The sequence below is a fragment of the Lolium rigidum genome, chromosome 6, assembly GCF_022539505.1.
Source record: "Lolium rigidum isolate FL_2022 chromosome 6, APGP_CSIRO_Lrig_0.1, whole genome shotgun sequence".
Taxonomy (NCBI): domain Eukaryota; kingdom Viridiplantae; phylum Streptophyta; class Magnoliopsida; order Poales; family Poaceae; genus Lolium; species Lolium rigidum.
The window spans coordinates 141791483-141863571 of record NC_061513.1 but is presented as its reverse complement, the minus strand read 5'-3'; the positions used below and the strand labels follow the sequence as shown (position 1 = coordinate 141863571).

Sequence of the window (72089 nt, the reverse complement as noted above, 5' to 3'; positions counted from 1 at the left end):
ATAATTACTTTGCATTGTTTTCATTCCTTTTCTATTTATAGTCATTACATTGTTTATATGCAATAGCAGCTAATTAACCTAATTTACTTCATCTAACGGGAAGATCCTTCGGATGAAGTCGGTTCGACCGGGAGGATAGGGACCGAAGAGCGAGGCATGTTCTCACGCGAGGCTTAGGTGCGGGGAGATTCGCTACCTTCTTGGCCCGGGTAGGTTCAAGTGCCCCTGGTGCAGCCGCAAGGAAATGCCGACGGACTTCCTCGGCATGTACCGAGCATGCCACCTACACTGGTGTTGGCAGCGGGCAGACACCCGCACACATCAGGGCCAAGCATGCCGCCTACGGCCTATTCCTCAAGAAGTACGCCCCCCGGCAGTAGGAGCATGCGGAGGATGGTGCCGACCTGCCTGCCTACCTGCCTGCCGACCTGCCTGCCTACCTGATGCCTCTTTCTTTAGTTGTGTGTTTATGTTAAACTCCTGTCGTGCTTGTGGTGTTAAAACTTGGTTAATGCTTGTTGTGAACTATGTTTCTATTTAAGTATGTGTGAACTATGTTTCTAATTAAGTATGCTTAGTGTTTAAGCATGTGTATGATGTGCTTACTACATATGCTTGATGTGTTGTGCATGCTTGGCCGTGTTGTGTGCTTGGATGCTAGGTCATGTTCTATTTGCTTCGTTGTTGATCTAGCTCGTTAGCATGATGTAGTGACAAAGATTTTTTTTTTTAGATCAACACGGGTTGCCCCCAGACCCCAATTTCATTGAAAAAGAAGCCAAGTGTATTACGAGGATTAAAACTAGACACCAACAAAATAAAAGGAAAACAGGGTTTCTTGGGTAGATTGGCTGCCATCCCAACCAACTCCGATGTACCGGGATAGCCTGGAACGAGGTTTAGAGCGATGATCACACATCGAAAACAACCGCCATCTAAATCCATTACATGGGGTCAAACAGATAGGTAGGACACACTAGCACAACTGCCATGCTTCAATTCACCAAGTGACAAAGATTTTGCCAAAGTAAGCGTTTGATTATAGGAAATCATGTGTCGGTTTGGCTCGGTTGTGTTGCGAGACGATTTGTACATAATTGATACGGTATTTTCCGGTGGAAATGGGGGAAAACCTCTGGTAATCTAAAATAAAGACGGCGTGTTGGCGGTAGGGTGGAGTTGTTATCTTATGTGATACTTGACAGCAACAAATCTCTCGGTCAACAACAACAAATAGCTCATTTCACAGCTACAACACTCACAGCAGACAGCAGCCCAATCTAGACTTGACTAATGGGCCAACTCCATCCAATTAGGCCCATTAGGCTACATATAAAACAGGAACAACTATCTCATTTAACAGCAACAATAATCGCAGCGGATAGCCCAATCTAGATTTGACTAATGGGCCATCTCCAACCAAATTAGGCCCATTAGGCTAGTTGAGGTGGTACATATTAAATATCAAAAAAAATGAAGCAAAAAATGGGAGTTGCCGCGACTCGAACCGCACACCTCGTGGGAAGTCGTCTCGCGGGGTAGTCCGGTAACCGAGTGGGACGAGATAGATACATGTTGACATCTCAAGTAATAAAGGTATCTATAGTTATTTTATCACTTCCGTTAGGTTATTAAATCCATGTTTGTACATTTTTCAACACACGGATCTTTGTGTAGTCTATTATATACAATTCACTAATTCACTAATTGAATATGAAATAGATAATTCAATATGAATCTTAACACTAAATTTGTAATATATATGAATAACAACTTAAAAAATTGAAAATAGCTAAAATTCTAGTCTTAGTGGATTAGAATTTTTTTGTTTTTTTGTTGGGTTTTGTAAACAATTTGGTACAAGAAATAGTAGTCATTTGAGGACGAACAGATCTGAACACACATAGAGACTCACTTAGATTACATAAATATGTCACTTACATAAATAAGGATGTAAACAAGTACCACCGTCGTTACATAGATAAGTCCGGGGACACGACACGGTACAATATATAAAAACACGGCATTTTAAATAAACACGATAAAACTAAAAAGTAGAGAAACGTGCATGACAAGCTTCACGAAATTCCTCCTCAACTTTCTTCCACCCTGGCCGGCGCTACTCGACCACCGTACGTCATCAACACCTCACTCCTCGTAGGGGAGGCGGTGCATCTGGTTTTCGGTGGGGAAGATGCACTCGCGGTTGGTGAAGATGTTGTACGTCGTGAAGAAGATTGACTCGCAGCCGCACCGGAACACTTGGCCGAGGAGCTCGTACGCGTCCCACGGGTTGGTGAGGGTGACCGTGAGCAACTTGAGGGTAACGCCGTCACGAACCTCGTCGAGGTGGAACATCGGCGGCGATCCCGGTGGGAGGTGGGCGAAGCCGGCGGTGAAGAATGCGTCGGCGAGCTCGACGGGGCTCCTCCACCTGGATTGCGCCCACACACGGAGCGTGCGCTCGACGAGGACGCCGGCGGGTAGCGCAGCTCCGGCACGGTAGGCGGCCGAACGAAGGTCGGTCCGACGTCACTGCATCTTACGGTGGTGCTTTGGCGTTCTAGGAAAGGATGAAGGGCGTCGTGTACGGAGTGGAGCTGGGTGGTGTGTGGGAGAGGAATGTAGACGTATAAATAGGCTAGAAAAATGTGGTGTGGGAGACGAAGATTGTTGTTTGGCGATGAAACGACGCGAGTGACGCGTGCATGTAGCCGTTGCCGTTTCGCACATTAATCGAGGGGGTGTCCCGTGTCGTTGTCGTTTTACACTGAAACGGGGCGGCGCGTATGCTATCAGCTGAATCGACCGCACTGAAACGGGGCTTGCTGGCTCATTCATGGCGAAGTCGTGGCGATGCATGCATAGCTGAGTCACTCGCTGCGGGGCGCATGCATGCCGTCGTCGTCGCTTCCCGCGCATGCGAGGCCTAGGCCGGCGCATTGCACAACGGGCACAAGGCCGGACCGCAACACGGCCCAACAGTCCATCTAGCGTGCCCGCTCGGAACCCCCACCCGTGTTCGGGAAAAAAAAAAAAGAGTCCGGCCAATCGGATTGCTTGTATATTCAAATATTCCTAAAAATTTCAGAGAAAATCTAAAAAAAATAAAATCTTCAAAAACAGTGTATACATATCAAGTAGATGTCTAGGAAATTTATTTGGGTCGTTTAGACAAGGTCGAAAAAAAACATGCTTAGAAATGAGGCCATTTACCCTACCTTTGGAGCCTGTTTACGGCACTTTTTGACCAACCACGGGATGACCCCATATTGTCGGCGGTGGTGCACCATGTCATTTAACACACTTCAAGCCATGAGTTTTGCAATTTGCATGTGTGAATGCCCATGTTCATGTGGTGTAGACCCACGAAATATAGGGTTCTCGTCGGAACGAGGTGTCAAAACGAGTGGATCGTACGACGGCGCGTGTGCACGGTGGTCCCATCTTTTGTGATCTGCTTCACCATGGCATCCAAACACCACTTACATCACCATCCATGGAAGAAATCATGTGCTCCTTGCCTAGCTACCTCACGGGAGCCCGCACACATGGTTTACGTGCAAAACGGCTCTACCCAGGCCACAAAGTGGGCCCACAACCCTTGGGTGACCCCATGTGGTGGGCACTGGTGCACCATGTCACCCCACCCACTCCTAGCCATGGGTTTAGGGTTGTGCATGTGTGAATGCCCATGTTCATGTGGTGTAGACCCCGAAATACGGGGTTCTCGTCGGAACGAGGTGTCAAAACGATGGATCGTCTGACGGCGCGTGTGCACGGTGGTCCCATCTTTTGTGATCTGCTTCACCATGGCATCCAAACACCACTTACATCACCATCCATGGAAGAAATCATGTGCTCCTTGCCTAGCTACCTCACGGGAGCCCGCACACATGGTTTACGTGCAAAACGGCTCTACCCAGGCCACAAAGTGGGCCCACAACCCTTGGGTGACCCCATGTGGTGGGCACTGGTGCACCATGTCACCCCACCCACTCCTAGCCATGGGTTTAGGGTTGTGCATGTGTGAATGCCCATGTTCATGTGGTGTAGACCCACTGAAATACGGGGTTCTCGTCGGAACGAGGTGTCAAAACGAGTGGATCGTCGACGGCGCGTGTGCACGGTGGTCCCATCTTTTGTGATTTGCTTCACCATGGCATCCAAACACCACTTACATCACCATCCATGGAAGAAATCATGTGCTCCTTGCCTAGCTACCTCACGGGAGCCCGCACACATGGTTTACGTGCAAAACGGCTCTACCCAGGCCACAAAGTGGGCCCACAACCCTTGGGTGACCCCATGTGGTGGGCACTGGTGCACCATGTCACCCCACCCACTCCTAGCCATGGGTTTAGGGTTGTGCATGTGTGAATGCCCATGTTCATGTGGTGTAGACCCACGAAATACGGGGTTCTCGTCGAACGAGGTGTCAAAACGAGTGGATCGTCGACGGCGCGTGTGCACGGTGGTCCCATCTTTTGTGATCTGCTTCACCATGGCATCCAAACACCACTTACATCACCATCCATGGAAGAAATCATGTGCTCCTTGCCTAGCTACCTCACGGGAGCCCGCGCACATGGTTTACGTGCAAAACGGCTCTACCCAGGCCACAAAGTGGGCCCACAACCCTTGGGTGACCCCATGTGGTGGGCACTGGTGCACCATGTCACCCCACCCACTCCTAGCCATGGGTTTAGGGTTGTGCATGTGTGAATGCCCATCTTCATGTGGTGTAGACCCCTGAAATACAGGGTTCTCGTCAGAACGAGGTGTCAAAACAGTGGATCGTCTGACGGCGCGTGTGCACGGTGGTCCCATCTTTTGTGATCTGCTTCACCATGGCATCCAAACACCACTTACATCACCATCCATGGAAGAAATCATGTGCTCCTTGCCTAGCTACCTCACGGGAGCCCGCGCACATGGTTTACGTGCAAAACGGCTCTACCCAGGCCACAAAGTGGGCCCACAACCCTTGGGTGACCCCATGTGGTGGGCACTGGTGCACCATGTCACCCCACCCACTCCTAGCCATGGGTTTAGGGTTGTGCATGTGTGAATGCCCATGTTCATGTGGTGTAGACCCCTGAAATACGGGGTTCTCGTCGGAACGAGGTGTCAAAACGAGTGGATCGTCGACGGCGCGTGTGCACGGTGGTCCCATCTTTTGTGATCTGCTTCACCATGGCATCCAAACACCACTTACATCACCATCCATGGAAGAAATCATGTGCTCCTTGCCTAGCTACCTCACGGGAGCCCGCACACATGGTTTACGTGCAAAACGGCTCTACCCGAGGCCACAAAGTGGGCCCACAACCCTTGGGTGACCCCATGTGGTGGGCACTGGTGCACCATGTCACCCCACCCACTCCTAGCCATGGGTTTAGGGTTGTGCATGTGTGAATGCCCATGTTCATGTGGTGTAGACCCCCGAAATACGGGGTTCTCGTCGAACGAGGTGTCAAAACAGTGGATCGTCGACGGCGCGTGTGCAGGGTGGTCCCATCTTTTGGGATCTGCTTCACCATGGCATCCAAACACCACTTACATCACCATCCATGGAAGAAATCATGTGCTCCTTGCCTAGCTACCTCACGGGAGCCCGCACACATGGTTTACGTGCAAAACGGCTCTACCCGGGCCACAAAGTGGGCCCACAACCCTTGGGTGACCCCATGTGGTGGGCACTGGTGCACCATGTCACCCCACCCACTCCTAGCCATGGGTTTAGGGTTGTGCATGTGTGAATGCCCATGTTCATGTGGTGTAGACCCACTGAAATACGGGGTTCTCGTCAGAACGAGGTGTCAAAACAGTGGATCGTCTGACGGCGCGTGTGCACGGTGGTCCCATCTTTTGTGATCTGCTTCACCATGGCATCCAAACACCACTTACATCACCATCCATGGAAGAAATCATGTGCTCCTTGCCTAGCTACCTCACGGGAGCCCGCGCACATGGTTTACGTGCAAAACGGCTCTACCCAGGCCACAAAGTGGGCCCACAACCCTTGGGTGACCCCATGTGGTGGGCACTGGTGCACCATGTCACCCCACCCACTCCTAGCCATGGGTTTAGGGTTGTGCATGTGTGAATGCCCATGTTCATGTGGTGTAGACCCCGAAATACGGGGTTCTCGTCGAACGAGGTGTCAAAACAGTGGATCGTCTGACGGCGCGTGTGCAAGGTGGTCCCATCTTTTGGGATCTGCTTCACCATGGCATCCAAACACCACTTACATCACCATCCATGGAAGAAATCATGTGCTCCTTGCCTAGCTACCTCACGGGAGCCCGCACACATGGTTTACGTGCAAAACGGCTCTACCCGAGGCCACAAAGTGGGCCCACAACCCTTGGGTGACCCCATGTGGTGGGCACTGGTGCACCATGTCACCCCACCCACTCCTAGCCATGGGTTTAGGGTTGTGCATGTGTGAATGCCCATGTTCATGTGGTGTAGACCCACGAAATACGGGGTTCTCGTCGGAACGAGGTGTCAAAACGGTGGATCGTACGACGGCGTGTGTGCATGGTGGTCCCATCTTTTGTGATCTGCTTCACCATGGCATCCAAACACCACTTACATCACCATCCATGGAAGAAATCATGTGCTCCTTGTGTAGCTACCTCAAGGGAGCCCGCGCACATGGTTTACGTGCCAAACGGCTCTACCCAGGCCACAAAGTGGGCCCACAACCCTTGGGTGACCCCATGTGGTGGGCACTGGTGCACCATGTCACCCCACCCACTCCTAGCCATGGGTTTAGGGTTGTGCATGTGTGAATGCCCATGTTCATGTGGTGTAGACCCACGAAATACGGGGTTCTCGTCGAACGAGGTGTCAAAACGAGTGGATCGTACGACGGCGCGTGTGCAAGGTGGTCCCATCTTTTGGGATCTGCTTCACCATGGCATCCAAACACCACTTACATCACCATCCATGGAAGAAATCATGTGCTCCTTGCCTAGCTACCTCACGGGAGCCCGCGCACATGGTTTACGTGCAAAACGGCTCTACCCCGGCCACAAAGTGGGCCCACAACCCTTGGGTGACCCCATGTGGTGGGCACTGGTGCACCATGTCACCCCACCCACTCCTAGCCATGGGTTTAGGGTTGTGCATGTGTGAATGCCCATGTTCATGTGGTGTAGACCCCTGAAATACGGGGTTCTCGTCGGAACGAGGTGTCAAAACGAGTGGATCGTACGACGGCGCGTGTGCATGGTGGTCCCATCTTTTGGGATCTGCTTCACCATGGCATCCAAACACCACTTACATCACCATCCATGGAAGAAATCATGTGCTCCTTGCCTAGCTACCTCACGGGAGCCCGCACACATGGTTTACGTGCAAAACGGCTCTACCCAGGCCACAAAGTGGGCCCACAACCCTTGGGTGACCCCATGTGGTGGGCACTGGTGCACCATGTCACCCCACCCACTCCTAGCCATGGGTTTAGGGTTGTGCATGTGTGAATGCCCATGTTCATGTGGTGTAGACCCCTGAAATACAGGGTTCTCGTCAGAACGAGGTGTCAAAACGGTGGATCGTCGACGGCGCGTGTGCACGGTGGTCCCATCTTTTGGGATCTGCTTCACCATGGCATCCAAACACCACTTACATCACCATCCATGGAAGAAATCATGTGCTCCTTGCCTAGCTACCTCACGGGAGCCCGCACACATGGTTTACGTGCAAAACGGCTCTACCCGAGGCCACAAAGTGGGCCCACAACCCTTGGGTGACCCCATGTGGTGGGCAGCTGGTGCACCATGTCACCCCACCCACTCCTAGCCATGGGTTTAGGGTTGTGCATGTGTGAATGCCCATGTTCATGTGGTGTAGACCCCTGAAATACGGGGTTCTCGTCGGAACGAGGTGTCAAAACGGTGGATCGTCGACGGCGCGTGTGCACGGTGGTCCCATCTTTTGGGATCTGCTTCACCATGGCATCCAAACACCACTTACATCACCATCCATGGAAGAAATCATGTGCTCCTTGCCTAGCTACCTCACGGGAGCCCGCGCACATGGTTTACGTGCAAAACGGCTCTACCCAGGCCACAAAGTGGGCCCACAACCCTTGGGTGACCCCATGTGGTGGGCACTGGTGCACCATGTCACCCCACCCACTCCTAGCCATGGGTTTAGGGTTGTGCATGTGTGAATGCCCATGTTCATGTGGTGTAGACCCACGAAATACGGGGTTCTCGTCGAACGAGGTGTCAAAACGAGTGGATCGTCGACGGCGCGTGTGCATGGTGGTCCCATCTTTTGGGATGCTGCTTCACCATGGCATCCAAACACCACTTACATCACCATCCATGGAAGAAATCATGTGCTCCTTGCCTAGCTACCTCACGGGAGCCCGCACACATGGTTTACGTGCAAAACGGCTCTACCCGGGCCACAAAGTGGGCCCACAACCCTTGGGTGAAACCAACAAAAAATGACTACCAAAAACCTAACATAATCAACGAAAACACTACTTTTTAAAATCCACGCATAGATCGGGTTCCCACTCCTCCCGACGGCAGGACGGAGAGGGGAACCCAATCTATGGAGGAGGCGAGGTGGAGGTGGCGGCTGTACCTAGGAAAAAGTTTATGTTCTTCTTACTTTCGACTATTTTTAATTCGGACAATTGTTTGTAATTCAGACTATTTCTAATGTCACACGGTTTTTAGGGCGTAATAGGTTGTTTAATTTGAGAAAGGCAGAGATAGAGATAGAACCGCTGGGCCGCTCGCGCGTCAAAGCTTTGCCAACTGGCCCGTCTAGGCCTGCCTCCGCCTGTTTGCAGCCCTCGATCAGGTCACCACCTTTACATGCATGCGCCATGCGGCACGCTATTAAATTACCCGCGCCACGCTCTCATGCATGCCAACCACCGTTTCAGCACCGTGACATCGTCTCGGAGGTTGCCCTCGTCTCGGCGTGCCATCGAGTTGGGCTGGCATCGGTATTAAAGTGAAATTTGTGTGCATTATTTAAGTGAATTTTACAAACTCCCCCGTCTATATATAAGGGCACCTCTTCTTCCTCTTCTCTCACACATCTCACGCACTCTTACTGCTTCATCCATCTACCACCGCATCCGTGGACTAGCCACGAAACACCAAACCCTAGCCGCCACCATGGAGTTCTTTGGCCCAACTTACCGTCGCCCGGCCACCGTGCGCGAGAGGGAGTGGCCGGAGGGTGTCATCGTGGAGAACGAGCTGCGCATCTGGGCGATATCGAGGTGGAGGAGCGACGGGGCGCTAGCCGAGATCTTTCTCTCGCCGGGCTACCGCCACCTCAACCTCCCTCTAGGCTCGCCGCCCATGTACACGATCGAGTCCCACTTCGACGGCAACAGCAACCATGAGATAGGCCTCTTCGTCCACTTCAGGAACCCCTTCGACGCGCACCACCTCCTCGGGCAGGTGTTCTGGTGTGGTTGTGAGTTTATCGCTTTCACTACCTACAATATCTTCACCAACTTCCACGTCATCTTTCCCGACCGTTTCAACATGCACTGCCTCCCATACCGCTACCACGTTGACGGCCCCGTCGGTGATGAGGAGGACTAAAACAACGAAGGAGGAGCAAGGGGAATGAACATCCTAGGAGGGACGACGGCGTTGCCTCATCTTTATCAGTGTTTTTAGAGCTGTTTTATTATCTATGTCTTGTTGTCGTGTCCGTGGGCCCGGGATTTGTTGTGTGCTTCGGTATCGTACGTGTGATGGAATTCCTATGTAAGGTTTGTACTATCTAGCTCTATATATCAATGTTTTTACGAGTCAGTGCTACAACAACACACCATAAAAATTCAAAAGCTTAGAAATGAGGCCGTTTACCCTACCTTTAGAGCCTGTTTAAACCATAGTGAGAAGAAAGTGCCACGGTGTACGTGCGCGCGCGGGCGGAAATTACCACGCGCCTCGTAACTAGAAACCACGCGCGCACGATCTGAGGCGTCGCGGCTCTGTAAACACCGGAATGGCAACGGCCGCCCTCTACCATTACCGCGTTGCCTTGCATACAAGTACGGTGCCAACGCTAGCGGTTCGCATATCTTCCAGACCCGCTCCCCACCGTCGTCAAACACCCGCGGCGCGACCATGAGTGACGTTTCCTGGCCGTCCGACTCCGACAGCGACGGAAAGCCGCCTGGGTGGCGCCACTGGTGGGAAAGGGAACCACCGCGGAGCGCCGATCAGTCGGACGGTGCTGACGAGGAGGAGGACGCCGCGGACGGCTCGGAGCCCGACGGCTCGGAGCCCGACGGCTCGGAGCCGACGACGCCGGCCGACGCGCGGACGAGGAGGAGGGCGCCGCCGGCCGACGCGGACGCGGAGGAACATGCCGTGGACGACGCGGAAGAGGACGAGGACTCCGACGCGAAGTGGGCGCGGGCTGGAGGAGGCCTTGGCCGCCGATGAGAAGGCGGCCGCGAAAAGAAGGCTCGCGCGAAGAAGGCAGCCGTGGCGCGGGCGCGGGCGCGGGCCGAGGTGACGGACGAGGAGGAGGAGTACAACGGCTCTTCGGAGTACTCCTCGTCAGAAGATGACTCGTCGGAGTCCACCTCGTCGGACGACAGCTCCTCGTCGGAGAAGGCTTCTCGCAAACGGGGGCGCCCGGACGACGACGAGGCAGAGTCGTCGTACAAACGTTCCAAGTAGACGACGAGGCATGTCCTCTATATTTTTATCTGCATTTTTATCTGCATTTGTAGTATTGTGTGCGGACCTTATATTTTCTGCATTTTAATTATTGTAAGAGGTAATTATGCTATGTACTTCTCCTCATCAGCTTTTCACTGTCGAAAAAGAAATTTTTATTTCTGGACATGATCACATTACAGAATTGACTGTTGCCCAACCATAACATCTAGGCCGAGCATTTTAAAAGCCCTGACATCGCGATTATAACAGCTACTAGAATAATTATAGCACACAAGGCGTACTGAAGACACAATTCCCGTTGGAGAGCATATTTTTTGACCTTATTTATCTTCAACCTTGTTGTCGCCTTTGTTTCGTTTTTACTAATGTTGTGTTCATCGATGATATCAGCCATCATCAACTCGATTCGGCCTTTCTCCTCCAGAAGTGTTTCTATTTTTTTGTTGGTAGTCATCAATGCTTGTTCCATCTTCCGAATTGTCTCATGAGCCACCCAGAGCTTCTCTTTGCCAATCCTCAATTCTTCCTCAATCTTCATTTTCTCCTCTCTTTTAAAATTTAGTTCTTCTAGGAGAACAATTTTTGCTTGTAGACAATGTTGAATCTGGGCACAGCCATCCCGAATACCACACTCACAGATTGATTCCTACAATAAAACGTGAAAACATATTAAATTCGACATAACTTATGAACTGCACATACCGATGACTCTTCAAGATATTTAGAATCCCATGAGATGAAGACGTTAACTTAGAATCATACCTCATCCGATGAGTTGTGCATGGGTTCGACGCGGTCGATGTCGTCCATAGCCGAAATCACCATGGCGGCGGCGACCTGTAGGTGGAGGCGGGATGGAGATGCTGATGAGATAACGGGCCGAGGGATCCATCTTTTCGTTTGTGGTATGCTTCTTTATGCTCCTCGTGGGCCGCAATTGAGGCCCATCCTGGCCCAGCCTTTTATTTAGGTATTTAATTGCCGTACTAATTAATCCTCAAATCTAATTCCCAAACGATCTATCCTCCTCCTCAACGCCTCCTCGATCTACGGCTGGACGCCGATTGCGTCCTCGAAGACGTTGGTTACGAGCTGACTCGGATCTCATCGCCATGGATGTAAGTATAGTTCGCTCACCTCGTGCCATGCACCTAATTTTTTTTATGAACTCTTGCACGACAACATATGTAGACGCGGTAGATCGTCTTTACTTTGATCTGCCCAAGTTAGATCTGGTCGTCTAATCTTACTTCCCTTGGTTGGTTCGCTTGGGAAAAAAATATCGGCCGACTTAATTAGATCTAGTGGTTAATTTGATCGTACGTATATGACATATGAGAACATTGACATTGATCAGCCATTCCTTGCTACGCCTGCCTTGACTTCGTGCTTTACCGAATTGGAGGAAAAGGCCTATTATAAGGGGTAAGTCTGTTTATGGCACTCAATGAGAACACGGTGTTATGAACAACTTAATTTAGAATTAATTGATGTCCCTTATGTTTTTTAATATTACATGTAGGTCCTGGAGAAGAGGAAGAGTATGATTTTGAAGCTTTCATAGAGTATGCAAATCGAGTTAAGATGAATTATGACGATTTTGATGCACTCGAACGACTAGTTGCGAAAACCCTACCGATAATTCCATTGTACGTGTGCACCATCAAGAAATCACACATCGTGAAGAATAAAGCAAAGATGGTAATTAATTTTGATTTCCATCATTTCTTACTACTAACCAAGATATGCCGATAATTGACTTGTCAAATTTATGTGTAGTACTTCTCAAGGAGGTTCACCCTCAAGCACATTCTGCCCAATATTCAGCTACCGGCAACCATAAAGCTTTACGCTCCAGGTGCCAATGTTACGGAAGTTACGATGGTGATGAACATGTCAACGGTGAAAGGAGTACCAAAAGGAGGTGCCATGATAACATCACACTTGGATGGATGTGGTGAGGCAGAATGGCATGAAGAAAAATCAGAAATACGTGTTACGGTTCCGTAAGCAAGGAGAAGGTGGTCGAAGATTATGCTTGATCGTGTGTGAGAGCAGCCCGGTTCGGACTTCGCTCATGAAGACTACTATAGCTATCTAAATTTTTTTGTTTATGTCATGTCCGTTGGTACACTTTTAGTATGGTGCACATTTATGTCATTTTTAATGGTTTCTCACTTTTATGACAATGTGTGAAGAGTTCGATCGTGAATGCTTATTAATTATATCCAGCTTATTTCTCTACAAGTGTTGTATGAGGGTTGTAGCATTGTGAAATTTGTTGATGCCCCACTCGACAGTGGCACTATAGATATGTCAATTATGTGCATTGCAGATCTAGTAATGTGCAAAAAAGACCATATTTTTTAAAAATTCTTCGTTACAAACAATTGAAATCGTAATTAAAAAATATTTTGCACCGTCGTACTAGCTACAAGCCATTGTTGTGTGGTGCCATGCGGAACCATGGTATGCTTGTAGGTGATCAGCACCTTTGAACATGTATATATTGTTGCTCCAAAGAGAGAGGGAGAAGTAAGTTATCGATTCGTCCGCCGAATGCAAAGCGGTGTCTTATCACATGCATAGAGTTTTTTTTTTTTTTGAGAAAAACATGCATAGAGTGGCCTCCGTGTATGGGCTGGGTACTAACGGGCTGGCCCGGATATCCATCGAGAGCTTGCCTAATTATAGTATTAACAGCAGATGCCCTAGTTAGCGGCACGTCGGACGCACAACGTGTAACTACCCACGATTTCTTCTTCAAGTCAACGTCGCCTTCCATCGCCGTCTGGAGAAGATAGGATTCCTTTCGTCGGCGGAGCCTACAGCTCAATCTAACGACGGCAACATCCGTGTTCCAGCCTTCCAGGTGCGCGCGTTTGCAATCTCGTTTATCATCGATCCTTTCGCCCACTTGATCTAGAGTGCGCTTGATCTAAACCTTCATTCTTTGCCGGACGTGTAAGTTTTAGGTTGACATTTACGCTGTAGATGGTTATTAGGAGATTTTCTATGTCGGCAATAATTGTTGTTTGTATATGTTATTTGCAGAATGGATGAATTAGATGGCCCGGTCTATTGTGACCACACATTGTGGACGAATCTCGTAGCCACTTTCTCGGGACCTCAACGTGCGAGGTTTAGCTCTACTAGTTTGCGGACGATGTTGCAACTGCCAGCCTTCGCCACGCGCACAAATATGATTAGATTTATGATAGAGCTATATGATACTAAAACTGAGACATTCGTCGTACAAGACAAGGCGGGAGCGATAAGCTGCAACCTCTGTAGACATAGAATGCATTTATGGTCTACGTAATGAGGGTTTTTCCGCTTTTGATATAATTGATCAAGAATGTCTAACAAGTAGAAGGAAAATACCGCCTAGTTATCTCAGCAAGTCTAGTGGAAATCTAGTTATTTCCGACTTGATTGCTGACATACGAAGAGAGAAAGCTTCCGATGATGACTTTGTGCGGAAAGCGGTGCTTGTGCTAATTGGCACGGTTACGGCGCCATCCGGCCCAAAAACGAGTCGATAGAGATCACTATTGTTTAGTGGAGGATGTTCCTAGAATATTTCAAATTAACTGGAATCACTTCACATTGCGCTACCTCCTCGATAATTTGTACTGCTTACACAAGATCAGCAGCAAAAGGTAGGGGATGGCCGGTTGGAAATCTTTGTCTCACTCGGGTATGCAAACATGATTAGCACTATATTTGATGTATGTGACAATTTGAAACTTATTTCATTTAAAATGTGTTGTTTGTAGCTACTATACTGGGAAAAGGTGGTAGTCGTGGATGATCCTACGTATATTCCACACAAGTCTATTAGGCCACTAATGAAAACCTGGACTGAAGCGGAAGCGAAAGGAGGTCGCGATACGACTATGCAAATGGTCGTGGGAGAGGCAAAGTGAAGGTTTTGTTTTTTTATCACTACTTCTAGCTACATTATATCATAGTCGATGTTGTGTTGTTATATTAATTTATGCCATTTGTTTTCTAATTTGACATGCAGATTATTAATGATCTTACACCTCAAGCCAATGCCGGTGCGCAAACAAAGCAGAACACATCGCGAGAATGGTGAACAGATCACGTTCGACACGTTCGAGACAGAGGCGTAGTAACAAGGACATACTATTGGAAAGTTTGAAGAAGGAGCTGACGGATCACATTGACACACAATTAGCACTTGTACCAAAGAGATGTGCGAGAGGTGAGGAGCCATACATTTTACGAACACGAAAGTTTTACATTATCGGTAATGAATAATTATGGTACTACTTGTTTTGCGGGAAGTTCTAAAAATGCTAAATAAGAATGGTGTCATGTACAAACCGGTTGAAGGATCAGAGTCGGATAAAGGAGGAGATGAGGAAGAAGACACTTCTATTCACATCGATGATTCATCTAAGAAAGAATTCATGTACAAGAACAGTTCGACGAGTTAGATGCTTTAATTAGCAATGTAACAAAGACTTCGGTAAGTTTGTCACACCTCCTAAGCATAATGGGGTGCCGGAGGCAGGAGATAATGTGTACGTCACACCAGGAAACCTCGGTAACACGGAGGGTACACAAGATAATCCTTTTATCTTAAATGATACCACAAAACCGGCATCATCCTCGGATATACGTATACCGGATGACATTTTCGCAAGATCTACCACCAAGGTGAATGTTGGACAGAAGGATGATGACCTACATGACGGTGAACATGAAGTTATGAGTACTCATAGTGTTGAAACAATGGGACGAGAGGCTAGTAGGAAGAAGGGCAATACAGCAAAGTGTGCAAATAGTAATGGTAGAAGGAGAAACGCAGCGGCGGTACAAGTTGGAGGGAAAAGGAAACGGACGACGAATCAAAAATATGGATCACCATATGTGGTCGCGAAACCTAGAGCAAAACGTCAAAGCCGTGTAAAGAAAGGTAACACCATTTATTCGTTATTTCTTTGTTGGCAAATAAATGATGCTGCAACTTGTAACACATATGTTATTACTATTATGTGCATCGGGGTTGTTTGCAGAACATGAAGTTGGGGTATCTTCGGCAGTACCAACACAGCAGGAAATAGAAGCTGCCACTTTATATGTTAAAACAATATCCAAGCTACCAAAAGAAGCATCTAAAGGAGTGTACAAGAATGAATATGGCGCCAGCTTGTCTTCAGAAAATCTTAACGTCGTTCTTGCGCACGAATGGCTATCTGATAGTGTAAGTCTTCAAAACCAAAAGTTTGCGTTATACTCGTAATTAAACTATTTGAATTTGAAAATATTGTTGTTGCTATCAGATTATTGATGCTGCTATTGGGTATTTGTCTCTCCGTGTTGGGTACGATCGAATGTTATGTCCTGCGTGGAGGACAAACTATCTCCTTGAACAAGCGAGAAAAACAATACGGGAAAAAATACACTATTAGAAATATAGATGAGGTAGTTACAAGACCGGGAGCCTTAGGTAGGGTTATGGATGAATATTTCAAGCGTGAGAAGGTAACAGACACTTTATTTCAATGTTTCATGCGAAATTAGAATAAAATAATATGATAATTGACAAAGTTTTTTCCTTCTCTTGTAGACATTTTTCGCACCGAACATACGGAAAACTCATTACGTAACTGTTGTCATGCATACAAAGAAGAAGGAATTCCGGGTCCTTGATCCTCTCGTTTGGTTTAGGGGTGTCAAAATCAGTTGTGGAAGACTTGGTATTACACTCTCTACACACATGTCTTTGTGTACTTTCTCATGTACGTGCAGTAATATATTTGTTGTTTCGTAGATTGGGCAAATTTCACAGGACATACAAGAAGCAAACAATACTTGTGACACGGAATATCCGGATGTCGAAGAATGGCCTATTAAAAGATATGACATCCCTAAGCAAACCGATGAGTAAGTACCTATATTGCATTACACATAAAGAAAGTCGGTTTTGTATATGCGGACACATTTAAATTTTGTCACATTATATACCAGCAATTCATGCGGATTATGGGTATTGCAATGTATGGAGCACTCGGGACGGAGATCGGATGACTTGCCCGGTTTCTCAGGTTGGCTATACTATGTTCCATGCACTCGGTTAATTTTAACAATGTTAACAACCCATGTGTATAACACCTTATAATGTTTTGGCAGGCCACGATCGATGAATCGAGAGAAAGTACAGTTGCAAACATTGTTTTATCACCACACAACATTCTTGAGAAGGTGAAAAACAAAGTGAGATTGCTAGCAAAGACCAAGAAAATATAAATTTGATAGTGTGACTGTTCGGTTTGCTCCCGCAGAAGGTTTCCGGACACATGTGATATTGAATTTTTAATTGTCTTCGGTTGTAAACAATATTTATTCGGTTAAGATTATCTACAAAATTTTGTAACATTGATTTTATTTCCCATTATCGAAAGTATGCAATTATTTTTATCTTTGTACATGCATGCTATGATGATTATAAGGAAATGCCTACTTCACAATATATAATGTCTTTTGCCATTTTTACAAAAGAACACCGAGAGAATTAAGAACATCAGTACAAAATAAAAACATCGATACGTTGCAAACATTAACAACTCCATCAAATACAAAGCTATAGTCGTCCCATTCATAATTAAGGAAATTTACTGCCCTTTAGATAACTATGAAAGAACTACCCTTCCTGCTGCAGCACATTCCGGCACATGTTCACAGACATACAATTACACAACAACTCATATGAATCTTTTAAAGTATATGAAACAAAATGGCGAGAAAAACTTACTTCGGATGAAATATGCATATTGGGTTTCTTCTGTTATGCCCTTCTCCTTGGCATGCCCCGCACACCTGCACCCTGCGTTCCTTGTGTCCTAGTGGTCTTCCATTTTTAGTCATTGGAGATTTCTGCGCTTCTTGCCTAGGTGCACCCTTAGTGGACACTTTCAAAGGATCACCAACAACAATATCGCATGGTCCACTAGCATCTTCATTTTCATGCACCGACTCTGAGGGGACCATATGCTTTACCTTTAGCATACCCCTCTCTTCTAGAAATTATGCCATCAATGGTACTCGTTCAGCGAGATCATATTCCTACTGAATTGTTTAATGCAATATGCATAGCTCTGTGATACCTTAATATTCATCCTGCTGTATTTCATCCGCTCCTCTGCCCTGGACCAACCCCACCCAAACATGTCGTCTGGTGCGTTTAGATGGCAACCCTAACCTGGCATTTTTTGTGAATCGTCGTAGAGCACAACATTGTGGAATTTCAGTAAATTTCAAGAAATGCGGCACATGCGGTATGTGCTTGCAAGGGATCCCCTTTCTAATCATCCTTTGACAGCTGCACCTTATAATTTCTGCCTCCTTGGGTCTATATTCCACGTAGAACCTGGTCCTTACATGATTCCTCCATGCCACAATGAAGATGTTTGAGTCTCCTGCCTGCATTTTTTCTAAGATCTCTATGCCGCCAATCTTTGAAAGCTCACCTTGAATAATATAGAACACAGCAGGAGTGAAGATTTTTGCAGCAGCAACCTCTAGTTCTCTGAAATTAGTAATTGCCACTGGTGTAGTCTGTGAAGCCGTGCAGTCGTCGTGGGCTTCGTTCTCACGGAGACGGACAATTGCGTTGTCGTAGTGCATAATCATATCAACAATTGTCATTTCCCCATCTAGGTGCAGGTGCAGACAAGAGTTTAAACTTTCACTCCGCCGGTTACTTTTCATACCCAGCCAGAATCCTTGAGAGAGATACGCTGCAGCCCAAAGTTTCCTCTTGGTGTACATCCTCTTCATCCATGTTCTGGTTTTTGGGGATTGCCATTTTCTGTAAAATGCATGCCATCGCTCCTCAAATACTTGCTCGAGGTGGTGTAATACAAAAGAGTCCTGAACTCGTTCGGTGACTTGTTAGGTAGATGCATCTCCATATTTTTTTCAATGTGGAAGCTGCGGATGCGATGCGGCACACCGAGAAAATACTTCGCCGATTGCGGCGATCATCGCGGCATCTGCATCCGTGATTACTCGCCTTTGGCTTCGTTGACACATCGCTTTGAGGAAAGTCTTTAGAAGCCAAACATATGTTTGTTCATTCTCACTTGAAAGGATGGCACACCCAAAAACCGTTGTCCTACGGTGGTTGTTCAAGCCCACAAAAGGAACAAATGGCATCTTATATTTATTCATCTTGTATGTGCTATCAAACACCAGCACATCTCCGTAGTCACTGGTAATCCCTACGTGGTCGGGAATCACACCGAACATGTGCTTCGGACGGCCTTTTTCATCAACGTCATATTCAAAGAAAAATTCAGGGTCCCTCTTTTTCCTCTTTGACATAATGCGGATGGCTGTGGTAGCGTCACCGTCGAAAAGCAGCCTCCTCCTCTCCCTAGAGCACATGTTGTACAAATCCTTTCTTGTGAATCCAACACCGAGCAAATGAGCCGGAGCCTGCAATGAATTTTCTCATAATGAGGTGCTTCCGATTCCCATGGATCCCATTGATAATATCTCGGATCTCTGCGCGTCGTTGATCGTCCTATGGGACCGAAGAAACGGAGTCTGACATGGTTCAGCTGGGTCATGGTTATGTTTGTCACGAAAATCTTCAACAACCCAGAAACCAGTTCTTCCATCAAACTTGACCACCAAACGTGCCTTGCGGCCCGCAGCCGAGACTCGGTCCGTGCCTATATACACGGCCTTCCGTGGTCAGTTGGTTTTGGGACGTCTGCCCTGTCTGGAACACACAAAACGCCTTAACCGAATTACTCCATCATCAAACCGCTTAACCTGGTCAAGCCGGATGCTGAACCCATAATCTTTAGCATATCTGTTGTAGAAAGAATATGCTGCTGCTTCAGAAATAAAAGTCATCTCTTTTATCATCCAGTATAAATCCCGATCACTATCAGGATATTCATTGCCATTGCTACCTTTGTGTGGTTTCTCAGGCTGACTAGCGCCTGGCGTCGCTCCGCAAGTAGAAAACGTAGGCATTAATTAAAACTATAAACTTATGTGTTCCAGCTATATAAGACTGATAAAAAAGAGATAACAACCTGGCTCATGTCAACAGAATCCTCGGGAACCGATGCACCTTCCACATCATCGGTGTGGCCCGTGTCCAAGTCGGATTCATTGTAATAGTCGTACTCAAGCTGCGTGTCAAATTGTTCCTGAAATTTATTAATGCATTTCGAAATTTAGTAACCGTAAATTTTACGAGTTGCCATCATTTCATGCATCATTTTATGTCACCGTATGAGTCACTACACATACCTCACTAGTATTTAGACTGTCCGTGTGTTCACCATGGTTCTCATCATTTTGATCGTACGTGTGTTCGCTATGGTTGTCAACATTATCAAATTCATCGTACGCAATCTGCATAAATTATGACATGAGGAACCATATATAATTTGATGATGCTTGGACTGCTGGTAATCGAAATGAAAAATAGTGGCTCACATCAAACTCATCTTCGCTCCAGCCGGCTTCGTGCTGCAAATTATCCTCCATTTCGAGTCATCGGAATTATAGCCGACGTACTCGTTTTGTTCCTCAATCATACCAGATATAGAGTTCTCCATATTCTGTAGTATTGGACCATAATTAGAATTGAAAAACCGGCAGAATTGCTTCCTCTTACTATGCTACAAGATGAAGTCATGGTACCTGTAATTTTAAACCCTAGCGGGGAAGATGCCGAGCCGGTGGCGCGCCTTTCCAAGGTCGTCGATCTGCGGGGGGGCTTCGCGCGCGGTCGGCGGCGTCGACGTGCGAAACAACCACCGGCGGCGACGGACGTGCCGGCAACAACCGCCGACGGCCGGGCCGGCAACAACCGCTTGCGTTCAACCTAGCGACGGCGTGGAACAGCTCGATCGGATCTCCGAGTACGTGCCGATGAAAACGATGCATGCAATGGGAGCTAATCACGGTGATTAGCTTAGCACGTGGGACCCACCCACGTGGGGTCGTCCGTATAGATACGCCCAGGCCCTGTATACCCATACGAGTCTTGCACTGGGCTTGGATATGGGTTTCGGCGGGCAGCACAAAAAAAACAAAATCGGGACCACCGTACCCCTTCGGCGATAAGTCGCGAGTTTGGAGAGGGTGCGCACCGAAGCACACCTCCTAGAAATATACTCCATATGTTCCATAGTTCTTGTCATAGTTTCAGTTCAAATTTAAACTAAAACTATGTGATAAGAATTATTAAATGGATGGAGTAACAGCATCTTAGCAGGTGTGAGTGCAGCATGCAATCACAAGACACAAACCAAAAAGAAAAATCAGTTCTAATTAATCAAGGAAACAATCAGAGACAAGCATGCATGCGAGCTGCCCTGCCCATATCCATAGGAGGGAAAATAGTAAGCTTCTTATATTTGGCGTGGCCACACGAATGGCGCATCCATCGTGGCATGGTTTGCCATCTTTGGCTTTGGCTTGCTCTCCAACAAAATCACGCCCCACACCGGGACGCGAGGAGAGAAGCCAACCAGCCACACTCGCGCGCGCCTGAGTCGGTCGTACGTCGGGGGACAGGCGACACAACGTCGCAACACAATCCAAGGCCTTTCCCCGCATGCACGCCGGCGAGGCGGCCGGCGTCCTCGTTTAAAACCAAACCTTCCCGTCGGGCACAGTTAACGTCCGTGCGCTGCTCCATCTCGATCTCGACCCACACCCTACGACGCCGGCATCGATCCGGCCTATGTGCGCGTGCTGATTCGTCTGGACGAGCCTGCACCAGTGATGGCGCGAGGGTTCCTCGGCCGCGGCCACAGCCTCGACAGGTTCCTGCCGGGGCGCCGGGTCATGGCGTCCAGCCAATCCTTCCCTTCCTCGCCGTCGCCGTCGTCCTCAGAGTGCAGCTGCAGCGGCAGGGGGAGCATGGACGAGGAAGAAATCGTCGCCGCTTCTCCGCTGCCGCCGTTGCAGAAACGGACGCTGTCGAGGAGCCACGGGTCCAGGGCAGCGTCGGGCCGGCGCCACTCCGAAGTCCCGCCAAAGAACGTTGAAATGCCCTCAGGTTTGACAGGTTTCCACTTGTTTGGCCGCCAGATGATGGTAATTCCATAGATCTAATGGACGTGGATTTGGGATCGATGCAGAGATGGATTTGATGCAAGAGAGGTTCGCGAAGCTGTTGCTCGGGGAGGACATGTCTGGGACGGGGAGAGGCGTCTCCTCCGCTCTTGCGCTCTCCAACTCCATCACCAATCTTGCAGGTAGTAAACGATATGCAGAACATCACTCCATGGATCTCCTCGCCATTGTTGCCCTCTTGTTCATGATGAAACTGGGCAATTAATTATTAATTTGCAGCTTCCGTGTTTGGGGAGCAACGCCGCCTCGAGCCCATGTCGGCGGACCGAAGAATGCGATGGAAGAAGGAGATCGACTGGATTCTGTCGGTCACCGATCACATCGTCGAGTTCGTTCCGTTGCAACACGAGTCCGAGGACGGTACCATCATGGAGGTCAGCTTTAAGATCATCCTCACGCCACTAACTTCAGTAGATTTTCAATTGCAGTGCAGTTCACTTATCACGAACGCTGCGATTGTTGCCAAACAGGTGATGGGCACGCAGCTGCGCAAGGACATTCTCATGAACCTCCCCGCCTTGCGAAAACTCGATGCCATGCTCCTCGTAGGCTCGCTACGCAAATTCTTACTTGGTGTTCCTTTTCGAACAATTCGTTGAATCGGAATGATTGTTTTCTCTATGTGGAGCAGGGGTATCTTGACAACTTCAAAGACGAACAAGAGTTTTGGTATGTGTCCAAAGACGCCGACCAGAGCGAGAAGGGCGATTCACCGAGGAATGTTGAGAAATGGTGGATCCCAATGGTGAGAGTCCCTCCTGAAGGTCTGTCTGACCAGTCCAGAAAGTGGCTTCAGCACCAGAAAGACCTTGTCGGGCAAGTGCTCAAGGCAGCCATGGCCATGAATGCTGATGTTCTTACAGAGATGGAGATCCCAGAGGAGTACATTGAGTCTCTACCAAAGGTGATTCATCACAACATCCCTGCAAACGAATTTCGCATATAGTTTTGATTTCCTCTATGTTGTTATCTTTTTATTCCTCGAAACATGTCGACTGATCGCTTTCGCTTAATAGTACATTCAGATCTTTTACTAAGATATATTAGTGTAGCAGTACACTTCCTTTTCAGACAACTGAGATATATTAGTGTAGCAGTACACTTCGTTTTCAGACAAAACTTCCAAGGCTAAGCAAATGGAGTGACTGTTTCTCTTGCAGAATGGGAGGGACAGTCTCGGAGACTCCATATACAGAACTATCACCGATGATCATTTTGATCCCAACGAACTCTTGAATTCCGTAGACTTGTCAACAGAATACAAGATCGTCGATCTGAAGGACAAAATCGAGGCCTCTGTTGTAATCTGGCAGAGGAAGCTCTGCAATAAGCTATACTGGGGCCCCGGTAGCTTGGAGAAACGCGAGCAATTTGAAGAGCGCGCAGAGACAGTCCTGCTCATCCTCAAGCACAAGTTCCCTGGAACTGCCCAGTCATCACTTGACATAAGCAAGATCCAATACAACAAGGTAGGCAACCCGTTTTTTCATCAAAAAAAAAAAAAAGTGGTAGGCAAATCGTTTCAGTAACTTTTCGGCTTTGCTACAGTACCTCTACATTGCAGTGTGCTACATTTCTTTCAGGATGTTGGGTTTGCCATCTTGGAGAGCTACTCCAGGGCTCTTGAGAGCTTAGCATTCGCGGTTCTATCACGAATAGAGGATGTCCTATACGCTGACAATGTTGCTCGTGATCCGAGGCGCTCGAAATCAAAGAAGCGGTCCAGTCTAGACGACATCCCCGAGTCTTTTGTCGTTGATGATACAGAGGCCAGTTCAGCCAGGGCTGGTGATTCTTTGAACTGGGACGAACTTGAGGACAGAAGCTTGGATTGCGGCGGTGCAAAACTGAGGAAGGTTCCCCGTATCGTTTCGAGGAAGCGTATGCACGTAGAGAAGATCGAGTAGGTGTGTGAAGGTGGGTCAAGAAGCTTTTCTCGGAGGTAGATGTACCTGTGAGAATAGGCAGTTTTGCGTGCATGGATGTGCTGCGTCAGGAAGCCATCTGGTTAAGAGAGACGCCTGTAAATAGCTCAGAGTAAGTGAGATAGGGGAGGAAGTGCTGTAAATAGCGTCCAACTTGATCTCAGCTGAGCTGCAATGAAATTAGGAATATTTTTGTCAGCCTGACACAAATCTGGTACATTTAGTATGGTGTTGCTTAAACCAAAATCTAAATAACTCAAATCACAAAAACAATAATCGTCGTTGGCATACACGCAAACACATCACCATGAAAAGCCCTTGAATACTGGTTGTACAAATTTCATGAGGTTATGACTCCACAAATAACAACCATAACATCTTCCTTCCACATTCTCATAGTCTTGCTTCTTGGAACAGTTTTACAGGAGCAGCACAAAATTACTGGAGGGATAGAAAATTTTGACACATCAGGATCGAATAGCATGTGGGTTACGAGCACCACAAAATTACTGGAGGGATAGAAAGTTTTGAAACATCAGGAATTCAGGATCAGATAGCATGTAGACCGAACAGTGATGATCAACTCAAATAGTCACATAAAGTTACATGAGGAAGTGCACATCGACAATTTATTCGAGGAATTGGCACACATGTTCAAACTAGATCGATATGACACCAGGTCCACATGATCACTGCGGTTCAGAAGAGCTGAAGATCCTACAGTGCCTTGAGGATCTCCTCAGCACCAGAGATTGTGAACTGGCCACCCTCCTCAATGTTTGCAACAGTGACCTTGAGGTCGTCGGCAAGGAGAGCAAACCGCCTCGAACGAACACCCAAACCTTTCTCTGAAAGATCAAGCTCAAGACCAAGTGCTTTTGTGTAAGTTCCTGATCCATCAGCAAGGAACTTCACGTGCTTGTTGTCTGGGAATGACTTCGCCCATGCCTTCATGACAAATGGATCATTAACTGCAAAATAATTGTACAATGAATTAATCAAGTGTTATTCTGGGCATAGGTGCTTTAGGTAAGATCATACGCAAATATAGGATAGTGAGTCCATTTTTGTGGGAGGGGAGAAGGTACAACATGAAAAACGATAGATGTGCAGTGTCCCTTAACTGGACAGAACCTAAGCAGTACTCTAGCGACATTACAACAACAGCGATATACACTTGTAAAGGATTTGTGATAAACTGATAATACTATATAATACGCTGTATCAAATATCATTGGACGGCATGCCAAAATTCATGCACCTCTTAAGACTTGCCTGTTTTCTTTTTAAAACAGCATTCTCTATTAGAGACATTCAAGAAACATGAACCAATCGTACCATGAAGATAACAAACTGATATATGCTGTTGCCATCCATGTTCAGGTCAAGAAGTATACTTTGACAAGATTATATGTAATACTCCCTCCGTCCGTTAATAGATGTCCAGTGATTCGTCTAAATTTGGATGTATCTATGCCTAAAACATGTCTAGATACATTTGAATTTAGACAAATTTTTAACATCTAAAAATGGACAGAGGTAGTACTTTCTTTCAGAACATAACGGGGAAGAAAAAAAGAAATGCCGAAAACGTACCGCTGACAAGCAGGATCTCATCTACACCCTTAGCTTTAAGCTCTTCAGACTGAGTAACGAAACCTGGTACATGCTGCATGCTGCATCCATAGAAGAAAGCAGATACAGTGTGGCTATGTGAGTGCCTTTTCTTTTCACAATATGAAAAAGGAAAAGTCTACAAATTAGGAAAACAAGAGTAACATAGTCCCTTGTCCTGATAAAATAAGAGCATGAACAAAATACACTCTTACAAAAGGAGCAGATTGCGATCTAATACAGACAAAACATATGACGCAAGTTGGCCTCGTGGTGGTCAACTCGGATACCTCAAACTTGCTTAGTACTAGTATACTGAAGTAGTATAAATTCAAACAGTAGAACAACAAAAAATCTACTGAGGTAATCCTCTCGAGCTAGTTAGTTGAGAGCAGTCGCTACCAAAAGATGAGTTTTATTGAGGCTTAGCTAGATGCATCCAGGTCCAAAAAGTATGTTTTAGATGTGGAAATCAATAAGGCAAAGCTTTCAGGTAGGCTGAATCTTCCAACTATTCGAGGGCAAAGTAAATCAGGGGATCCTGGCACCTAAGCAAATCTAGGGCCCCTCTCCAGAATACTGCATGCTCAAGGTTGGAATCAATCAGCTACAGACAGTCAAAGGCTCACTTCGTTTTTTCTCGATCTATTGACCAGCCGAGACTTGAAAGTATGCAGAAGTAGTAGTACTGGGGGAGAAGCGAGATGGACCTGCAGGTGGGGGTGAAGGCCCCAGGGACGCCGAAGAGGATGACCTTCTTGCCGGCGGCCAGGGAGTGGATGGAGACCTGCTGCAGCTGGTCGCTCTCGTCGAACCAGGCGAGCTGGCCGTCGGGGAGGGTGCTGCCGACGCCGATCGGAGCCATGCTTGCTCTGGAGGTTGGGACTGGGAGGGGAGAAGAAGGTTCTTGGACGGAGGGTAGTGGACTCGGATGGGAAGAAAACAATGGGGTGGGGAGGGCGAATAAATAGGGGATCTGCAATTAACTCTGGCCTCCTGGTGCCTTGCCGGTGGTTGCGTGTGCCGCCGTGTGTGAACGCCAAATTTCGGTGGAATAATTGACTCGTTATGCAGCAGCCTGTATTTTTAATTTCTAGTTTTTTGCATTGTTGACACGTTATCTTCTAGCAGATTCGATCCTCAATAAATTGCAGATTGCGTTCATACATTTCTTCCCCCAAAAGAAAAAGATTCGTAAAGTTCTTGCCCCAAAAGAAAAGGATTCATGAATTTCTGCACCGCAAAGAAAATGATTTGCTTGCGTAATTGGTTCATTATCTTGCAGATTCGATCCTCGAAAAAAAAACTCAGATCTGCGGCATCGTGTAGCAAACTGAATCCTGAAGAGGCTGCTTAATAAACATAAAAGTAGAATCCTTATTCATTCTGAATGTTAAATCATACATTTTCTGTGTGCTTACTTAGTCAAATGGCCAAAGACCAAAGACTTGCGAGTGTGTGTGACAAAGAAAAAAGGAAGAAAACGATAAACGTCGACAGCAGGATTCGAACCTGCGCAGGCAAAGCCCAACAGATTTCGAGTCTGTCTCCTTAACCACTCGGACATATCGACCTGTTTGACTATAGTTACACGTGGTTCTACTTATCACTTGATTTTCACACTGTCACCATCGACCACCGCACAGTAGTGCCGAGCCACCACTCTGATGTGTCAACCGCGGTTTCAACGTGTCAGCTCACCTATTTCCTTTCTTCTACACAACGATTCCGCCTTCTTATAATTAAATAAAGAAAACACAATAGATAAAAATAATAATTTGAAGCTAAAAAAACTACAAATTTCTCTAAATCTTTTTTAGGAAAAGCTATTTGGCATGCTTTAGTGATCACGTAACACAATTACATCCTTTGAGAGCTTGCTAAGTATAAACTAGAAGTTCAACAAGCTAAGTACAAGAATTAGAAATAAAAGCATTCTTAGCAAACTCGTGAGCTATAGAATTAGCTTATCTATTACAACACACTAAACAAATATTATCAAAAATGTTCCAAAGGATATTACAATCTTTATAAATTGCAGCTGAAGCAGTTGCCAAGAAGTCACCATTCTTCGTAGTATACATTATCTGCAGACGATCAATCTTAATGATATTAACTTTTTTTAATGCATAAGCTTCTGCCATAGGTGCATTAACAACATGGGATCAAAACTATTGAGCCGATGCAATACACTAGCCAGCGTAGTCTCTAATCACTAAGAATTACTCTAGCTCAACCCCCATGTAAATAATAAGCTTAATATCCTCACAGTTGGACAAATAGATTGGACAGCCTCCTTGATTTCCAATATGCTGATTGGCGAGAACACCACGACATGGGATCATGACATGAAGAACCCTGCACCCAAAAAGATATATATGCATCGATCCACCATTTCGGTGCACCACTTTGAGCAATGATGTTGACTGCATCATCTCCGCAGTGCCGTGATCCCCATCCTCGAAATGCACCACTTTGAGCCATGATGGTGACTGCATCATCTCCGACGTGCTATGATCCCCATCCTCGAACATGGAAACGACCTGAGCTACCCGAAATAACGCCATCGTCATCTTCTCCTCCTCCTCCTCCTCCGATCAAGCTTGTTGTCATTCATGTCGTCTTTCCTGTCACTGGACGTAGGCGCCGTCTCTGCCTACACCCAAGCGATGGCCCTAGGAAGGAGAGGCTGTGTACACGACCTTCGTGGAGATGTTCTGCTCGAGCTGAAGGATTAGGAGCACTTGGGGAGGAAATCCCTCAGATTAATTTGCTTACAGAGCTCACTGACGTGATCTCGGGCGGCATGGGGTGGAAGAATAGGACGTCGTTGACAGCGAACCTCCCTAGGATGGCCGGAGTGTGCACATGGCGCGTGAAGGATCTACCAGAGAGAGAGAAAGATGACGAAGCACAATATATAGGGGAAAGGAGATAGGAGCTGATAGGTGGGCCTGGTTGTTGGGGATTTGTAGTAGATGTTGGAGATATGCCCAAGAGGCAATAATAAAGTGGTTATTATAATATATCTTTGTGTTTATGATAAATGTTTGCATACCATGCTATAATTGGGTATCAACTGAAACATTGATACATGTGTGTTATGTAAACAACAAGGAGTCCCTAGTAAGCCTCTTGAATAACTAGCTTGTTGATTAATAGATGATCTTGGTTTCGTGATCATGAACATTGGATGTTATTAATAACAAGGTTATGTCATTGAATGAATGATATAATGGACATACACCCAAATAAGCGTAGCATAAGATCACGTCATTAAGTTCAGTTTGCTATAAGCTTCCAATACATAGTTACGTAGTCCTTCGACCATGAGATCATGTAAATCACCTATACCGGAAGGGTACTTTGATTACATCAAACGCCACTGCGTAAATGGGTGGTTATAAAGATGAGATTAAGTATTCGGAAAGTGTGAGTTGAGGCATATGGATCAAGAGTGGGATTTGTCCATCCCGATGACTGATAGATATACTCTGGGCCCTCTCGGTGGAATGTCGTCTGATTAGCTTGCAAGCATGTGAATGGTTCACAAGAGATGATATGCCACGGTACGAGTAAAGAGTACATGTCGGTAACGAGGTTGAACTAGGTATGGAGATACCGATGATCGAACCTCGGACAAGTAAAGTATCACGCGACAAAGGGAATTGGTATCGTATGTTAATGGTTCTTTCGATCACGAAGTCATCGTTGAATATGTGGGAGCTATTATGGATCTCCAGGTCCCGCTATTAGTTATTGATCGGAGAAGAGTCTCGATCATGTCCGTATAGTTCTCGAACCGTAGGGTGACACGCTTAAGGTTTGATGTCGTTTTAAGTAGATATGGAATATGGAATGGAGCTCGAATGTTTTTCTGAGTCTCGGATGGGATCCAAGACATCACGAGGAGGTTCGGAATGGTCCGGAGAATAAGATTCATATATGGGAAGTCATTTTCCGGAGTTCGGAAAAAGTCCGGTGTTTTGACCGGAGCTTCTAGAAGGTTTTGGAAGGACCAGAATAGTCCGGAATATTGTGGAAGGTTCCGGAAGTGTCCGGGACGACCCGGGCTGTCTAAGGAAGTCCGAAGGGTTCCATAATAGGTGTATCCATGTTTTCCTTAAGGGTTAAGAAGTTTCCCCTAAAGCAGATTCAGATTTGGCAAAAGAGTCCTAGTTCTAGTAGGTTTCGGCTGACAGAAACCTACCGGAACTCTCCCAAACTTTGGGGGCAGGCCTTGGACGACCCAAGGAACCTTTCCACCTATAAAAGGAGGGCAAGGGGAGCCCGAAGAGGTGCCCAAGTCGCAGCCCAAGCTCCCTCTCCCCAAACCCTAGCCGCCCCTTCCTCCTCTTCCCTCTTGCACGGCTACGGCGAAGCCCTGCCGGAGATCTCCACCACCGCCACCACGTCGTCGTGCTGGCGGGATTCCGAGGAGGATCTACTACATCCGCTACCCGCTGGAACAGGGAGAAGGACGTCGTCATCAACACCGAACGTGTGACCGAGTACGGAGGTGCTGCCCGACTGTGGCACCGTCAAGATCTTCTACGCGCTTTCGAAAGCGGCAAGTGATCGACTACAACAACAACGAGATCTAATCTCGTAGGCTTTGGAAATCTTCGAGGGTTAGTCTCATGATCTTCTCGTTGCTACCATCTTCTAGATTGGATCTTGGCTTGTTATTCGTTCTTGCGGTAGGAAATTTTTTGTTTTCTATGCTACGAATCCCATCAGTGGTATCAGAGCCGTGTCTATGCATAGATTGGTTGCGCGAGTAGAACACAATGGTTTTGTGGGCGTTGATGCTTTTGTTGTCTTTAGTTTGTGTACTTTGCATCTTGCGGGATGGTGGGATGAAGCGGCTCGGGCTAACTTTACATGACCGCGTTCATCAGATTTGCTTCACGCTTGACATGCAACTTGTATTGCATAAGTGGCTTTGCGGGTGTCTGTCTCTCCCACCATAGTGAAGATTCAATCCACTCTTTCTATTGACAACACTAGTATCACCGTTGTGGTTCATGTTCGTAGGTAGATTGGATCTTGCTCGAAAACCCTAAACCACGTAAAATATGCAAACCAAATTAGAGGCATCTAACTTGTTTTTGCGGTGGTTTGGTGATGTGATATGGCCATGATGTGATGATGAATATGTATGAGATGATCATTATTGTATTGTGGCAACCGGCAGGAGCCTTATGGTTGTCTTTATATTTCATGTAGTAGTATTATTTCAAAGTAGTTGTAATAGTTGCTACATGTGGTGAACAACCATGAAGATGGCGCCATAGACCTTGACGCTACGCCGACGATGATGGAGATCATGCCCGTTGATGATGGAGATCATGTCCGTGCTTTGGAAATGAAGATCAAAAGCGCAAAGACTAAAGGGACGTATCATATCACATATGAATTGCATGTGATGTTAATCCTTTATGCATCTTATCTTTCTTAGATCGCGACGGTAGCATTATAAGATGATCCCTCACATTAATATCAAGATAATAAAGTGTTCTCCCCTCGTATGCACCGTTGCTACAGTTCATCGTTTTGAAGCATCTCGTGATGATCAGATGTGATAGATTCTACGTTCACATACAACGGGTGTAAGCCATGTTGCACACGCGAAATACTTGGGTTTGCTTGACGAGCCTAGCATGTACAGACATGGGCTCGGAACACAGGAAACCGAAAGGTTGAACACGAGTCATATGGATGATACGATCAACATGTTGATGTTCACCGTTGAAGCTACATCATCTCACGTGATGATCGGTTTTGATGTAGTGGATGTGGATCGTGTGCCACTTAACAACTATGAGGGATGTTGTATTAAGTGGGAGTTCATTAGTAATTAGATTAAAACATGAACTAATTATCATGAACATAGTCTGAATAGTATTTTGAATTAAATTTGTAGAATTGGCATCCGTTTTCTACCATGCGCTAGTCTTGTAATTGAGATGGAAATACTGTTAAGTCTGACAAGTAACTTTAAAAACTGGTACCGTATTGTTAAAGAATCAAGAAATGATTAAGTCTTATTGCAAACTTTCAGTAAACCTCACATTGCTGATTCAAAGAACAATGGTTTCAATTAGTACCTAAAATCATCTTGTCTCCGTGAAACTTGAAGTTCAAATCCGTTTGAAAAGTAAGGAGCTGGAAATTTTGTTTTCAGAAATAAGCTAGGTATGAGATATATGTGATATCTAAGACCTTATTGCAAGATGATATAATATAATATAGTGAGACTACATAAACTCATAAGTTTTATGGGAATGTACGAAGGTTGAAGACGCTAGGCGTCCCGATCCTCCAACTAGTTGGGCACTAACGATATTCGCATATCCATGAAGTGATCGTCCTTAGTATGCACCGTTGCTAAGACTCGTCGTTTCGAAGCATCACGTGATGATCGGGTGTTATAGATTCTACGTGTGCATACAACGGGTGCAAGCCAGATTTGCACATGCGAATACTAAGGTTAAACTTTACGAGCCTAGCATGTACAGACATGGTCTCGGAAAGTCGTCATGATTTGATGGATAAAATTATGAGTGAAATTGTTCATCACATTAAAAGTTACTAATAGTGAAATCTGAAACACTTGTCATGTGATGATCAACTTCAAAGTAAGAACCTCAAGGTTATTGGTAATTGACCAATGGACCTAGAAGTTATTGAAGTTGAAGTGTTTTCTGAGAATGAGGAAAGTTAAAAGAGAAACTACAAAAGATTTTGGCAGAAAGAGAGAAAAGACTAGAAAGTCTAGCTCAAGTGTATATAGATAATATACATGTTATGAATGTATTCTTTGTTTGGTCACACAATAAAATTCTTGGGTATTTGTACCATATTGGTTGGTATGAGGTGTCATACAAAACAACGCAATACAAGAATACAATGGCCTAAGTGACTGACAAGGAATATGGTAGGAATGCACATCTGGAACAAAATAAAGTGTTATTATGTTCGCCGTTGACATTCTACCCAGCCCTTCAGATTTATAATAAAGAACTGTATAATTGTTGTTTTGTTCTGGTCAAATGAAAACAATGAGTTGTTCAAATTATGACTGTATTCCATGTACGATGGATAAGTTATTATAAATCTTTATGGTGAAGCACACATGCATAACACTGACGCTAAAATGCCATAAGGCAAATGATGTGAATTCCACTTATTAGTGGAACCGCCATTTAGGTCATGTTAGAAAGGAACGCATGAAGAAACTCCATGCAAATGGATTTTTGGAGTCATTCGATTTTTGAATCGTCTGGCGCTTGCAAATCTCTTCTAAAGAGAATGATTGAAATACCGTTCATAGGCCAAGAGTTGAACGGGCAACTAACTTAGTGGAAACATACATGATGATGTATGTGGTTCACTGGGCATAGTTGTGTGCGGGAGATTCTTCTACTTCATGAAAACTTCCAACAATGATTTGAGTATATATGTGTGGATATATTTATTCGATAAGGAAGAAGTTTGAAACATTTGAATGGATTCAAATAAATTTCAGCATGAAGTGGAAATCATCATAATAGAAAAGTCAAATATCTATGATTGGATCATGGTGGAAATATTTGAATTACGAGTTTTAGCGAACATCTAAGAGAGTTATGAAATTGTTCTACAACTCACGTTTCTTGGAGTATCATAGTGATGATGTAGTATCCGAGAAACGTATCCAAACCTTGTTGGATTAATGATGAGATAAAATAAAATGACGCCATTATATTTTTGTGGATTATGCTTTAGAGACTACCGCTTTTACACGGAATAGAGCATCATCATGATCCGTTGAAATGACACCATACGAGTTATGACATGGGTATAAACCCTAATAGTCTTTTCTTAAATTTTGGTATAAGTAAATGAGTTTAAAACCAAAACCGGATGAATGTCTTTGTTGTTGTCCCAGAAAACAAATTGGGAATTCTTTCCACTATGAAGTCAAAGACAAAAGTGTTTGTTAATGTTACTTGCTTATTTCCAAGAAATTGTTTCTACCGAAGTATTTGAGTGGGAGGACAATAGAACTTGATAAGGTTTATGAACCTGAGCATAATGATCAGAGTAGCGCAGCATCGGAAATGGTTCCGGAAGCGACCACGACGATCATGGCTCCCATGGCTACAAAGTGTTTTAGCCATGGAGATCGAGGTACCTATTGAACCTTGTAGGTATGGTTTACTTTGTGATCAAATAAATGATTTATGGATAAAGGATTAATTTTGAACAATGATAAAGCAACTACATATAAAGAAGTTATGATGGGCCCTGACCCCGTTAAAATGGTTATGCGCCATGAAATCCAAGATAGGTGAATACTTTTTGAAAGTAAATGGATCTATAAAATTGATAGACTTGGATGGAATATCCTTGAAGAAGCTCGACTTGTCGAAAAGTTGTTTACGACAAAGTTCAAAGAGTTGACTACGATAAGATTAGATCTTCCGTAGCAATTCTTATAGTCTATGTGGATTATTCTAGTAATCGCTACATATTTCTTTTATGAAATATGATAGTAGGATGACAGAAATACATTCCTTACCAGAAGTGTGTATGAAGGATGTATACTAGATACAAACCAAAGAGTTTTGCTAGTCCGTGGAATACTAGATAAGTATACAAACTTCAATTGTATGAAGTGAGTATCGCGGAGTTGGAATCTTCACCGGATGAAATAGTCAAAGAGTTTTTGATTTCATCAGAAACGATGAAGATGCTTGCATTTGCAAGAAATTAAGTGGGAGCGCTGAGACATATTTATAATACTTTATGTAGATGACATATCGTTGATTATAAATGATGTAATTATATACTTGATGTAAATAAAATGTTTCATTGAGAATTTACTTCAATGAAAGGATATGGACTGAAACATATTTAGCGTCAAGATCTATGAAAATAGATTGAAACACATAATAAGTTTAAGTTAAAAGTACATAGAATGAATATTGAAGTAGTTCAATATAAAAATATTAAGAAGGTGTTCTTTTCCATGAGAAGGTTTAACAAGCCTTGAGTGTATTTGACACTCAATGAGTAAAAACACATGAGTGATTATAGATCACGAATAATATGTACACAATCAGATGTCCTGTGCTCTAAAGTGTTATGAGCATGTACCAGAATGATTCATGTGATGATCATTGGACGACAGTAAGAATATCCTTGGGTACTTTAGAAGAACCAAGGATATATATATAGTTTTGTATGGGGTAATGACAAACAAGTCGCTGTAAAGTGTTACACCGATATTAGTTTGGTCACATATAAAAATAAATTTCAAATCTCAATTAGGCTAAGTGTTGTTTAAAAGGTAGCACAATGCTAGATTTAGAAGAGTTCTAAATATTGTGACGGATTCTACAAAGAAGGCAGAGTATGTCATTGTTTTGACAATGACTGAGGATGTTAAGTCGAAAAGTTCTTTGAGAACTTGGTGTAGTTTCGATAGTGTCAGAACTTTGAAGCTATATTGTGTGTGACAATATTAGTGACATATTTCAGACCGCGGAATTAAGGTTCCACCAGAAGACCGAACATATACGATAAATGCTGACTCATTGGAAAATGAGTGATGCGTTGAGACGCAAATGAATTGCAAAATACATACGTTTCTGAGCGTGTCAGGTCTGTTGACTAAAACCTCTCCCGTGAGCAAAACATGATAAAACACCAGAAGGCCAGGGTGTTATATCTTTACAAATGTAAACTAGATTATTGACTCTAGTGCAAGTGGGAGACTGTTGGAGATATGCCCAAGAGGCAATAATAAAATGGTTATTATAATATATCTTTGTGTTTATGATAAATGTTTGCATACCATGCTATAATTGTATTAACCGAAATATTGATACATGTGTGTTATGTAAACAACAAGGAGTCCCTAGTAAGCCTCTTGAATAACTAGCTTGTTGATTAATAGATGATCATGGTTTCGTGATCATGAACATTGGATGTTATTAATAACAAGGTTATGTCATTGAATGAACGATATAATGGACATACACCCAAATAAGCGTAGCATAAGATCACGTCATTAAGTTCAGTTTGCTATAAGCTTCTGATACATAGTTACCTAGTCCTTCGACCATGAGATCATGTAAATCACTTATACCAGAAGGGTACTTTGATTACATCAAATGCCACTGCGTAAATGGGTGGTTATAAAGATGGGATTAAGTATTCGGAAAGTGTGAGTTGAGGCATATGGATCAAGAGTGGGATTTGTCCATCCCGATGACGGATAGATATACTCTGGGCCCTCTCGGTGGAATGTCGTCTGATTAGCTGTTATCACCAGATTTTGGCCAAATCAGGAGGTGGGCCGTAAGGGAGATGGGCTTGGAAGATTACACGTGGAAGATCTCTGAAGCGGCCTTGCACGAAGAGTTTGGGCTAGATTGCCCGTGTATCTTTAATTATAGTAGATTGCATCATAGATTAAAAGTTAGAGTTTGTCTCGTACACGGTGGGGATTATTCCCACGTTAGAAAGTCCCCTGGACTATAAATATGTATCTAGGGTTTATGGAATAAACAACAACCAACGTTCAACACAAACAAATCTCGGCGCATCGCCAACTCCTTCATCTCGAGGGTTTCTCCGGTAAGCATCATGCTGCCTAGATCGCATCTTGCGATCTAGGCAAGCACGAGCTCTGCCCACGTTGTTCATGCGTTGCTCGTGCTGAAGCCTTTTTGATGGCGAGCAACGTAGTTATCTTAGATGTGTTAGGGTTAGCATTGTTCTTCGAATTACATGCTTTCGTTATGCGACCCTTGCACATCTAGCCGCCCTTACACCTATCTTAGGTGTAGGGGCGGCACCCGCTTGATCATAGTTTAGTAGATCTGATCCGTTACGGTTGCTCCTTGTTCATCAAGGATTAGTTTAACATCCGCAATAGTTAGGCCCTACAAAGGGTTGGAGGATCCAGCGGCGTGTAGGGTGACGTTTGCTAGCCCTAGAAAGGATGTTCCGGGGATCAACCTCGTGTTGGTTTTTAGGCCCTGTCTAGGATCGGCTTACGGTCACCGTGCGCGAGCGCGAGGCCCAATCGTGAGTAGGATGATCCGATTATGCGGTGAAAACCCTAAATCGTCGTAGATCTCATTAGCTTTATCTTGATCAAGCAGGACCACCATATATTCGGACACCTCGTTCGAATCATGGGTGGATCGGCTCTTTGAGCCGATTCACGGGATAACCCGAGAGCCGATCGAGACTCGTATTTAATGTTTACGTGTATGCCATGCAGGAAACTAAGCGAGGCATCATACACACCTTCCCGACCAGGTATAGGTCGGGTGGCACGCCCTTGCGATAGCATCGGACGTGCGACCGGGAGGCTTTGCGGGCCGTCGCTCCGAGGGATCGGGGCCAGCCGCAGCCCTAGTTGTTCCCGGCTCTACCTGTGTTGCCCGTCTCTGCCCGCCGCGGGGGGTTTCGACGCCAACACATTCCGGCACGCCCGGTGGGACGACCTTCGACATCCACAACATCGCCATCTACATCCGAGATGGCGGAAGGCACTCCGGTCAAGTACGAGGATGCTGCTCGATGAGCTCAAGAAGAAACATGACGAGATCAAGGCAACCCTCTAAGCCGAACTCATCGGCTCTTTCCACAGAACCCGCTCCCACGGCATCAGCATCAACATGGTGGATCTCAGCCACTCCATATGCCAGCCAGAGTTCTCCTTTGGTGTCAACATGGCAGGGCTTGCAAGCCGCCATGGCAAAGATGAAGCAGAAAGCAGCCACTCCCGTGGCAAGGGTAAAGAGGAGGCCGAGCCACGCGACCGGCCCCAAGATGATGACAGACGGTACCTGGCAAGGGAGGAAGTGAGGGGCGTGCGGTATCAACGTCCACTCTCCGAGCATCTCCTCAAAAAATATGAGCAGCAGTACGACCGACGTCGGCGCTACGACGTAGATGATGAGAGAAATTGTCGGTCTGATGCAGAGGACAGGAGGTACCGTCAGCATGATAGAAACAACGACGGGTACAATCGTCACGCTGAAGGAAGGTCAAGGGGGCAGGATGACATGGATAGGCACTGGGACTGTCCGTTCTTCAAACATTGCTGGGACTCAGGAATGAGCCGATTGCCAACAATCGAGAACTGCCCGGAGTGCAAACAAAGGAAGAAGGATGCAGCCAACGTGTCCGTGTTCAAGCGTCTAGGGCCTCTCCCGCCTCGGAACAAGCATGCTGAGTCCGCTCGGGTGGAAGATCTCGAGGAACTAGAGGACGATGATGAAGAAGATAAATATCATCGGCCCGAGTGGTGCCACGATGGGCTCGGCCGTTCCCAAAAGCGAAGGGTTCGAGTGTCCGCGTGGGTTGGAAGAAGCCGAAAGATTGTACCTGCACACGCCGAGGAAGGCACGACCCGATTTGGCCGCCAAAATTCAGCGAACCCCGGACGAAGAAGGTCGGCCACAAAGAAAAGAGTGGCGTCCCAAGCAGAGGAAAGCCGATGATGATACATCGGCTGGCACAAACATGGTCTTCATTCTTCCAACGGAGTTTAGCGCTCCAAGATTATATGAAGCACCCGTGGCACAATTGGATTGCGGCCCACGGCCGGTCATCTTTGAGAAGCCGAAAGAAAGAAGTTACGAGCATCCGAAGGCCCTGTACTTGCGAGGTTACATCAATGGGCAGCCTGTCAACAAGATGTTGGTAGACACCGGGGCAGCAGTTAACATTATGCCATACTCCATGCTACGTCGGTTGGGACGCTCCAGCTCGGATCTGATCAAGACCAATGTAACACTGAGCGATTTCAACGGCCAAGCATCTGACGCACAAGGTGTTCTGAATGTGGACCTGACCGTAGGAAGGAAAAGCTGTCCCTACGACGTTCTTTATTGTCGACGAGCAAGAGTACCTACGCTGTCCTACTAGGGAGAGGTTGGATCCACGCCAACTGTTGCATTCCATCCACGATGCACCAATGCCTAATACAGTGGGATGGAGATGAAGTAGAAGTCGTCCATGCAGATGATTCAGTCGAGGTTTCAACAGCCGGCATGGACATTTGGGAGACATCAGGCCAAGAGCCGCTCTCAGGCATCAATTTGGACGACTGTGAGCGCATCGACGTGACAAAGAACGGGGTTAGGCTGGTTTTATCCACCGGCCTGACCGTGTAACAAAGCAAACGTCGATGGATGAACGTGGCGAGGCTGATCCTTGTGATCGGCCCCAAAAATTTATGAAGGGACATCACAAAACCTTCACCGAGCAAGCAACATGGAGGCCGATTCCAGCAATCGGCCAAAACTATCCTCACCATCCATTCTGCCTGGGTTCAACATGTTATCCAACAGAGCCGATACCATCAATTCTCTTGACAGAATCGGCTCGGGGGGGGCACCCAGGTGGATAAAATACGAGGATACATATGCATAACATGGTGCTCGTCCTTCCGACGAAGCTTAGTGCTCCACGGTTACACGATGCACTCAAGAGGGACGACAGCAAGCGCGTAAAGTCAGAGGTTGGGGTGGTTTTATCCACCGGCCTAGCCGAGTAGCAAGGACAAACCGACGAGCAAATTTGGCGAGGCTGATCCTGGTGATCGGCCCCCAAAATCTATGAAGGGACATTACAGAACCTTCAGTCAGCGCTTCAATCAACATGGCGGCCGATTCCAGCAATCGGCCAAAATTATCTTCACCACACGTTCTGCTTGTGTTCAACATCGATCTACTGGGCAGCGGCCACGTCGGCGGATGAAAATCAACACGAATCCTCGCGGAGCCGACGTGCAAGTACAGTGCCCTGGCTAACCACAAAGCCGATATCTGCAGTCACCTGGCAGATTCGGCTCGGGGGGGCATATAATCAGATGAACATGTGATTATAAACATGTATACAGTGAAACATTGGGGGCCGATAGGAAAATCGGCCAGTAAAAAAAAATATATTAACGCCGATGCACAGCCATCGACTCTAGAACAATTACACGGGACCTACCAGCTATGTGCTCAGGGCTCACATTGTCGCCAAGATGGTCAATCCTTTGCGTCAGTTGAGCTGTTGGTGTTTCGTCTACAACATCAGTGGAAGGAAACTGATCAATGGGGGCAAGTCTGGCTGATTCTTCATGGTGGCTATCTCGGATTACCAGATTGCCTAAGGTCAGAGCCTTTTGTTTGATCTGTGCATCCATGCCGGTATTCTCGCCTTGACTGAGGCTCGGGGGGCAGCTCGCCCTAAAATGTCTTTGTTTTGGAGAGCCGATTTCGTTGGAATCGGCTGGTTCCATATTAATCATTTGGAAGCCAATGGTAACATTTTTGGCTGATTCATCACTATTCTCGCCTTGGGTGAGGCTCGGGGGGCAACTCGCCTGAAGGTATCTTGGCTCTGGAGAGCAAATTTGGTTGGAATCGGCTGGCTCTCCATCGCAACTGTTCTGAAAAGAGGTGCTTTGTTACAGAGGTATCAGCTTTAGTATCCAAGCTGATTCAGCGACAGTTCCAGGGCCCTTGTAAAGACACCTGCTCAAGGCTAAACCCACGGCTTACTGCGAACGGCGGTATTATTATCATCGGTCAGACTGGCTAATTTGGGGAGATGACTGAATTGACCTGTTTCGCAGATTTATCGTGAGAGACCGATGCGTTGCCATCGGTCATTGAACATTGATTGGGCTAACGGTCGACAAAGTCAGATGAGGAAAAATCGGCTGAATCAGCATACAGGACATCGGCAAAATCAAAAGAAGTTTTCATTGATAATAAAATTTCTTACAAGGAGAAGCCGATTGTTCAACAAAAGGGAACGGATTACTACTACCAACTCTATGCTAATAAATCCCTACTCTAAGGGCTATTGCTGTCTTCGCCGTCGCTGAGGTAGCTGTCGCCGTTGCTGCCGTCGGCGAGTTCCTCGTGGCTGCTACTGTGACCTTCAGCAGAGGCCTCTCCCTCGTCATCATCATTGTCCTCGTCTGACCAAGCCCAGCCCCGGATACGCTTTGGTGGTGGTTCGTCGGAGGAGGTGTCGTCCTCCTGTTCCTTCTTCAGGTCGGAGGAGACGTCTTCTTCTTCGTCGTCCTTTTCTTCTTTGGTGACGGAGGTGAATTTACCCCGGAAGGGAGGGTCGTCGTCGTCGCTCTCCGCCTCCAGTACTCCGTCGACCAGGTACCGGAGGTCATCTTCCCCGTCGGTTAGGGGCATGGCCCCATCTGACCAGACAAGGTCTTCACCCTCCGGCACGTAGTCGAAGTCCCACTCCCGCTTGTCCCAATGCTTGGGAGCCCGGCGGTTGTACGTCTCCATCTGGTTGTGCTCTGGAACCAATTCGCTTGAGGAAGAGGATTGGAGAGAGACGGAAGAGGAGGAAGAAGACGACATGGCTGGAGAAGAAGAGGGTTTTTGGTGCTGATAGCTAGAACTGAGGAAGGGGATGAAGAGGGCTAATCGATCGGCACGGATAAATAATGAGAAATCTGGTGGAAATTTAATGCTATTACAGTTTCCGAGGAGGTGATGCTAAAGCTATCAAATTGTGCAGAGAAGCTGAGAAGACAGGGCATCATGATGAAGAATACTGCGGCAGTTCTGCTCTGCAACGACATGACCCTTCGAAGGAAAAACAGAGTGGTTTTGGAATTATCATTGCCAAAACCAGGGGGGCATGTGTTATCACCAGATTTTGGCCAAATCAGGAGGTGGGCCGTAAGGGAGATGGGCTTGGAAGATTACACGTGGAAGATCTCTGAAGCGGCCTTGCACGAAGAGTTTGGGCTAGATTGCCCGTGTATCTTTAATTATAGTAGATTGCATCATAGATTAAAAGTTAGAGTTTGTCTCGTACACGGTGGGGATTATTCCCACGTTAGAAAGTCCCCTGGACTATAAATATGTATCTAGGGTTTATGGAATAAACAACAACCAACGTTCAACACAAACAAATCTCGGCGCATCGCCAACTCCTTCATCTCGAGGGTTTCTCCGGTAAGCATCATGCTGCCTAGATCGCATCTTGCGATCTAGGCAGCACGAGCCTGCCCACGTTGTTCATGCGTTGCTCGTACTGAAGCCTTTTGATGGCGAGCAACGTAGTTATCTTAGATGTGTTAGGGTTAGCATTGTTCTTCGAATTACATGCTTTCGTTATGCGACCCTTGCACATCTAGCCGCCCTTACACCTATCTTAGGTGTAGGGGCGGCACCCGCTTGATCATAGTTTAGTAGATCTGATCCGTTACGGTTGCTCCTTGTTCATCAAGGATTAGTTTAACATCCGCAATAGTTAGGCCCTACAAAGGGTTGGAGGATCCGGCGGCGTGTAGGGTGACGTTTGCTAGCCCTAGAAAGGATGTTCCGGGGATCAACCTCGTGTTGGTTTTTAGGCCCTGTCTAGGATCGGCTTACGGTCACCGTGCGCGAGCGCGAGGCCCAATCGTGAGTAGGATGATCCGATTATGCGGTGAAAACCCTAAATCGTCGTAGATCTCATTAGCTTTATCTTGATCAAGCGGGACCACCATATATTCGGACACCTCGTTCGAATCATGGGTGGATCGGCTCTTTGAGCCGATTCACGGGATAACACGAGAGCCGATCGAGGCTCGTATTTAATGTTTACGTGTATGCCATGCGGGAAACTAAGCGAGGCATCATCCACACCTTCCCGACCGGGTATAGGTCAGGTGGCACGCCCTTGCGATAGCATCGGACGTGCGACCGGGAGGCTTTGCGGGCCGTCGCTCTGAGGGACTGGGGCCAGCCGCAGCCCTAGTTGTTCCCGGCTCTACTGTGTTGCCCGTCTCTGCCCGCCAGGGGGTTTCTGACGTCAACATTAGCTTGCAAGCATGTGAATGGTTCACAAGAGTGTAGGATAACGTTGCATAGAAAACAAAAATTTTCCTACCGCGAACACGCAATCCAAGCCAAGATGCAATCTAGAAGACGGTAGCAACGAGGGGGTATCGAGTCTCACCCTTGAAGAGATTCCAAAGCCTACAAGATGAGGCTCTTGTTGCTGCGGTAGACGTTCACTTGCCGCTTGCAAAAGCGCGTAGAAGATCTTGATCACGATCGGTTCCGGCGCCACGAACGGGCAGCACCTCCGTACTCGGTCACACGTTCGGTTGTTGATGAAGACGACGTCCACCTCCCCGTTCCGGCGGGCAGCGGAAGTAGTAGATCCTCTTGAATCCGACAGACACGACGGCGTGGTGTCGGTGGTGGTGGAGAAGTCCGGCGGAGCTTCGCTAAGCGTGCGGGAAGTGGAGGAGCGGGGCGGCTAGGGTTTGGGGAGAGGGGGCGCCGGCCACTATAGGGGTGCGGCCACCTTGGTGGTGTTTGAGGTGGCCGGCCCCCTCCCCTTGGCCCTCATTATATAGGTGGAACCCCAAGAGGTGGTGTCCAAATCTTCGAATAAGACCCGAACCAAAAACCTTCCATAGGAGGGGGAAACCTAGCCAAGCTAGGACTCCCACCAAGGTGGGAGTTCCACCTCCCATGTGGGGGTTGGCCGGCCCCTAAGGGGAGTCCACTTGGGACTCCTCCCCCACTAGGGTTGGCCGGCCATGGAGGTGGAGTCCCATGTGGACTCCACCTTCCTTGGTGGTTTCTTCCGGACTTTTCTAGAACCTTCTAGAACCTTCCATAGAACCTTCCGCGACATTTTTATTCACATAAAATGACATCCTATATATGAATCTTATTCTCCGGACCATTCCGAACTCCTCGTGATGTCCGGGATCACATCCGGGACTTCGAATAAATATTCCAACTCCATTCCATATTCAAGAACTACCATTTCAACATCCAACTTTAAGTGTGTCACCCTACGGTTCGTGAACTATGCGGACATGGTTGAGTACTCACTCCGACCAATAACCAATAGCGGGATCTGGAGATCCATAATGGCTCCCACATATTCAACGATGACTTCGGTGATCGAATGAACCATTCACATACGATACCAATTCCCTTTGTCACGCGATATTTTACTTGTCCGAGGTTTGATCATCGGTATCACTCTATACCTTGTTCAACCTCGTCTCCGACAAGTACTCTTTACTCGTACCGTGGTATGTGGTCTCTTATGAACTTATTCATATGCTTGCAAGACATTAGACGACATTCCACCGAGAGGGCCCGGAGTATATCTATCACGTCATCGGGATGGACAAATCCCATTCGTTGATCCATATGCCTCAACTCATACTTTCCGGATACTTAATCCCACTTTTATAGCCACCCATTTACGCGGTGGTGTTTGGTGTAATCAAAGTACCTTTCCGGTATAAGTGATTTACATGATCTCATGGTCATAAGGACTAGGTAACTATGTATCGAAAGCTTATAGCAAATAACTTAATGACGAGATCTTATGCTACGCTTAATTGGGTGTGTCCATTACATCATTCATATAATGATATAACCTTGTTATTAATAACATCCAATGTTCATGATTATGAAACTAATCATCCATTAATCAACAAGCTAGTTTAAGAGGCATACTAGGGACTTCTTGTTGTCTACATATCACACATGTACTAATGTTTCGGTTAATACAATTATAGCATGATATATAAACATTTATCATAAACATAGAGATATAAATAATAACCACTTTATTATTGCCTCTAGGGCATATCTCCTTCAATCTCCCACTTGCACTAGAGTCAATAATCTAGTTTACATTTGTAAAGATATAACACCTTGGCCTTCTGGTGCTTTATCATGTATTGCTCACGGGAGAGGTTTTTAGTCATCGGATCTGACACGCTCAGAAACGTATGTATTTTGTAATTCATTTGCGTCTCAACGCATCACTCATTTCCAAATGAGTTGGCATTAAATATGTTTGGTCTTCTGGTGGAACCTTAATTCCGCGGTCTGAAATATGTCACTAATATTGTCACACACAATATAGCTTCAAAGTTCTGACTCTGTCGGAACTACACCAAGTTCTCAAAGAACCTCTTGACTTAACATCCTTTGTCATTGTCAAAACAATGACATACTCGCCTTCTTTTTGTAGAATCCGTCACAATATTTAGAACTCTTCTAAATCTAGCATAGACAACTTCTAGCTCATTGTGCTACCTTTTAAACAACACTTAGTCTAATTTGAGATTGAAATTATATTTTATATGTGACAAAACCAATATCGGTGTAACACCTTACAGCAATTTGTTTGTCATTTCTTTATACAAATATATATATATATATCCTTAGTTCTTCTAAAGTACTCAAGGATATTTTTACTGTCATCCAATGATCATCATATGAATCATTCTGGTATATGCTCATAACACTTTATAGCACATGAAATCTGATTGTGTACATATTATTAGTGATCTATAATCACTCATGTGTTTTTACTCATTGAGTGTCAGATACACTCAAGTCTTGTTAAACCTTCACATGACAAGAACATTTTCTTAATTTTTCTATATTGAACTACTTCAATATCCATCATATGTACTTTGGCTTAAACTTATTTATGTGTTTCAATCTATCTTCATAGATCTTGACACTAAATTTGTTTCGAGTCCATATCCTTTCATTGAAGTTAATTCTCAATGAAACCTTTTTAATCAAGTATATAATTACATCATTTATAACCAACTATATGTCACCTACATAAAGTATTATAAATGTGTCTTAGCGCTCCACTTAAATTCTTGCAAATGCAAGTCTCTTCATCGTCTACGATGAAATCAAAAAACTCTTTGACTATTTCATCTCGGTGAAGATTCCAACTCCAGCAATACTTACTTCATCCAATTGAAGTTCGTATACCTATCTAGTATTCCACGGACCAGCAAAACTCTTGGTTGTATCTTGTATACATACTTCGTTAAGTAGTGTATTTTGCCATCCTACTAGCATATCTCATAAAAGAAATATGTAGTGATTACTAGAATAATCCACATAGACTATAAGCATTGCTACGGAAGATCTAATCTTATCGTATTCAACTCTTTGAACTTTGTCGTAAACAATTTTTCGATAAGTCAAGCTTTCTTCAAGGATATTTCATCCAAGTCTATCAATTTCATAGATCCATTTACTTTCATAAAGTATTCATCTATCTTGGATTTCATGGCGCATGGCCATTTTAACGGAGTCAAGGCCCATCATAACTTCTTTGTTTTGTAGTTGGTTTATCATTGTTCAAAATCAATCCTTTGTCCACAAATCATTTATTTGATCACAAAGTAAACCATACCTACAAGGTTCAATATGTACTTCGATCTCCATGGCTAAAACACTTTGTAGCCATGAGAGCCATGATCGTCGTGGCCGCTTCCGAAACCAATTCCGATGCTTGCGCTACTCGATCATTATGCTCGGGTTCATAAACCTTATCAAATTATATTGTCCTCCCACTCAAATACTTCACTCGAAACAATTTCTCGGAAATAAGAAACATTGACAAACACTTTTGTCTTTGTCTCGTGGGAAGAATTCCCAATTAAATCTCTGGGATAACCAACAAAGACATTCATCCGATTTTGGTTGACTATTAGGGTTTATACCCATGCCATAACCTGTATGGTGTCATTTCAACAGATCATGATGATGCTCTATTCAGTGTAAAAGCGGTAGTCACTAAAGCATAATTCACAAAAATATAATGGCATCAATATTTTATCTCATCATTGATCCAACAAAGTTTGGATATATCTCTTGGATACTTCATCATCACTATGATACTCCAAGAAACGTAAGTTGTAGAACAATTTCATAACTCTCTTAGATGTTCGCTAAAACTCGTAATTCAAATATTTCCACCATGATCCAATCATAGATATTTGATTTCTATTACGATGATTTCCACTTCATACTGAAATTTATTTGAATCCTATTCAAATGTTTCAAACTTTTCCTTATTGAATATATCTATATATATACTCAATTCATTGTTTGAAAGTTTTCATGAAGTAGAAGATTCTCCCGCACACAACTATGCCTAGTGAACCACATACATCATCATGTATTTTTCCACTAAGTTAATTGCCCGTTCAACTTTTGGCCTATGAACGGTATTTTAATCATTCTCTTTAGAAAAGATTTGCAAGCGTCAAATGATTCAAAAATCAAGTGACTCCAAAAATCCATTTGCATGGAGTTCCTTCATGCGTTCCTTTCTAACATGACCTAAATGGCGGTTCCACAAATAAGTGGAATTCAAATCATTTGCCTTATGGCATTTTAGCGTCAGTGTTATGTATGTGTGTTTCACCATTAAGATTTATAATAACTTATCCATCTTACATGGAGTAATGTCATAATTTAAACAACTCATTGTTTTTATTTGACCGAGCAAAATAACAATTTATTAAGCTCTTTATTATAAATTCTAAGGGCTAGATAGAATGCCAATGACGAACATAATAACACTTTATTTTTGTTCACGACGTGCATTCCTATCATATTCCTTGTCGATCACTTAGGCCATTGTATTCTTGTATTGCGTTGTTTTGTATGACACTTCATACCAACCAATATAGTACCCAAGAATTTCATAGTGTGAGTTAACTAGGAATACAACCATAACATGTATATCATTTATATACACCGAGCTAGACTTTCTAGTCTTCTCTTTTCTTTTTGCCAAAATATCTTTTGCAGTTTCTCTTTTAGCTTTCCTCATTATTCGGAAAAACACTTCAACATCATTAACTTCTAGGTTTGTTGGTCAAATACCAATAACCTTGAGGTTCTTACTTTGAAGTTGATCATCATATGACAAGTGTTCCAGATTTCACTATTAGTAACTTTGTAATATGATGAACAATTTCACTCATAATTTTATCCATCATATCATGACGACTTTCCGAGACCATGTCTGTACATGCTAGGCTCATAAAGTTTTAACCTTAGTATTTGCATGTGCAAATCTGGCTTGCACCCGTTGTATGCACACGTAGAATCTATCACACCCGATCATCACGTGATGCTTCGAAACTACGAGTCTTAGCAACGGTGCATATTAAGGATGGTCACTTCATGGATATGCGAATATCGTTAGTGCCCCAATAGTTGGAGGATTGTGGACGCCTTGCGTCTTCAACCTTCGTACATTCCCATAAAACTTATGAGTTTATGTAGTCTCACCAAATTTATATTCTATCATCTTGCAATAAGGTCTTAGATATCACATATATCTCGTACCTTGATTATTTCGAAAACTAAATTTTCAGCTCTTACTTTTCAAACAGATTTGAACTTCAAGTTTCACGGAGACAAGATAACTTTAGGTACTAATTGAAACCATAGCTCTTTGAATCAACAAAATGAGTTTCACTAAAAGTTTGCAATAGGACTTAATCATTTCTTGATTCATTAACAATACGGTACCAATCCGTAAAGTTTCTAGTCAGATTTTAACGATATTTCTATCTCAATAATAAGACTAGCGCATAGTAGTAAACGGATGCCAATACTACAAAATTAATTCAAAATACTACTCAGACTATGTTTATGATAATTAGTTCATGTTTTAATCTAATTACTAATGAACTCCCACTTAATACAACATCCCTCATAGTTGTTAAGTGGTACACGATCCAAATTCACTACACCAAAACCGATCATCACGTGAGATGATGTAGCTTCAATGGTGAACATCAACATGTTGATCATATCATCCATATGACTCGTGTTCAACCTTTCGGTTTCCGTTGTCCGAGGCCATGTACTGTACATGCTAGGCTCGTCAAGCAAACCCAAGTATTCCGCGTGTGCAACATGGCTTACACCCGTTGTATGTGAATCGTTGAATCTATCACATCCGATCATCACGAGATGCTTCGAAACGACGAACTGTTACAACGGTGCATACGAGGGAGAACACTTTATTATCTTGATATTAATGTGAGGGATCATCTTATAATGCTACCGTCGCGATCTAAGCAAAATAAGATGCATAAAGGATTAACATCACATGCAGTTCATATGTGATATGATATGGCCCTTTTGTCTTTGCGCCTTTGATCTTCATCTCCAAAGCACGGACATGATCTCCATCATCTTCGGGCATGATCTCCATCATCGTCGGCGTAGCGTCAAGGTCCATGGCGCCGTCTTCATGGTTGTTCACTTCATGTAGCAATTATTACAACTACTTTGAAATACTACTCAACATGAAAATTAAAGACAACCATAAGGCTCTGCCGGTTGCCACAATACAATAATGATCATCTCATACATATTCATCATCACATTATGGCCATATCACATCACCAAACCCTGCAAAAACAAGTTAGACGCTCTCTAATTTGGTTTGCATATTTTACGTGGTTTAGGGTTTTCGATATAGATCTAATCTACCTACGAACATGAACCACAACGTTGATACTAATGTTGTCAATAGAAGAGTAAATTGAATCTTTACTATAGTAGGAGAGACGGACACCCGCAAAGCCTCTTATGCAATACAAGTTGCATGTCGAACGAGGAACAAGTCTCATGAACGCGGTCATGTAAAGTTAGTCCGAGCCGCTTCATCCCACTATGCCATAAAGATGCAAAGTACTCAACTAAAGATAACAAGAGCATCAACGCCCACAAAACCATTGTGTTCTACTCGTGCAACCATCTATGCATAGACACGGCTACGATACCACTCGTAGGATAACGTTGCATAGAAAACAAAAATTTTCCTACCGTGAACACGCAATCCAAGCCAAGATGCAATCTAGAAGACGGTAGCAACGAGGGGGTATCGAGTCTCACCCTTGAAGAGATTCCAAAGCCTACAAGATGAGGCTCTTGTTGCTGCGGTAGACGTTCACTTGCCGCTTGCAAAAGCGCGTAGAAGATCTTGATCACGATCGGTTCCGGCGCCACGAACGGGCAGCACCTCCGTACTCGGTCACACGTTCGGTTGTTGATGAAGACGACGTCCACCTCCCGTTCCGGCGGGCAGCGGAAGTAGTAGATCCTCTTGAATCCGACGGCACGACGGCGTGGTGTCGGTGGTGGTGGAGAAGTCCGGCGGAGCTTCGCTAAGCGTGCGGGAAGTGGAGGAGCGGGGCGGCTAGGGTTTGGGGAGAGGGGGCGCCGGCCACTATAGGGGTGCGGCCACCTTGGTGGTGTTTGAGGTGGCCGGCCCCCTCCCCTTGGCCCTCATTATATAGGTGGAACCCCAAGAGGTGGTGTCCAAATCTTCGAATAAGACCCGAACCAAAAACCTTCCATAGGAGGGGAAACCTAGCCAAGCTAGGACTCCCACCAAGGTGGGAGTTCCACCTCCCATGTGGGGGTTGGCCGGCCCCTAAGGGGAGTCCACTTGGGACTCCTCCCCCACTAGGGTTGGCCGGCCATGGAGGTGGAGTCCCATGTGGACTCCACCTTCCTTGGTGGTTTCTTCCGGACTTTTCTAGAACCTTCTAGAACCTTCCATAGAACCTTCCGCGACATTTTTATTCACATAAAATGACATCCTATATATGAATCTTATTCTCCGGACCATTCCGGAACTCCTCGTGATGTCCGGGATCACATCCGGGACTTCGAATAAATATTCCAACTCCATTCCATATTCAAGAACTACCATTTCAACATCCAACTTTAAGTGTGTCACCCTACGGTTCGTGAACTATGCGGACATGGTTGAGTACTCACTCCGACCAATAACCAATAGCGGGATCCGGAGATCCATAATGGCTCCCACATATTCAACGATGACTTCGGTGATCGAATGAACCATTCACATACGATACCAATTCCCTTTGTCACGCGATATTTTACTTGTCCGAGGTTTGATCATCGGTATCACTCTATACCTTGTTCAACCTCGTCTCCGACAAGTACTCTTTACTCGTACCGTGGTATGTGGTCTCTTATGAACTTATTCATATGCTTGCAAGACATTAGACGACATTCCACCGAGAGGGCCCAGAGTATATCTATCCGTCATCGGGATGGACAAATCCCACTGTTGATCCATATGCCTCAACTCATACTTTCCGGATACTTAATCCCACTTTTATAGCCACCCATTTACGCAGTGGTGTTTGGTGTAATCAAAGTACCTTTCCGGTATAAGTGATTTACATGATCTCATGGTCATAAGGACTAGGTAACTATGTATCGAAAGCTTATAGCAAATAACTTAATGACGAGATCTTATGCTACGCTTAATTGGGTGTGTCCATTACATCATTCATATAATGATATAACCTTGTTATTAATAACATCCAATGTTCATGATTATGAAACTAATCATCCATTAATCAACAAGCTAGTTTAAGAGGCATACTAGGGACTTCTTGTTGTCTACATATCACACATGTACTAATGTTTCGGTTAATACAATTATAGCATGATATATAAACATTTATCATAAACATAGAGATATAAATAATAACCACTTTATTATTGCCTCTAGGGCATATCTCCTTCAAAGAGATGATATGCCACGGTACGAGTAAAGAGTACTTGTTGCTAACGAGGTTGAACTAGGTATGGAGATACCGATGATCGAACCTCGGACAAGTAAAGTATCACGCGACAAAGGGAATTGGTATCGTATGTTAATGGTTCTTTCGATCACGAAGTCATTGTTGAATATGTGGGAGCTATTATGGATCTCCAGGTCCCGCTATTAGTTAATGATCGGAGAAGAGTCTCGATCATGTCCGTATAGTTCTCGAACCGTAGGGTGACACGCTTAAGGTTTGATGTCGTTTTAAGTAGATATGGAATATGGAATGGAGCTCGAATGTTGTTCGGAGTCTCGGATTGGATCCAATACATCACGAGGAGGTTCAGAATGGTCCGGAGAATAAGATTCATATATGGGAAGTCATTTTCCGAAGTTCGGAAAAAGTCCGGTGTTTTGACCGGAGCTTCTAGAAGGTTTTGGAAGGACCGGAATAGTCCAGAATATTGTGGAAGGTTCCGGAAGTGTCCGGGACGACCCGGGCTGTCTAAGGAAGTCCGGAGGGTTCCATAATAGGTGTATCCATGTTTTCCTTAAGGGTTAAGAAGTTTCCCCTAAAGCAGATTCGGATTTGGCAAAAGAGTCCTAGTTCTAGTAGATTTCGGCTGACAGAAACCTACCGGAACTCTCCCAAACTTTGGGGGCATGTCTTGGACGACCCAAGGACCTTTTCCACCTATAAAAGGAGGGCAAGGGGAGCCCAAAGAGGTGCCCAAGTCGCAGCCCAAGCTCCCTCTCCCCAAACCCTAGCCGCCCCTTCCTCCTCCTTCCTCTTGCACGGCTACGGCGAAGCCCTGCCGGAGATATCCACCACCACCGCCACCACGCCGTCGTGCTGGCGGGATTCCGAGGAGGATCTACTACATCCGCTGCCCGCTGGAACGGGGAGAAGGACGTCGTCATCAACACCGAACGTGTGACCGAGTACGGAGGTGCTGCCCGACTGTGGCACCGTCAAGATCTTCTACGCTCTTTCGAAAGCGGCAAGTGATCTACTACAGCAACAACGAGATCTAATCTCGTAGGCTTTGGAAATCTTCGAGGGTTTGTCTCATGATCTTCTCGTTGCTACCATCTTCTAGATTGGATCTTGGCTTGTTATTCGTTCTTACGGTAGGAAATTTTTTGTTTTCTATGCTACGAATCCCATCAGTAGAAAACAAAAAAATCCTTAATATGTCCAAGATCTATCTATTAGTAATACTGTAACAAAGCCTTTGTAGACCGAAAGCGGTTAACGTTCCGCGGAAACATGGATGATGTAGTCGTACACGACACCACTGGCGTGGACGCTTGCTGGTAGACCCGTGTGCACCCTAAAGAGAAAAAAGAGTGCCGCGTCAGAGGGAAAGAGAGGAGGGAAGATATGCGCCACCACCTAAGCCACTCAATTCCACTATCGCGGCAATGGCCGTTCGGCCACCACACTTCCCTGACCAAAGAAGTGTCTTTGCTTGTGCGCCGCCACCCGGGCATCCCTCTAAGCCTTCCGCAACACTCATTTCTTCTTGGTTCCGGGGATCCATCCCAACAAGCCAAATTCGTCGGTTACCTAATCCTCTCTAGATAGTTGGCACCACATCGCCTCTTGCGCCACGACCCACTACGGTGTGGACGGCTCCATAGAGACTGGTGGATGGTTGTGGTGTAGTAAGAAGAAATTGGGTAGAGGAGGAGATCGCGTTTGTGGAGGCAAGGTGTCCTCCAGTGGCAAATCCAACTCATATTTCTTGGGTGGGATGATCTAACTTAAGCTACTTCAGATTTCACAAGGATTGGAACACAAACGAAGATACACCCAATTGAATTTCTCAAAATACGCAATATTATATGGCTCATAGATTAAACTTTGCCTTATACTGAGGAGGAAGTAAGAAAAGATGGTTTTCCAAATGAAGCATAATAAGGCCCATGGTCCTGATGGCGTCCTAGCTGAATTTTTTCAGTCTTTATGGGATGTCAGCAAGTCTGACCTTCTAGATCTATTCGCTGATCTACATGCTGGACAACTAGGGCTTTTTCGTCTTAACTTTGGTGAAATTATCGTATTTCCTAAGGTTAATGAAGCAGAAAGGATCCAACAATACCGTCATATTTGTCTTCTTAACGTTAGCTTTAAAATATTCACTAAGGTTGCCACGATCAGACTCAACACGGTGACTGACCATGTGATTAGACCTTCACAAACTGCTTTTATGCAAGGATGTAACATGCTGGATGGGGTTGTAGTCCTCCATGAAACTGTTCATGAATTGCATCGAAATAAGTTGAATGGAGTGATTTTAAAGATTGACTTTGAGAAAGCATATGATAAGGTAAAATGGTCTTTCTTGCAACAAACTCTCAGAATGAAAAGTTTTTCTGGTGAGTAGCGTCCGTTGATCAATAGTTCGTCTCGGGAGGTGGGAGTGTTTCCATTAAAGTCAATGATAACGTGGGCAAATACTTTCAAACCAAGAAGGGACTTAGGCAGATGGATCCATTATCGCCAGTGATATTTAATATAGTGGCGGATATGCTTGATGTCATGATCGAACGCGCAAAGTCAGAGGGCTAGATTGAAGGGGTCATTCTTCATCTTGTCGATGGAGGATCGTCCATTCTGCAATATGCCGATGATACAATTCTTTTTATGGAACATGATATCGAAAAGGCTCGAAATCTGAAGTTAATTCTTTCATCATTTGAGCAACTATCGGGTCTCAAAATCAATTTGCATAAAAGTGAGTTGTTTTGTTTTGGTGAGGCCCAAGACCATGTTGCGGAGTATGCTAAGCTTTTCGGTTGCGGGCAAGGCCAATTTCCGATTAGGTACTTGGGTATTCGATTCATTATCGGAGACTTACCAATGCCGAATGGAAAATGGTTGAGGAAAGACTACCGATTAGATTAATCAGTTGGAAAGGTAAATTACTATCCTTGGTAGGAAAATTAGTTCTCATAAATGCGGTACTAAGCAACATGGTACTATATATGATATTTTTCTTCCAACTTCTTACAAGAGTCTTAAAAACATTGGATTATTTCAGATCAAGATTCTTCTGGCAAGGGGACTGTGAGAAACGTAAATATCGATTGGCCAAGTGGAGTGTGCTTTGGCGTCCCAAGGACTATGGAGGACGTGGAATCCAAGATCTCTAGGTCAAGAATAGGGCCATACTCGGTAAATGGCTATCTAAGCTTCTCACCGAGGATGGAGTATGGCAAACACTCCTAAAGAGAAAGTATATTGGCTCAAATGCTCTATCTCAGGTTTTTTGGAAACCAGGAGGTTCACATTTTTGGGCAGGTCTTATGGATACACAGAAGTATTTCTTTCCATATGGATCTTTCTCTATTAAGGATGGGTCGAAAATTCGTTTCTGAAAAGATAAATGGCTAGGTAATGCCACACTCCGATAACAATATCTGGCATTGTATAGTGCCACAAAAGCGATACTATCGCTAAGGTGTTGGAAACTTCCCCACCGAACGTGGCGTTCAGAAGAAGCATCATCGGACCTAGGGAAACCTCTTGGCATGAATTGTTACGACGTCTTGAGTTAGTTCAATTGATGCAGGGGTCTGATGTGTTTCGATGGAACCTGACCGGGAATGGTTCATTCTCAGTGGTTTGTGTAGGGATTCGTAGCATAGAAAACAAAAAATTTCCTACCGCGAGAACACAATCCAAGCCAAGATGCAATCTAGAAGATGGTAGCAACGAGGGGATGAACGAGACTAACCCTTGAAGAGCTCCAAAGCCTACGAGAGGAGGCTCTCGTTGCTGCGGTAGACGATCACTTGCCGCTTTCAAAAGCGCGTAGAAGATCTTGACGGTGCCACAATCGGGCAGCACCTCCGTACTCGGTCACACGTTCGGTGTTGATGAAGACGACGTCCTTCTCCCCGTTCCAGCGGGCAGCGGAAGTAGTAGATCCTCCTCGGAATCCCGACAGCACGACGGCGTGGTGGCGGTGTCGATGGAGAACTCCGGCAGGGCTTCGCCTAAGCGTATGCGGGAGAAGTGGTGGAGGAAGAGAGGTTAGGGTTTGGGGAGAGGGGGTGGCTAGGGCGCCGGCCATGGGCAGCCCTAGGTGGTGCGGCCAAGAGTGGCTGCCCCCTCCCTCTCCTCCTCATTATATAGGTGGAAATCCCCAAGAGTTGTAGTCCAAGTCTTCGAATAAGACCCCAACAACAAAACCTCCCATAGGTGGGAAACCTACTCAAGGGGGAGTCCTACCCAAGGTGGGACTCCCACCTTTCCCTTAGGTGGGGTGGCCGGCCACCTATGGTGGAGTCCACCCGGGACTCCACCCCTTAGGGTTTGGCTGGCCATGCAAGGTGGAGTCCCTTCGGGACTCCACTTTCCATGGTGATTTCTTCCGGACTTTTCTAGAACCTTCTAGAACCTGCCATAAATGCACCGGATCATTTCCAAACTTGGAATATGACTTCCTATATATGAATCTTATTCTCTGGACCATTCCGGACCTCCTCGCTATGTCCTGGATTCCATCCGAGACTCCGAACAAAACTTCGAACTCCATTCCTTATTCCATATCTACTTAAACGACATCAAACCTTAAATGTGTCACCCTACGGTTCGCGAACTATGTAGACATGGTCGAGATCTATCTCCAACCAATAACCAATAGCGGGATCTGGAGATCCATAATGGCTCCCACATATCAACAATGACTTAGTGATCGAATGAACCATTCACATACGATACCAATTCCCTTTGTCACGCAATATTTTACTTGTCCGAGGTTTGATCATCGGTATCTCTATACCTTGTTCAACCTCGTCTCATGACAAGTACTCTTTACTCGTACCGTGGTATGTGGTCTCTTATGAACCATTCATATGCTTGCAAGCTATTAGACGACATTCCACCGAGAGGGCCCGGAGTATATCTATCCGTCATCGGGATGGACAAATCCCATCGTTGATCCATATGCCTCAACTCATACTTTTCGGATACTTAATCCCACCTTTATAACCACCCATTTACGCAGTGGCGTTTGATGTAATCAAAGTACCTTTCCGGTATAAGTGATTTACATGATCTCATGGTCGAAAGGACTAGGTAACTATGTATCGAAAGCTTGTAGCAAATAACTTAATGACGTGATCTTATGCTACGCTTAATTGGGTGTGTCCATTAGATCATTCATATAATGACATAATCTTGTTATTAATAACATCCAATGTTCATGATCACGAAACCATCATCATCTATTAATCAACAAGCTAGTTATAAAGAGGCTTACTAGGGACTCTTTGTTGTTCACATAACACACATGTATCAATGTTTCGGTTAATACAATTATAGCATGGTATGTAAACATTATCATAAACACAAAGATATATTATAATAACCATTTTATTATTGCCTCTTGGGCATATCTCCAACAGTCTCCCACTTGCACTAGAGTCAATAATCTACTTTACATTTGTAAAGATATAACACCTTGGCCTTGCGGTGCTTTATCATGTTTTGCTCACGGGAGAGGTTTTAGTCAACGTATCTGACATGCTCAGAAACGTATGTATTTTGCAATTCATTTGCGTCTTCACGCATCAATCATTTTCCAAATGAGTTGGCATTTATCGTATATGTTTGGTCTTCTGGTGGAACCTTATTTCCGCGGTCTGAAATATGTCACTAATATTGTCATACACAATATAGCTTCAAAGTTCTGACACTATCGGAACTACACCAAGTTCTTAAAGAACTTCTTGACTTAACATCCTCAATCATTGTCAAAACAATGATATACTCTGCCTTCTTTTGTAGAATCCGTCACAATATTTAGAACTCTTCTAAATCTAGCATTGTGCTACCTTTTAAACAACACTTAGCCTAATTTTGAGATTGAAATTTTATTTTTATATGTGACAAAACCAATATCGGTGCAACACCTTACAGCGATTTGTTTGTCATTTCTCCATACAAAACTATTTATATATCCTTGGTTCTTCTAAAGTACACATGGATATTCTTACTGTTTGTCCAATGATCATCACATGAATCATTCTGGTATATGCTCCTAACATTTTAGAGCACAGGACATCTGATTATGTACATATTAATTGTGATCTAAATCACTCATGTGTTTTTACTCATTGAGTGTCAGATACACTCAAGTCTTGTTAAAACTTCACATGACAAGAACATTTTCTTAATATTTCTATATTGAACTACTTCAATATCCTTTCTATGTACTTTGACTTAAACTTATTATGTGTTTCAATCTATCTTCATAGATCTTGACACTAAATATGTTTCAGTCCATATTCTTTCATTGAAGTTTAATTCTCAATGAAACCTTTTAATCAATTATATAATTACATTATTTATAATCAACGATATGCCATCTACATAAAGTATTACAAATATGTCTCAGCGCTCCCACTTAATTTCTTGCAAATGCAAGCCTCTTCATCGTCTCTGATGAAATCATAACTCTTTGATCATTTCATCCGGTGAAGATTCCAACTCCGTGATACTCACTTCATCCAATTGAAGTTCGTATACTTATCTAGTATTCCACGGACTAGCAAAACTCTTGGTTTGTATCTTGTATACACCTTTAATACACACTTCTGTTAAGTAATGTATTTTGCCATCCTACTACCATATCTCATAAAAGAAATATGTAGCGATTACTAGAATAATCCATATAGACTTTAAGCATTGCTACAGAAGATCTAATCTTATCGTAGTCAACTCTTTGAACTTTGTCGTAAACTATTTTTCGACAAGTCGAGCTTCTTCAATGATATTTCATCCAAGTCCATCAATTTTATAGATCCATTTACTTTCAAAAAGTATTTATCTATCTTGGATTGTATGGCGTATAGCCATTTTTAACGGAGTCAGGGCCCATCATAACTTCTTTGTTTGTAGTTGATTTATCATTGATCAAAATCAATCCTTTGTTCACAAATCATTTATTTGATCACAAAGTAAACCATACCTACAAGGTTCAATATGTACTTCGATCTCCATGACTAAAACACTTTGTAGTCATGAGAGCTATGATCATCGTGGCCGCTTCCGGAACCAATTCCGATGCTGCGCTACTCTGATCATTATGCTCAGGTTCATAAACCTTATCAAGTTATATTGTCCTCCCACTCAAATACTTCGCTAGAAAACAATTTCTTGGAAATAAGCAAGTAACATTAACAAACACTTTTGTCTTTTACTTCATAGTGGAAAGAATTCCCAATTAATTCTTTGGGATAACCAACAAAGACATTCATCCGATTTTGGTTCACCTTATGCTATGCATACCAAAATTTAAGAAAGGACTATTAGGGTTCATACCCATGCCATAACTCGTATGGTGTCATTTCAACGGATCATGATGATGCTCTATTTAGTGTAAAAGCGGTAGTCTCTAAAGCATAATCCACAAAAATATAATGGCTTCATTTTATTTTATCTCATCATCAATCCAACAAGGTTTGGATACATCTCTCGGATACTCCATCATCATTATGATACTCCAAGAAACGTGAGTTGTAGAACAATTTCATAACTCTCTTAGATGTTCGCTAAAACTCGTAATTCAAATATTTCCACTATGATCCAATCATAGATATTTGACTTTTCTATTACGATGATTTCCACTTCATGCTGAAATTTATTTGAATCTATTCAAATGTTTCAAACTTCTTCCTTACACTACAAGAAAAGTTGCCATGGCCGACGAAGTTGAAGTCGCGCCGTGGTTGCTGGTGCACCATGGCCGACGATTTTTGGTCCCTCCGTGGTGCATGTCAAAACTTTTTTTTTCTCGTTTTTGAGGCCACCTAGCCCGACGAAAGCGGCCAAAACGTCGCGTATGGTGGCCCGGGACGTGGTGCATCGCGAATTCTCGGGTTCGCCGGCCGAGTCAACGCAAATCCGCACCGCCCAGGGATGTAGGGCCCAGATGGTAGCCTCTCTAGCATTGTTTTTTTTCTCGATCGCGCCATCTCGTTCAACGCTCTCCAATCGAGCCGTTTACGATGCAGGATCATGGGTCCCGCTTTTCATCCTCTATGAACCAAATTTCTTTCTTTTCTTGGATTTTTTTGACCCCCGATTTCGGCTACTTCCTTTTTCTTTTGATCCCTTGCCGCCTTGGAAACGTTGAGACCGCTGGCAGCTAAATGGGACCCGCATGTCATCCTCTATGAGCAATCAACTTTCTTTTCTTGGAGTTTTTTTGGCACCTCATATTTGGTCACTTGCCTTTTTTTTCGATCCCGCCGCCTCTCAAACGGTGATACCGCTGCTGCTAAATGGGACCCGCATGTCATCCTCTATGTACTATAAAACTTTCTTTTCTTGGATTTTTTTTGGCACCTCATATTTGGTCACTTGCCTTTTCTTTCGATCCCCTGCCGCCTCTCAAACAGTGAGACCGCTGCAGCTAAATGGGACCCGCATGTCATCCTCTATGAGCAATCAACTTTCTTTTCTTGGAGTTTTTTTGGCACCTCATATTTGGTCACTTGCCTTTTTCTTTCGATCCCCTGCCGCCTCTCAAACGGTGATACCGCTGCTGCTAAATGGGACCCGCATGTCATCCTCTATGTACTATAAAACTTTCTTTTCTTGGATTTTTTTGGCACCTCATATTTGGTCACTTGCCTTTTTCTTTCGATCCCCTGCCGCCTCTCAAACGGTGATACCGCTGTTGCTAAATGGGACCCGCATGTCATCCTCTATGGACTATAAAACTTTCTTTTCTTGGATTTTTTGGCACCTCATATTTGGTCACTTGCCTTTTTCTTTCGATCCCCTGCCGCATCTCAAACGGTGATACCGCTGCTGCTAAATGGGACCCGCATGTCATCCTCTATGGACTATAAAACTTTCTTTTCTTGAATTATTTTTGGCTCTCGATATTTGGTCACTTGCCTTTTTCTTTCGATCCCTACCGCCTCTCAAACAGTGAGACCGCTGCAGCTAAATGGGACCCGCATGTCATCCTCTATGAGCAATCAACTTTCTTTTCTTGGAGTTTTTTTTGGCACCTCATATTTGGTCACTTGCCTTTTTCTTTCGATCTCATGCCACTTTTGAAACGTTGAGGAACCTGCTGGCTCATGGGACCCGCATGTCATCCTCTATGTGCTATATAGTTGATGGACCAGCCCAGCCCACGTAATTAATGGACCAGCCCAGCTATATAGTTGACCGGTCAAACTATGTCAGCTGGCCCGGCCCGCTTAAGACGTGGCAGGCCTCGTGTGGGCCTACCATCTACCACGGGGTTTCAACCGGTTAACGCCGTTAACTGCCAGTTAACGGCGTCTGCCACGTGTCGGCTTGCATGACGTCGGCAGTCAACGGGCTCCCGGAAACACTTGGGCAACGGTCCGATTTTCCGTGGCGGAAGGGCGCCCAAGCGCGACGGACCGAAAAAATCGTCGTAGGACTTTGCCTGACGCAGTTTCGACAACAGAACCCATATCGCCGGGTTAGGCCCATAGGCGACGAAAAATACCCCTTAGTGGACGATTTTGGGACGTTGTCTATCAGAACTTTTCTTGTAGTGTTATCGAATATATCCACATATATATACTCAATTCATTGTTGGAAGTTTTCATGAAGTAGAAGAATCTCCCGCACACAACTATGCCCAGTGAACCACATATATCATCATGTATGTTTCCACTAAGTTAGTTGCCCGTTCAACTCTTGGCCTATGAACGGTATTTTAGTCATTCTCTTTAGAAAGGATTTGCAAGCGCCAAACGATTCAAAAATCGAATGACTCCAAAAATCCATTTGCATGGAGTTCCTTCATGCGTTCCTCTCTAACATGACCTAAATGGCGGTTCCACAAATAAGTGGAATTCAAATCATTTGCCTTATGGCATTTTAGCGTCAGTGTTTATGTATGTGTGTTTCACCATTAAGATTTATAATAACTTATCCATCGTACATGGAGTAATGTCATAATTTGAACAACTCATTGTTTTCATTTACCAGAGCAAAATAACAATTATTAAGTTCTTTATTATAAATTCTAAGGGCTAGATAGAATGCCAACGACGAACATAATAACAGTTTATTTTTGTTCCAGACGTGCATTCCTATCATATTCCTTGTTAGTCATTTAGGCCATTGTTTTCTTGTATTGCGTTGTTTTGTATGACACTTCATACCAACCAATATGGTACTAATACCCAAGAATTTCATTATGTGACCAAACTAGGAATACAACCATATCATGTATATACACCTGGGCTAGACTTTCTAGTCTTTTCTTTTCTTTCTGCCAAAATATCTTTTGTAGTTTCTCTTTTAGATTTCCTCATTATTCAGAAAACACTTCACCCTCAATAACGTCTAGGTTTGTTGGTCAAATACCAATAACCTTGAGGTTTTTACTTTGAAGTTGATCATCATATGACAAGTGTTTCAGATTTCACTATTAGTAACTTTTTAATATAATGAACAATTTCACTCATAATTTTATCCATCATATCATGACGACTTTCCGAGACCATGTATGTACATGCTAGGCTCGTAAAGTTTAACCTCAGTAATATCATGTGCAAATCTGGCTTGCACCCGTTGTATGCACACGTAGAATCTATCACACCCGATAATCACGAGATGCTTCGGAACGACGAGTCTTAGCAACGGTGCATACTAAGGACGATCACTTCATGGATATGTGAATATCGTTAGTGCCCCAATAGTTGGAGGATTGGGACGCCTGATGTCTACGGGTGCTTCTATTCTTGTAGACAGTGTTGGGCCTCCAAGAGCAGAGGTTTGTAGAACAGCAGCAAGTTTCCCTTAAGTGGATCACCCAAGGTTTATCGAACTCAGGGAGGAAGAGGTCAAAGATATCCCTCTCAAGCAACCCTGCAATCACGATACAAGAAGTCTCTTGTGTCCCCAACACACCTAATACACTTGTCAGATGTATAGGTGCACTAGTTCGGCGAAGAGATAGTGAAATACAAGTGGTATGAATGAATATGAGCAAGTAGTAACGGCGCGTGAAAAGTGCTTGCCGGCGTGCGGTTGATGGTAGTAATATTGCAGGCAGTATAAATGCAGTAAAACAGTAAACAAGCAGCGATAGCGTATTTAGGAACAAGGCCTAGGGATCATACTTTCACTAGTGGACACTCTCAACATTGATCACATAACAGAATAAATAGATAGATGCTAGACTCTACACCCTCTTGTTGGATGATGAACACCACTAACTGTGTAGGATTACACGAACCCTCAATGCCGGAGTTAACAAGCTCCACAATATTCGATGTTCATGTTTAAATAACCTTAGAGTGCATGACAGATCAACATAACCAAACCAAGTACTAACATAGCATGCACACCGTCACCATCACACTATGAAGGAGGAATAGATCACATCAATACTATCATAGCAATAGTTAACTTCATAATCTACAAGAGATCACAATCATAACCTACGCCAAGTACTACACGATGCACACACTGTCACCATTACACCGTGCAGGAGGAATAGACTACTTTAATAACATCACTAGAGTAGCACATAGACTAATAGTGACACAAAGCTCATCATATGGATCTCAATCATGCAAAGCAATTCATGAGATCATTGTATTGGAGTACAGAGAGAGAGATTAACCACATAGCTACCGGTACAGCCCTTAGCCTCGATGCAGAACTACTCCCTCCTCATGGTGGACAGCAGCGTTGATGAAGATGGCGGTGATGTCGATCGAGAAGCCTTCCGGGGGCACTTCCCCGTCCCGGCGGCGTGCCGGAACAGAGACTCTTGTCCCCCAGATCTTGGCTTCGCGATGGCGGCGGCTCTGGAAGGTTTCTCGTACCGTGGCTTTTCCGTATCGAGGTTTTAGGTCAGGGACCTTTATATAGGCGAAGAGGCGGAGTCGGAGGGCTGACGGGGCCACCACACAGTAGGGCGGCGCGCCTGGCTCCTTGGCCGCGCCGCCTTGTTGTGTGGGACCCCCAGGGCCCTCCTCTGGTGGCTCTCGGGTGTTCTGGAAGCTTCGTGGAAAAATAGGATGCTGGGCATTGATTTCGTCCGATTCCGAGAATATTTCCTTACTAGGATTTCTAAAACCAAAAACAGCAGAAAACATGAACTGACACTTCGGCATCTCGTCAATAGGTTAGTTCCGGAAAACGCATAATAATGACATAAAGTGTGTACAAAACATGTAGGTATTGTCATAAAACTAGCATGGAACATAAGAAATTATAGATACGTTTGAGACGTATCAAGCATCCCCAAGCTTAGTTCCTACTCGCCCTCGAGTAGGTAAACGATAACAATGATAATTTCTTAAGTGACATGCTACCAACATAATCTTGATCAACATTATTGTAAAGCATATGAGATGAATGCAGCGATTCAAAGCAATGATGAAGACAATGAGTAAACAAATGAATCATATAACAAAGACTTTTCATGAATAGTACTTTCAAGACAAGCATCAATAAGTCTTGCATAACAGTTAACTCATAAGCAATAAATTCTTAGTAGAAGGCATTGAAGCAGCACAAAGGATGATTAAGTTTCAGCAATTGCTTTCAACTTGTAACATGTATATCTCATGGATAGTTGTCAACATAAAGCAATATAACAAATGCAATACGTAAACATGTAAGAATCAATGCACAGTTGACACAAGTGTTTGCTTCTAAGATAGAAAGAAGTAGGTAAACTGACTCAACAATAAAGTAGAAGAATGGCCCTTCGCAGAGGGAAGCATTGATTGCTATATTTGTGCTAGAGCTTTGGTTTTGAAACAAGAAACAATTTTGTCAACGGTAGTAATAAAGCATATGCATTATGTAAATTATATCCTACAAGTTGCAAGCCTCATGCTTAGTATACTAATAGTGCCCGCACCTTGTCCTAATTAGCTCGGATTACCTGGATTATCATCGCAATACATATGTTTTAACCAAGTGTCACAAAGAGGTACCTCTATGCCGCCTGTACAAAGGTCTAAGGAGAAAGCTCGCATTGTATTTCTCGCTTTTGATTATTTTCAACTTAGACATCCATACCGGGACAACATAGACAACAGATAATGGACTCCTCTTTAATGCATAAGCAATTAGCAACAATTAATGTTCTCATATGAGATTGAGGATATTTGTCCAAAACTGAAACTTCCACCATGATTCATGGCTTTAGTTAGCGGCCCAATGTTCTTCTCTAACAAGTATGCATGCTCTAACCATTCAACTAGTGGTAAATCTCCCTTACTTCAGACAAGACGGACATGCATAGCAACCCACATGATATTCAACAAAGTGTTGATGGCGTCCTCGTAAACATGGTTATCGCACAACAAGCAACTTAATAAGAGATAAAGTGCATAAGTACATATTCAATACCACAATAGTTTTTAGGCTATTTGTCCCATGAGCTATATATTGCAAAGATAAAGAATATAAATTTAAAAGTAGCACTCAAGCAATTTACTTTGGAATGGCGGAGAAATACCATGCAGTAGGTAGGTATGGTGGACACAAGTGGCATAGTATTTGGCTCAAGGATTTGGATGCACGAGAAGAATTCCTCTCAATACAAGGCTAGGCTAGCAAGGTTGTTTGAAGCAAACTCAAGTATAGAACGGTGCAGCAAGACTCACATATGAACATATTGTAAGCATTATAAGACTTTACATCGTCTTCCTTGTTGTTCAAACACCTTAACCAGAAAATATCTAGACTCTAGAGAACAATCATGCAAACCAAATTTTAACAAGCTCTATGTAGTTCTTCATTAATAGGTGAAAGGTACATGATGCAAGAGCTTAAACATGATCTATATGAGCACAACAATTGTCAAGTATCAAATTATTCAAGACATTATAGCATCTACCACATGCAGCATTTTCTGTTTCCAACCATATAACAATGAACGAAGCAGTTTCAACCTTCGCCATGAACATTAAAAGCTAAGAACACATGTGTTCATATGAACCAGCGGAGCGTGTCTCTCTCCCACACACGCATTTATTCAAACAAAAACAGAAACAAAAACAAACAGACGCTCCAAGTAAAGTACATAAGATGTGACCGAATAAAAATATAGTTTCAAGAGAAGAAACCTGATAAGTTGTCGATGAAGAAGGGGATGCCTTGGGCATCCCCAAGCTTAGACGCTTGAGTCTTCTTGAAATATGCAGGAATGAACCACCGGGGCATCCCCAAGCTTAGACTCTTCACTCTTCTTGATCTTAGTATATCATCCTCCTCTCTTGACCCTTGAAAACTTCCTCCACACCAAACTCGAAACAAACTCATTAGAGGGTTAGTGCATAATCAAAAATTCACATGTTCAGAGGTGACACAATCATTCTTAACACTTCTGGACATTGCACAAAGCTACTGGAAATTAATGGAACAAAGAATCCATCCAACACAGCAAAAGAGGCAATGCGAAATAAAAGGCAGAATCTGTCAAAACAGAACAGTCCGTAAAGACGAATTTTAAAGTGGCACCAGACTTGCTCAGATGAAAATGCCCAAATTGAATGAAAGTTGCGTACATATCTGAGGATCACACACGTAAATTGGCAGATTTTTCTGAGTTACCTACAGAGAATTCTGCCCAGATTCGTGACAGACAGAAATCTGTTTCTGCGCAGTAATCCAAATCTAGTATCAACCCTACTATCAAAGACTTTACTTGGCACAACAATGCAATAAAATAAAGATAAGGAGAGGTTGCTACAGTAGTAACAACTTCCAAGACTCAAATATAAAACAAAGTACTGTAGTAAAAAAAACACATGGGTTATCTCCCAAGAAGTTCTTTCTTTATAGCCATTAAGATGGGCTCAGCAATTTTAATGATGCTCACATAAGGATGAGAGTTGAAGCAAAAAGAGAGCATCAAGAAGCAAATTCAAAACACATTTAAGCCTAACATGCTTCCTATGCATAGGAATCTTGTAAATAAACAAGTTCATGAAGAGCAAAGTAACAAGCATAGGAAGATAAAACAAGTGTAACTTCAAAAAATTCAGCATATAGAGAGGTGTTTTAGTAACATGAAAATTTCTACAACCATATTTTCCTCTCTCATAATAATTTTCAGAGGCATCATGAACAAACTCAACAATATAAGTATCACATAAAGCATTCTTATTCACATGCATAAAAGTATCATTACTCTCCATATAAGCATAATCAGTTTTATTAGTTGTAGTGGGAGCAAATTCAACAAAGTAGCTATCATTATTATTCTCATCAAGTGTAGGAGGCATAGTATCATCATAATAAAACTTATCCTCCATAGTAGGCGGCACCAAAAGACCACTATCATTATAATCATCATATATGGGAGGCATATCATAATCAACATAAACTTTCTCCTCAATACCCGGAGGGCTAAAGAGATCATTTTCATCAAAACCGACCTCCCCAAGCTTAAATTCTTCCATAGCATTAGCAACAATGGTGTTCAAAGCATTCATACTAATAACATTCCCATTAGCATGCATAAGTTCCATGGGTTTTTTAATTTTCTCTTCAAACACATCATGTCCTAATTCAAGATAAAGTTCATAAAGATCTCTCATTTTGTTGTTTTCTTCCATTAAGCCTTACTAGTGTAAAACAAGAGACAAAAAGATGCAATTGCAGGATCTAAAGGAAATAGCTTCGAGCGCACACACAACGGCAACAGAAAAGTACTTAGTTACCTGGGACCGGAGTATGAGTGCCTTTTACCTTTCCTCCCCGGCAACGGCGCCAGAAAAGTGCTTCGTTGCCGGGATCCGGTGTGTGAGTGCCGTTTACCTTTCCTCCCCGGCAACGGCGCCGTAAAAGTGCTTGATGTCTACGGGTGCTTCTATTCTTGTAGACAGTGTTGGGCCTCCAAGAGCAGAGGTTGGTAGAACCGAAGCAAGTTTCCCTTAAGTGGATCACCCAAGGTTTATCGAACTCAGGGAGGAAGAGGTCAAAGATATCCCTCTCAAGCAACCCTGCAATCACGGTACAAGAAGTCTCTTGTGTCCCCAACACACCTAATACACTTGTCGGATGTATAGGTGCACTAGTTCGGCGAAGAGATAGTGAAATACAAGTGGTATGAATGAATATGAGCAGTAGTAACGGCGCGTAAAAGTGCTTGCCGGCGTGCGATTGATGGTAGTAATATTGCAGGTGCAGTATAAATGCGATAGAAACAAGAAACAAGCAGCGATAGCGATATTTAGGAACAAGGCCTAGGGATCATACTTTCACTAGTGGACACTCTCAACATTGATCACATAACAGAATAAATAGATAGATGCTAGACTCTACACCCTCTTGTTGGATGATGAACACCACTAATCGTGTAGGATTACACGAACCCTCAATGCCGGAGTTAACAAGCTCCACAATATTCGATGTTCATGTTTAAATAACCTTAGAGTGCATGACAGATCAACATAACCAAACCAAGTACTAACATAGCATGCACACCGTCACCATCACACTATGAAGGAGGAATAGATCACATCAATACTATCATAGCAATAGTTAACTTCATAATCTACAAGAGATCACAATCATAACCTACGCCAAGTACTACACGATGCACACACTGTCACCATTACACCGTGCAGGAGGAATAGTCTACTTTAATAACATCACTAGAGTAGCACATAGACTAATAGTGATACAAAGCTCATCATATGGATCTCAATCATGCAAAGCAATTCATGAGATCATTGTATCGGAGTACAAAGAGAGAGATTAACCACATAGCTACCGGTACAGCCCTTAGCCTCGATGGAGAACTACTCCCTCCTCATGGGAGACATCAGCGTTGATGAAGATGGCGGTGATGTCGATGGAGAAGCCTTCCGGGGGCACTTCCCCGTCCCGGCGGCGTGCCGGAACAGAGACTCCTGTCCCCGCATCTTGGCTTCTCGATGGCGGCGACTCTGGAAGGTTTCTCGTACCGTGGCTTTTCCGTATCGAGGTTTTAGGTCGGGGACCTTTATATAGGCGAAGAGGCGGAGTCGGAGGGCTGACGGGGCCACCACACAGTAGGGCGGCGCTCCTGGCTCCTTGGCCGCGCCGCCTTGTTGTGTGGGCCCCCCCAGGGCCCTCCTCTGGTGGCTCTCGGGTGTTCTGGAAGCTTCGTGGAAAAATAGGATGCTGGGCATTGATTTCGTCCGATTCCGAGAATATTTCCTAACTAGGATTTCTGAAACCAAAAACAGCAGAAAACAGGAAATGGTACTTCGGCATCTCGTCAATAGGTTAGTTCCGGAAAACGCATAATAATGACATAAAGTGTGTACAAAACATGTAGGTATTGTCATAAAACTAGCATGGAACATAAGAAATTATAGATACGTTTGAGACGTATCAACGCCTTGCGTCTTCAACCTTCCTACGTTCCCATAAAACTTATGAGTTTATGTAGTCTCACCAAATTATATTCTATCATCTTGCAATAAGGTCTTAGATATCACATATATCTCATACCTTGATTATTTCTGAAAACAAAATTTTCAGCTCCTTACTTTTCAAACAGATTTGAACTTCAAGTTTCATGGAGACAAGATAACTTTAGGTACTAATTGAAACCATAGCTCTTTGAATCAACAATGTGAGGTTTACTAAAAGTTTGCAATAGGACTTAATCATTTTTTGATTCTTTAACAATACGGTACCAGTCTGTAAAGTTTATTTTCAAATTTTAACAGTATTTCTATCTCAATAACAAGACTAGCGCTTGGTAGAAAACGGATGCCAATACTACAAAATTAATTCAAAATACTACTCAGACTATGTTTATGATAATTAGTTCATGTTTTAATCTAATTACTAATGAACTCCCACTTAATACAACATCCCTCATGGTTGTTAAGTGGTACACGATCCAAATCCACTACATCAAAACCGATCATCACGTGAGATGATGTAGATTCAATGGTGAACATCAACATGTTGATCATATCATCCATATGACTCGTGTTCAACCTTTCGGTTTCCGTTGTCACGAGGCCATGTCTGTACATGCTAGGCTCGTCAAGCAAACCCAAGTATTCCGCGTGTTCAACATGGCTTACACCCGTTGTATGTGAACGTTGAGTCTATCACATCCGATCATCACGAGATGCTTCGAAACGACGAACTATATCAACGGTGCATACGAGGGGAGAACACTTTATTATCTTGATATTAATGTGAGGGATCATCTTATAATGCTACCGTCGCGTTCTAAGCAAAATAAGATGCATAAAGGATTAACATCACATGCAATTCATATGTGATATGATATGGCCATTTAGTCTTTGCGCCTTCGATCTTCATCTCCAAAGCACGGACATGATCTCCATCATCAACGGGCATGATCTCCATCATCGTCGGCGTAGCGTCAAGGTCCATGGCGCCGTCTTCATGGTTGTTCACTTCATGTAGCAACTATTACAACTACTTTGAAATACTACTAAACATGAAATTTTAAAGACAACCATAAGGCTCCTGCCGGTTGCCACAATACAATAATGATCATCTCATACATATTCATCATCACATCATGGCCATATCACACCACCAAACCCTGCAAAAATAAGTTAGACGTCTCTAATTTGGTTTGCATATTTTACGTGGTTTAGGGTTTTCGAGTAAGATCTAATCTACCTACGAACATGAACCACAACGGTGATACTAGTGTTGTCAATAGAAAGAGTAAATTGAATCTTCACTATGGTGGGAGAGACAGACACCCGCAAAGCCACTTATGCAATACAAGTTGCATGTCGAACGTGGAGCAAGTCTCATGAACGCGGTCATGTAAAGTTAGCCCGAGCCGCTTCATCCCACCATGCCACAAAGATGCAAAGTACTCGAACTAAAGACAACAAAGAATCAACGCCCACAAAACAATTGTGTTCTACTCGTGCAACCATCTATGCATAGACACGACTCTGATACCACTGTAGGGATTCGTAGCATAGAAAACAAAAATTTTCCGACCGCGAGAACGCAATCCAAGCCAAGATGCAATCTAGAAGATGGTAGCAACGAGGGGATGAACGGGACTAACCCTTGAAGAGTTCCAAAGCCTACGAGAGGAGGCTCTTGTTGCTGCGGTAGACGATCACTTGCCGCTTTCAAAAGCGCGTAGAAGATCTTGACGGTGCCACAATCGGGCAGCACCTCCGTACTCGGTCACACGTTCGGTGTTGATGAAGACGACGTCCTTCTCCCCGTTCCAGCGGGCAGCGGAAGTAGTAGATCCTCCTCGGAATCCCGACAAAGCACGACGGCGTGGTGGCGGTGTCGATGGAGAACTCCGGCAGGGCTTCGCCTAAGCGTATGCGGGAGAAGTGGTGGAGGAGGAGAGGCTAGGGTTTGGGGAGAGGGGGTGGCTAGGGCGCCGGCCATGGGCAGCCCTAGGTGGTGCGGCCAAGAGTGGCTGCCCCCCTCCCTCTCCTCCTCATTATATAGGTGGAAATCCCCAAGAGTTGTAGTCCAAGTCTTCGAATAAGACCCCAACAACAAAACCTCCCATAGGTGGGAAACCTACTCAAGGGGGGAGTCCTACCCAAGGTGGGACTCCCACCTTTCCCTTAGGTGGGGTGGCCGGCCACCTATGGTGGAGTCCACCCGGGACTCCACCCCTTAGGGTTTGGCTGGCCATGCAAGGTGGAGTCCCTTCGGGACTCCACTTTCCATGGTGATTTCTTCCGGACTTTTCTAGAACCTTCTAGAACCTGCCATAAATGCACCGGATCATTTCCAAACTTGGAATATTACTTCCTATATATGAATCTTATTCTCCGGACCATTTCAGACCTCCTCGTGATGTCCTGGATCCCATCCGAGACTCCGAACAAAACTTCGAACTCCATTCCTTATTCTATATCTACTTAAACAACATCAAACCTTAAGTGTGTCACCCTACGGTTCGCGAACTATGTAGACATGGTCGAGATCTCTCTCCGACCAATAACCAATAGCGGGATCTGGAGATCCATAATGGCTCCCACATATTTAACGATGACTTAGTGATCGAATGAACCATTCACATACGATACCAATTCCCTTTGTCACGCGATATTTTACTTGTCCGAGGTTTGATCATCGGTATCTCTATACCTTGTTCAACCTCGTCTCATGACAAGTACTCTTTACTCGTACCGTGGTATGTGGTCTCTTATGAACCATTCATATGCTTGCAAGCTATTAGACGACATTCCACCGAGAGGGCCCAGAGTATATCTATCCGTCATCGGGATGGACAAATCCCACTGTTGATCCATATGCCTCAACTCATACTTTTCGGATACTTAATCCCACCTTTATAACCACCCATTTACGCAGTGGCGTTTGATGTAATCAAAGTACCTTTCCGGTATAAGTGATTTACATGATCTCATGGTCGAAAGGACTAGGTAACTATGTATCGAAAGCTTATAGCAAATAACTTAATGACGTGATCTTATGCTACGCTTAATTGGGTGTGTCCATTACATCATTCATATAATGACATAATCTTGTTATTAATAACATCCAATGTTCATGATCACGAAACCATGATCATCTATTAATCAACAAGCTAGTTATAAAGAGGCTTACTAGGGACTCTTTGTTGTTCACATAACACACATGTATCAATGTTTCGGTTAATACAATTATAGCATGGTATGTAAACATTATCATAAACACAAAGATATATTATAATAACCATTTTATTAGTGCCTCTTGGGCATATCTCCAACAGTTTGCATGTAATGTTTTAATTCAGCCCGAGATTCTAGTCGATAATAATTCTAAAATTTGGAAGATGAAGGTAACGAAAGTGTTTGCATGGTATCTTCGTCGTGGGGTTATTCTTACTAAAGATAATCTTGCCAAACGCAACTGATATGGAAGTAAAAAAGTGTGTCTTTTGTCATCATGATGATACCATTAAACACTTATTCTTTCAGTGTAAGTTTGCTAGGTCTATATAGTCATCCATTTAAATAGGGTCTACCTTATATCCACCACATAGTGTTGTCAATATATTTGGCAATTAGCTCAATGGTGTGGATACTAGGTTTAAGTATCTTATTAGGATGGAAGCGATTGTCGTTATTTGGTCGTTGTGGCTATGTAGAAATGACAAAGTTTTCAATAGTGTCTCTTCCTCTTTTATGCAGGTCATATACCGATGCACAACTACACTCCATTCCGTTCATGGTTGTCACTTCAGCGGGTGGAGCATCGAGACCTCTTTACAGAGGTGTCTTCACGGTTGGAGGATACAACGAGGGTTTTTTTTCC

The 72089-nt window shown here is 44.3% G+C and overlaps 2 protein-coding genes and 1 non-coding gene across 3 annotated transcripts; 1 reads left to right on the top strand and 2 right to left on the bottom strand.

The window, feature by feature from the left end:
- The first annotated feature begins 21479 nt into the window (after nt 1-21479).
- LOC124667102 (rho guanine nucleotide exchange factor 8-like) lies at nt 21480-23740 on the top strand. Its single transcript, XM_047204430.1, has 7 exons — nt 21480-21756; nt 21839-21955; nt 22053-22207; nt 22304-22378; nt 22465-22737; nt 22994-23302; nt 23417-23740. The coding sequence occupies exons 1-7, from the start codon at nt 21480-21482 to the stop codon at nt 23738-23740; spliced, it is 1530 nt and encodes a 509-aa protein (XP_047060386.1).
- Nucleotides 23741-24319: 579 nt separating this feature from the next.
- Nucleotides 24320-26311, bottom strand: LOC124665246 (peroxiredoxin-2C). The gene is made up of 3 exons (XM_047202667.1): nt 26083-26311; nt 25355-25434; nt 24320-24729 (listed from the first exon to the last, which is right to left on the bottom strand). The coding sequence occupies exons 1-3, from the start codon at nt 26235-26237 to the stop codon at nt 24476-24478; spliced, it is 489 nt and encodes a 162-aa protein (XP_047058623.1). The 5' UTR covers nt 26238-26311; the 3' UTR covers nt 24320-24475.
- Nucleotides 26312-26863: 552 nt separating this feature from the next.
- On the bottom strand, nt 26864-26945 carry TRNAS-CGA. Its single transcript has one exon. It is a non-coding gene; the product is annotated as a tRNA-Ser (tRNA).
- Between the last annotated feature and the right edge of the window lie 45144 nt (nt 26946-72089).

What these genes read in the sequence shown, in the direction of transcription:
- LOC124665246 (XM_047202667.1), bottom strand. Translation starts at nt 26,237, where the DNA reads ATGGCTCCGATCGGCGTCGGCAGCACCCTCCCCGACGGCCAGCTCGCC. An exon ending in GCCTTCACCCCCACCTGCAG is followed by an intron (nt 25,435 to 26,082) that starts GTCCATCTCGCT and finishes CTATGGATGCAG; the next exon opens with CATGCAGCATGTACCAGGTT. An exon ending in TGAGATCCTGCTTGTCAGCG is followed by an intron (nt 24,730 to 25,354) that starts GTACGTTTTCGG and finishes ATTATTTTGCAG; the next exon opens with TTAATGATCCATTTGTCATG.
- LOC124667102 (XM_047204430.1), top strand. Translation starts at nt 21,480, where the DNA reads ATGGCGCGAGGGTTCCTCGGCCGCGGCCACAGCCTCGACAGGTTCCTG. An exon ending in CTCCATCACCAATCTTGCAG is followed by an intron (nt 21,956 to 22,052) that starts GTAGTAAACGAT and finishes ATTAATTTGCAG; the next exon opens with CTTCCGTGTTTGGGGAGCAA. An exon ending in GCAAGATCCAATACAACAAG is followed by an intron (nt 23,303 to 23,416) that starts GTAGGCAACCCG and finishes CATTTCTTTCAG; the next exon opens with GATGTTGGGTTTGCCATCTT.